This window comes from Nelumbo nucifera, chromosome 2, assembly GCF_055504915.1.
Source record: "Nelumbo nucifera cultivar China Antique chromosome 2, China Antique-T2T, whole genome shotgun sequence".
NCBI classification, from domain to species: domain Eukaryota; kingdom Viridiplantae; phylum Streptophyta; class Magnoliopsida; order Proteales; family Nelumbonaceae; genus Nelumbo; species Nelumbo nucifera.
In genome coordinates this window covers 56,189,435-56,261,523 of record NC_142650.1, presented here as the reverse complement: position 1 = coordinate 56,261,523, position 72,089 = coordinate 56,189,435, and the positions used below count along the sequence as shown (strand labels likewise).

Here is a 72,089-nt window from a genome sequence, read left to right as displayed (position 1 = left end):
TACTATTTTGTCTCTAGCTCATCGGACTGAAGCTTTGGAAGCAAAATTGAAGGTTATGTTTTTGGCTGCTGCTGATTTTGCTATTAGTATGGTGGTGCAATCAAATTCTCCAGATTCTACTAATTTTTCTTTAACTAAAAGAAAAGACTTCTTTGGGCCTTTGTCAAACCTCAGTACTGTTGATAATATTAGGACTACAAATACATCAAATCGAATTGGATACCTCAATCTAAATTTGATTTGTTAATATTCAGATTTGGGATTGTTATACATTGGAATTAGGTTTAGCTTAGATTTATTGGGTTGTGCATATAAACCAAAACCCATTTATTTATTGTTCTTAAGCACAAAAAAAGGCGTTTTCACTTGAACTTACTTTCATCAAAATCAGGACATAAAAAGATAGAAACACAAGTATAATCATTTTGTTTAAAACTAACTTTAGAAAAAATACATTAAGTGAGGTTGAAACAAATTCAGATTAACCAAATGGGATGGCTGTTTAGCAGGCTGTGGAGTTAATGATGAGGTTCTACCTTAGTAATAAATTCATAGGCCCCACTATAAAAGATGCAGGTTTCATGTATTTAAATACTGACATGGAACCTTATCATTTGTTACACAGCCTGCTGAATAACAATTGCATTCAGCCAAACCTTGTTCGGTTGAAACATGTTGCCATTTGTTCCACATGGCAACATGCACTGATGTGAAACAAAACTACAAACAATTCCCAAAAAAACTAGCAAGCGAATGAAGGACACACGAAGATGTTGCATGGTACTACGTTGAATGTGTGGCGGTTTAACTTTCTTCTTTTTTGTAGATTTTTTAGGGATTTCTTTTTTTGTGTCTAGGGGTGCAAATGGATCAGATCATGATCCAATTTGAAGTTCGGATTCAGATATCCCTGCTTCAGATTTTTGGATTGGATAGTCGGATCTGATTTTGCCCCTACTTGATCCGATAAAAATGTTATGTATTTATGTATATATGGTATTTATTTATTCATAAATATGTTATTTATATTGCATTTTTGTAAATTTTTTATTTTATTTATTTTTCTATAGAAACATGTATATATATATATTGATAAAAATACTTGTATTTTTTGTTTTTTTATTTAAATAGTTATATTTTATTTTTCTTTTAATTATTTATTATTTAAAAAAATAATTCAGATCAGATCAGATTCGAATATCCAACATCTTGATTGAATTCGAGTTTAAATCAATATTTATAAGATCCGGTCGAATCTTCAGATTAGACCTACAGTATTTTAGATCTTATCCGAATCTGATTCGTTCCGTTTGTATCCCTATTTGTGTTGTATCGAATAATCTCTCGTGTTTTTGTAAAAACAAAAAATAAAATAAAATAAAATATATGTGATGATAATGATGATGATGAGTCAAATGTGTAGTAGATCCACTAACATGATAACCGGGTCAAGGGATAGAATCCGTTTGATGCCATAGGGGAGAGAGGAAAATCAGAGGAACTGGATTGAGATTGTCAAAGAAATAGTTGCACAGAGACCAAACATTGACAAATAACTAATTTTCTGCCTCTACCCATTAGCTGTGGCATCCCGTTCAACCTTCAATGCAGACTTCAGTTCTTCCTTCTCTTCCTTCCTTTATTGGGGAAGAGATGAGCTGGAAGCTGTAACGTTTGTCGGAGGGGTCAATGCGTGATGGTCCGATGACTCTGGTCCACCCAATAAAAGGCCATGATTGACGCCCACATGGCCCCCCCCATATGGAAGCAGATGCCAGATAGCTGCATTTGTTTATTGGGCCGAAGAGGCGAAGGCCGAAGCGGAAAGCGGATGGAAGAGATGAGACATTGAATTTGAGAGCTGAGAACCTGAGACAATCAACAAAATATCATCGTAATTCTTTAATCCGACGGACCAATTAATTAATTCGGGAGGGGGAGGTGCCGTACGTTGTTGTTGAGATTGATTGATGGAACCAAGAAACCACCAGAAAATCCAATCACAAACACAAAGCCCAGCCCACCTAACTTTCAGGGAGAGGAGGGGGCGGGACCCACCAAATCAATCACGAGATCTATTGCCTCCGCCACGTTTCGACCGTCCACTACTCTCCCTCCTCCAGTGGTAGTACTCTGATACTCTCTACTCGGCGCGGTTTCAAATAACGATTTTCCAAAGCAAAGCCTGGAGCGTCGAGCGTTGAGCCTGGACTGGAGTGGTGGAGGTCTCAGGTCTCGCACTCCGGCACGCAACATCTGACGCCATCACCCCCTTCAATTTCAACCCGACCGGAGAATAGTGTTATTCTCACTTTGAGACCAGAGGAAATAAGTCGACACTCGACAGTGCCACCCGCTCACGGTGTATATAATATTAGTATATTACAACTGTGAACCGACTGACACTGTGTTTGATCTCTGATTGGACTTGTGTTAGTTTTGGGCCAGTCCCAGTCAGTCATCCGGAGCATGCTTATGTTGCCACGTCACTGGTCTACTTTGACACCAATTCAGACCTTGATTCATCATTCCATTCATTTCAATCGGGTTTCAATTGGGTTGCGTTTGGTTTGCCAAATTTAGGATGCTATTTACTTTTTCCTAAATAGATAGATATTTCAAAGACCCGTGGAGCTTTTGTGAATTGATCTTTAAAGGTGGAGACCATTTCCTTGGGTGGGGCTTCCTATTTTTCCTATTCTTGGGTCTTTGAGCTTTTTCGGTGGGGGTTCTTTCTATCTGCCCTATTTATTGCCAAACAAGAAAAATAAAGAGAGAAATATCAAAATTTGAGGGCCGTTTGGTAAGTTTTTTCACAGGTGTTTTGAGGTTTTCAAAAATTAAAAGATAAAATTTTGATATTTTTCCATTTGGTAATAAAGGATGAAAAGTCAGAAAGACCCACTCCCAAAAAACTCGCAGAAGTCTAAAACAGCTAAAATCGATTTTTTTCAAAAGAATTTTTTGGTCTTTTTGCACTTAAATTACCCTTCCACTCTGTTTTTAACAGCCCAGTACATCATAATACTAACCAGTGTTTTTGAACTGCTGTTGACTCGGATGATCAGATCATTCGGCCCAGGAACCATTTACGTAATCAATTTCATTTTACCTCAAATCCAGTCTTTTGCCAAAAACTATTGAATTGGTCAGTGACCTATTGACCTGATCAGTCAATTCAACGGTTTTGGCCATTTTTTATTTTTATTATTTTTTACCTTTTTAGTTGGAATGGACCATCCATTCAAATCAGACGGTCGAATCATCAACCTAAAAACCAGTGGCCAGAACAGTTCTAATTCCGGATCGGTTTTTAAAACCTTGATACTAATCAAAGTCTTGGTCTTTAAAAGCAAGCTCCAAAAATCTTAGTACGTCATTTGCTTTGTTGGGCTATCGAAAGATCTACTTAAAAAACACTTTCCCAAATAACCCATTAATCCTTAATCTTTCAAAAGCCCAAAATACACCTATAGAAGATTACCAAACACAGCCTTAACTAATTCAGGTGGATACTGGCCCAAAGTTATGACCCGATTGGATATCTGTATTTGATGCAGATGGATAGATCCATTGTATCTTTTTTTTTTTTCTCTTTTCCCTTAGCTTATTTTCCTAAAAAAGATGGAAGATTGAAGATTCAGACCAGCTGTATTGAAAGAGAATCAAGAATCAAGTCCAAGCATTTACAGCCCTGGGCATCCTTTTCAACAAAACGACACAGGAGATTAGGGTTAGGGCTACTCATCATCAGACTGGGACCAGATCAATACATCAATCTCTTCCTTACAAGAAGCAGCCATACACTCTCCACCAATTTTGTCTCTCTCCATATTAAGAAAGTCTCTTGACTTTGCCCAGTTATCCCAGTAATGGATCCATTACTATTTTCCTCACTTTTTGAGCTCAATTCAAAGCCCCCCCAGCCCGAACCCCTAACCCTAGCAGCTTTCTGGTCTAGAGCAATGACAGATTATTAGAAGTTCAGAACTCTCTCCCTTAAACTGAGCTGATCAAGTGCCATGACTCATGGTGTCAACTTCATTGGGTTGAACCATCAAATCCATCTATTGATGAATCCACAAGGCCACCCAATCAATGAAGATAGACTGTTTCCATTTGTGTTCTTTAAGTAAACTGGTTTCATTGATTTCTTGGTCCCAATGGTCCTACTGAGGTGGACTGAACCGGGTTATTTCTCATCCATATTATATCAAAGACATTGATTCAACAGTCTGAAAGCCCTCTGAAGTCTATAAAGCTACCAATCACTGATCCATACGCTCTGTTTGGTACAAGTGTTTATGTTAATTCAAGCTTGGGTGTAGGTGTGATCGAGATTGATGTGAATATATGGATGGTACTGATATAATGAGACATGGAGTTATTGTATATGAAAGCATATTAAGCACTCAGAATTTGCTTCTGGAATTTAATTTTTTTTTAGTTCAACTTCAGTTGTTATTTATTAATGCAGTCTGTCAATTCTCTTTCAGTTGGTTTGCCAACCACTGAGAAAAATGAAACTCTACACGTCTTCCACTCTATGCAGAGTCCATGAAAGAGAACCCATTCTTGTCTTTTTGTTGGACTTCAATTAAATGATTTTTTTTTTCTAGTTACAACTTTGTGTCGAATTTGAAGATTCTGAGGCCAAGAAGAGAAGAAACAAAACTGTGCTTCTGCAGCTAGAGAACCCTACTCAACTATATTTTCACAATTTTCGGTACCAATCTGTCTTAGGGCAAATGCCCTTTATATTTTAAGTTATCTTTACTCAAAAGCAACTGTAAAGGATTGAGCTTCAGATTCTTCCCACTTTCTCATCTGTAAAGCAGTCGTTTCAGCCTGTTTCAACAGATTGTACCAACATTCAGGTCAGCCCACTTGGGGATACAAAGACACATGTAGACATAGATAAGCCTATAAATGAGAAAATATATAATATATGGTCAATTAGTTATAGAACCATCATGTAATGCACCCTGTTCCAATAGATTGTACAAACAACATCCCTTTGATCTTAATCAATTTTCACAACCTATGTATGTATGCATGCATGCATATATGTATGGATGTATGTACGGTTCATATACTATGGGTAATGGATTTAACTTGAATGCCTAAAGTATCCCAAGGTTTGAGACTAAAAATTTTGAGAAAAAAAAGGCCTTAATGAACACAATTATTGCCGCTTAAAATAATGAGAATATTGATAAAATGGGTTTTAATTTTAGTGGGAAGAATCATTATAAAGGGAAACATGCAGTCTTACCCCTGTACATACAGGGAGGTTGTTGCCAATATTTCAACTCGGGTCACCCAGGTTGTAAATTTGTGCCAAGACCCCATCCTCTCTCTAAACTGCAAATATTTGCACAATAATAATTATTATAATTTATATATTTAATAGTTACAATTGTATAGGAGCTTAATCCTAGAATATTCCCTTATTAACAACTTTTTTTACGTCTTATCATTTGTCCTCCCCTTGCATTACTGCAAGTAGAGTTACTTGGAAGGATTGATAACAAGTGGCAAAAACTAATACCTTGTATGGTGTTTGGAAGTGTGTGTATTTTTGGAATTGATTTTCAAGAAAAAATGTTTATGCTTTTAAGATCCATTTTTCACAAAAAAAAATTATTTCTGCCATGTAGGCAGTGAGCAATACTATACTGTTTGGTAAGGTGATTTTCATCATCATTTTTCATGTATGTGCTGACAGGTAAGCACCACATAAGATACTTAACGTTTCATGCATTGGTGGGGTCCCGATTTTTGAGGCATGCCCGATTTTTTAATAATCGGCTGAACCAAACAATGAGATACATGGGAACGCCTATGTGGATCTGACATGACACCATTTTTTTGAAAAACGACCACAGTTCCAAACATCCTCTTGATTAGCTTAGCAAAAGTTGACCAAATCTGTGGGCCCCCTCTAGCGGTCCAAACTAAAAGGTGACATGACCCGATTGGGTTGGGTTGATCACAGGTCACCATTGGGTCACCTCTTTTTAAATCAATATTTTCAAATTGGCATTGACCTAGACAATTGAACTGTTCAAACCATTCGAACCGGATGATTAGATTAAACGTATATATTTTTTGGGTTAAAATCATTGACTTTGTTAAAGACCAACCGACCCAGGTGCTTGAACCATTGGTCAACCTTAACATGAATATTTAGGGGGTAAGGGTCTAGCTTTTGACAACCTAGCCCGACCCAAAGTGACTCAAAATTCCTCGACCCAACTCAGACCTGACCCAATTGCTAGGTGTCCTTGATTGTCACAAGATCTAGCCATTAACAAACTGAAAGTTTGAGTCTTTTGACAACTCCTCTCCATGGTTATTGCTCTAACCACTATAGGAACAGTAAGGAAACCCAAATGCCAATCTATGACGTTCATTTCACATCAGAATAACTGAGATAAAAAAATTCGTTACTCAAAATTAGTAACTCCAAGTTCTTGAATGATCAACTTCATCCCAATCCAACCAGTAATTGTTTTTAAAGGAATCTGTGACATCCCTGATTACGTAAGTTAGATTTGTTGGGGACTCACTAGGCTTTGTTTACTTAAGGGCCTTAATTTGATGCTACTTGTCTGAAATCTCTAAGTAGCTAATGTGTATTAATATGATTTAGTCAAGAAAAGAATACAATATGATCTGAAATAAATTTAATACACTGAATGGCATATACTGATATATATGGTTCACCTAAAAGTGAGTTATGTCTACCAAGTGGTTCAGCAAATATAATTGCACTGATTATTTTATAGGAGAAAAACAGTGCTGTAGAAGTAGAATCACAAAGTGGGTGTTTGGCACTGTAGCGTTTTATAAGTGTTTCCTTTTACAAATTGGCCACATCAGAAAAAATGGAAACGCTAGAAACCCATGTTTAGTGTGTTGTTTTTTGGAAAGAAAGGAAAAAAAAAAGCATTACAGTAATGTTTAGTTTCAAGATTCGAGAAAGGTGGCATTTTTTAAATATTCAAATGGAAAAATCTATGATAATGTAAAGAGATGCTATTGGAAGATCTTTGATCAATCAAAGTATTTCTGCGAATTTTGATTAATACCACCTGATTGGTCATCTCTTTTATGATACTGATTGATTGACTGAATTTTTTGATATCATAATTGAACCCTGGTTAAAATAGGGAAAATCTCACTGAAACCCATTCCACAAATTTTAATTTTATCATGCACTTGCAATAATTTAAAACTTTCAATAACCTCATTTATGGCACCAACCCGCTTGTATATATTTGCATCAATTCCCCATTACCACTGTTCCCAATTGTGCAGTAAAATAAAAATTTGTGAGGTGTGTAAATGAAAATTCTCCATTCTCGAACCAACATGGTGATTCAAGATATGACATATTGAAATTTGAAAAAAAACTGATACATTCTTTGAGATGTCATATAATATGTGTTTGGAACTGTGTATATTTATTCACTAAATATTTATATTTGATTTATCTGCAAAATCGATAAAACAATAATGAACCCGTTTATTGACACTTATGTGACATTAGGCGCCATTAGGCACAACATCGGCAAAACAGTGAATAAACACCTACTCGTTGGGGGAAGCACTAAAATGAAGCTTCCCCCAATCGTAGGCATGCATATAATCAAGGTCTGCTTTTGCAAATCTCTATGTATACGAATCTGTAAAATGGGGAAAATCCTGAAGTGGCACCTATGTGCCAACGTTTATTTAATAAACACCCATGGTTCCAAATGCATACATAATTGGTATTATAATTAAACTTATTATAATGATAAATCAAAATACTTTAAACACCTTGTTAGCTTATGTCTCCAACATGATGTTTTTATTTATTTTGTGTTTTCATAAAAACAGGTGAAACGAAATACTTGTAAATCAAGAAGGTTTATGAAATAGAACGCTTGTGAAACGCTATGGAGCCAAACACCCTCAAAGTAATCTCCTCAATCTTCTTACACCTTTGAAATTAGTTATTTTTTAGGCTCCATTTGTTTCATTTTAAACCGGCGAAAATATTCTGAATACCATAAAATTATGGAAATAGTATTGCCACTTTTGATTCAACTTGCTCCAAATAGCCCTTTTTCATGATTTGAGCCGGAGATGCAGGAATAATCTAATACAAATTGCCATTTACGAAACTAATCCAACAAAACCCCATAATTGTTGAAACACGTCAAGCTGCTTAACTTTTATTCATAACATGTCAAATTGTTTATTTGTTTCTTTGAATTGAATTCGTGAATTACTCATTAATAAATCAATTGTGGGTCACTAGAGATGGCATGAACATGCAATGTAATAGGGAAATCACCCAAATTTTCAATAAGAGGTCTGGAAATCCTATGCTCAGTTTGGAAAGAGTACAAATGCTGATATATATAGTACAGTACAAATACAAGGTCTAGAAATAGTCCATACAAGATTTATTTGTATTGTATATATTTGCATTTGCACTCTTCCCAAATGGAGCTTTTGGAAAGAATGCAAATACAAATACGTATAGTACATTATATATTGCAAATACAAGATTTAAAAATACAGTAAAAATGCAAATATAAGTATATGTTCAGTGCAAAACCTTGCATAGTTGTATTTGCATTGTACAATGTACAAATTGGTATTTTCACTGTGCATATTTGCACTCTTCCCAAGCTGATACAAATTACAAGAAACCAATTATTAAGCTGTATTTAGTTTTTATGAGAGACATAAAATTAAGGCTCAATTTAAAAGGAGTATAAATACAAATATGTAGAGTGCATAACCTTATACTTTGTATGTATATATTTGTATTTATACTTTTTTCAAACTGTGACATAAAATTTTTTAATAACTTTTCATCAGCTTTTTATTTTCTTTATATTCTGACAAACCAAAAGCACAGCCTAAAGAAGACAAACCCGAATCTTTACAATTCATATTGAGAAGGCCCACTGTTTATGGGTTTGTTTCCTAATTGTCTTAAATGCATTTACATATTTCTATATCGACTTCTCTATGTCAAATCAATGGAAAACTGCTTCAGTCTCTTAATTTGTAACATCATTACCTACTTTCTTTCTCTCCATGCAATTTTTTTCCCTTTTATTATTATTATTATTATTATTACTATTTGTTTTACACGTGGCTAAAATCCCTGTCATAATTATTTGCGGTTTGAGGCTCTCATAACTTGCTACATGTTATAGATTAGAAGGATCAAATCCTACAATTGCATATAGTTTTCTACTTGGTTTTTGGCCCTACAGAACCTCCAAAATGGAACCCATTTAATGGATACCCATATCATTTCTTTAAGGTTTTTTACCATTTATATCAATATCATGCAAGTATTTTGCTATTTCATACTACTAGTAAACGTTTACATGCATTTGCAGGTGGCAGTGCCTTGGGTGAAGTTAGATTTGTTTTGTTTCATACTTTCATGCATTTACTGTGTTTATTTAAGTCTTATCTATCTATTGATGATAAAGTGTGGAGGTTGTACGTGTTATTTCTCTTTTTAAGGACTCTTTAGTAGACTTTTTCTTATATGATTATAAGTGGATAATTTCTAAGAATAATTATAAGTGGATAGTTTATGAAGTGAGAATAAAGAATATATATGCTAAAAAATATTTAATGAAAATTTCAGAAAAAAAAAAAAAGAATAAAAACATATTTACCAAAATTGAACACCTTACAAACTGTGGGCCCCAAATCGAACATCACCTCAATTGAATTGCTTGGCTGCCTAAAAGTTTTTTTCAGTCACGAGTTGAAAATGAAACATAATTAATTAAAGCCACCCTAAACCACGTAAACGTCCTTGCCAAAAAAAAAAGAAAAAAATTAAGACCACTTAAACGTCATGGTTGAATTGTGCGTTAGACATGAAAATTTTCATAAATACAAAAATAAAAAATGAAAGCAAATGGAAAGAAAGACGGTGAGTAGATGAGATGATGATACGATGGAAATAGATGGGAGGGACCCAGTCACGCTGATGGTGTGTTGTGTTCCTTTCGTTCACATTACTTTCCTCTAGAAGCTTCGATTTCACATATATATTTGATCAAAATCAATACAAATCATTAGCGTATCACACATACAAGACGGGTGGGGTCTAACTCCTCATCTGATCCACAAGTCCCAAGAAACATCGATGTTTTCTTCTGTGGTTGGAACTTCATAATTGGTCATTTATTAGGAACCGTTTGGGAGGGTTAATTTCTGCATTGAATGAATTAGCGTTTATTGATCCATTTCGGAATAACTGGGAAGTTACTTACGATATATAGCCTCTTTTCGGTTTATGTAAGCCTTTTTCTTCCGGCTTTCTAGTTTTTTATTTATTTTTTATCAAACATGGCTCAATCAGGTTTCTCAGCAAGAAGCTATTGTGTGAAAGCCCTCTAAATAAATATTTAGACGGGACTTTTCTTTTTAGTTTTCATGACTAAAATTCAATGAATTGAGTGACTTTTATTGTCCCAGATTGAGGGGTTTTTAACCAAGCCAGGGCTGGTTCATTGGTCTGTTAACTGATTTGTTCCAGCGTGATGTAAGTGGTGTTTGGCATCAATGTTGTTGTTCCAGAAAACGGTGACACATCAGTGTTATGTTGGAAAAGTCGGTGCTTCAGAAAACGGTAACATATTTGAAACCATTTTTCCATAAAAAAATAGTGTTCCAAACCATACTTTAGAAATTGATAAGGCATAGTTTGGGGAAATGCTGAATTCAACGTTTTCTCAATTTGGAATTTGTTGTTGCAAGCGAGAATATGATGTGATAGTGATATGGACTTCATATAATGGGTACTAGTGCTGAAAACAGATATAAAGCAATAGTACCAAACAGAAGATGTTGCTGCTACCCCATAAAACTTCATAATTGACAGTAATATTTCCAAACAGAAAAAGAAATACTGTTTTCTCGGAAAATGGTGTTTTATGCAGCATCGATGCCAAACATATATGTAGAATCCAATCTTGCAACCAACAATTTGGAGAAAAAGGGGTAAGAGGAAATTATATGGTGCATAACACTGAATACCAAAAATAAATTAAAGGGTTTTTTATTGATTTTTCGGCCACATAAATTTTTATTAATTTATACATGAAAACAATGACAAATGGGAAATCTTTCATAAGTAGGGGTTTGAGTAAGTAAAATTTATGAGGTGGGGAAAACCATTAATTTCCCACATCAAAAGCCATGAATCAATATAAATTATAAATTACAAACGATTGGTGACCCATCTTTATTAAAGATGATTGTGCCAATTTTAACCTTATCGTGTAATAAAAAAATAATTAAATAAATAAATAATAAAGTACGTGAAGGTATAGTGATTAACCCAACATCAACTATTCAGCCATTAAAGGAACTGAGGACATTTTTAGTAGATTGCTTTCCATTTGTTTGCATTGCAAATCTGAATCAAATACAAATTTTACACATCATCCAGTTTTACATCTCTATGATACAAAAATTAATTTGCACTTTTTGTCTCATTTACCTGTAAATTTTGCATCTCATGAACTGCTGTAAAATTTGTCCCAGTTTCTTCCAACCTCATTTCTCTCTCATATAAAGTGGGAACCATATCATCTCACTCCCAAACAAATAACCTTCCTCCTAACTCCATTCCCTTGCTTATAAGGTGGAAACCACATCATTTTACTTCTTACAAATAAATAAGAACAAAAAGTAAGCCAAATATAATTTGAATTCAGCCTGTTTGTACACATGCATTTTCGGATTTTTCTCATTTGCACGGCAATCAAACGCCAAACACAGGCTTAGGCGAATAAGCCATCCAATTCAGCCACTTGAACTGTTTTCAAACAGCCCCTAAACACAGGGGTGATTGGCACTGCAATGCAATTGGATACACAGTATACACTATACAGGATGCATGGCCCACTATGACCAACATGGGTTTTGTGGTTGGTGGGCCATCTCTTGGATGGATGGGCATGTATGACCATTAGGGGTCGTTGGATGCCAGTTGCAACAACATCTTTTACAGACACTTCTCCCTGTTAGACTGTGAGTATGTTGTTTTGTCTAGTCTAGCAAAGCTAGTAGGGCTAGTGTTCCCACTTCATGCTCTTGTGGCCTTAATGGGTCCAGTCTTAGTAGCTCATTGAAACTTGCCTTTTTAGCCTTTTCAAATGGACCCACCATTGGGCTAAAGCCTAACATGGCCACTGCCCAGATGCATTTTCCATAGACTCACAGAGACTGCAAAGAAGGAAACTGACAAACAACAATAAAGAAACATGTCTGGCCAATGCCCAGATCAAAGATGAGGTGGAAACGATGGGACTGAGTCGACTCAAACTTCCAAACCAATGTTCTTAAACCTTATTGGGCCATCAACATTGCACTTCTCAAGTTCTCAGAATGCATCGGAAACATCTTCCATATTTGTCATGGAGAGATATACTCAATACACGGTTGACATGTGCTGTGGGGTGTGTATGGAATGCACTCTGTGGGGCGCCCATGCAAATTCCTGAGTCAAGGTTGGACCTGGACCTAGATCCACCTTGACCCGGATGATGAACTGAACTGGGTAAAACAATAGAACCAACAGAACCGGATCTCACTAAACCAGACCATTTTATGGTGAAAAGATGGAGTAATTAAGGACCTAATTTGTGAATCATCTTCAGAGTTTGGAATTTGGTTTGATTCAAGCAACTGAAAACCCACATTTGTTGAGTTTTCTTAGTCTAGAATGAATAAAATAGTAATCCAGCCAAGATATATAAAAGGGTGATTATGATATGGTGGTATTTGCTCCAACAGTAGATAAGCAAAAAGTCAACTTATAGGCCGGTTGGGACCATGGCATTGATTGATTGATTTTTTTAATTCAGGGTCTGATTGGTTTTTTCTGGAACCGAGATCTTCCACAAGGAGGTCCATACGATTTGTCACATTGGGCCCCACTTCTGATATATCAATTGTATAAGAAAAAGGGACCACCAGGAAAGACAAAATGATCCAATGTATTACAACAACCATACAAGGTAGAATGGTTTCCCCACTGTCCGTAGGTGTTAACTCATGATTGATTTGACAGTAGCCATGACGTTTGGGAGAGTCACAGACTCACAAAAGTAGCCATGGGCCTAGACAGTTGGGAACATCTGAACTACCGATTAGGCGCAAATGGTTTACAAACGATGGGCCCGTCTCTTTTGGTTGGTGTTAGGTTAGGTCTGTCCTCGTGGCAATCCTTGACTCGATCCACCTTACAATTCTTTTTTCTCACTTTCTCCCCTCTCACCTGCACAAACATGAAACACCCATTAACCCGGGTTGGCATTTGGAACTCGGACCGGGTTTGATCCCCTAATCAGCATCAAGCCATCAATCACTATTGTGCCACATTAAATATAAAGGGGGGACCCAGTCACCCATTAGACTAAAATGGAACTTTGACCATGTATAGAGTAGTATATTTATACGTATGCGGGTATATTCAAGTGTATCTAGGACTTAACAATAATAGTTGGCCTTGGCCAATGACTGGGCCCTACAGAGCTAGGCATCCTTATCAACTGATCGTTAGTCTTTGGATTCTTTGGGAGAGGAGGAGAGAGAAGGAAGAAGAAACCAAAGTAAGGCTAAATGTAGGGTTCCAATGTATGGGGGAGGGATTTATTTATGAATTATGATGGAAAGTTCTAATAGAAATGAGTTAGAAGTAGATAAAATTATTGACAAGGCCCATCCTTTTGACTTCTTGCGTCTGTCAATAAATATATCCTTACTGTCCAAAACCTAGGTCTTCCAAAGAAAGGCACCCAATCCACTAAGACCCATTTGGAGAGGAAGATTGGTTGCTCAGAGGGTCTGAAGGAGAAGCAAAAGTTCAGAAGAGTTTCAGCAGAGAAATGGGGAGGGCTCCTTGCTGTGACAAAGCAAACGTGAAGAAAGGACCATGGTCACCTGAAGAAGATACAAAGCTCAAGGACTTCATAGAGAAACATGGGACTGGTGGGAATTGGATTGCTCTCCCACATAAAGCTGGTAAGATTATACCAGAAATAAAAAAAGAACCCCTTTTCATCAGTTAGAAGATTTTGATTTTCTTCTCTCTCTCTCTTTGGGTTGTTTGTAATATATCTAATTGGTTGCTTTGTGTCAGGTCTGAAGAGGTGTGGGAAGAGTTGCAGATTGAGATGGCTTAACTATTTAAGGCCCAACATAAAGCATGGAGAATTTTCTGATGATGAAGATAGGATAATCTGCAGTCTGTATGCAAGCATTGGAAGCAGGTAGCTTCATTTCTATTTTTTCTTCTTGCTTCAAAATGTGCAGTTCTAGATCTTTTATTTATATATTTTTAATCTTTTTTCCAAAACTGGTCTGATCGTCCCTATTCTCTTTCCCTTCTCTTCCTTTGTGAAAGTTAACGAAATTCATATATCAAAGAAGGAAAAAGATGAGGAACAAAATTGAAAAAAAAAAACAGAAGAGCATTTAGTAGATCGCTCTTTTTTTTTTTTTCTGGGAAACATGCATGGTTCAAAGATTCTGCTATTTTTAGATAATTCTTCTGCATGCATGCCGAGTCTGGATCTCATGAATTTTACTGTACAGCTTTTTCAAGAGAAAGCTCAGACATTTCTTCTTCTTATGGAACTTATTCCTTCTGGGTGCAGGTGGTCAATAATCGCTGCTCAGTTGCCAGGCAGGACTGACAATGATATCAAGAATTACTGGAACACGAAGCTGAAGAAGAAACTCATGGGAATGGTTCCCTCTCAGAGGAAACCATCTCAGCCAGCCTTACCAACTCATCTCCAAACGGCATCATCATCACCCTCACTTCCATCTTCTTCATCATCTTATGAAGGTAGCGGTACTTACTACAACCCAGGCAGATCTCTCACAGGGCTTGAACCCATTTCAATCCCATCAAATCTTCTGAGTGGCACCAATACTCACACAACAACACCAACCAGTACTCTTCTTCAGACCCAGGAGAGCTTCATGAGTTCCATGCATAATGGGTATCCAGTAAATGAGGGTCTCCTCATGTTTGGAGGCGAACCCAGTTGCAGCTCTTCTGATGGAAGCTGCAATCAGATCAGCTATGGCAAAGATATGGAGTATGAATACTGTGGCGGCCGAGGTGGTGTTGCCAACAGTGAGCAAATGGATTTGGAGAGCTTTTTCTACAATGGTGTTTCCGAAGACCAGAAATTCATGGCTGAGGGTAACAATGGTGGCTGTGGCGTTGATGGGTGGACTCAGAAGCCAAATGGGGTGTGGGAGGAAACTCCATTAGATTATGGTCTGGAGGAGATTAAGCAATTCATTACCAGTAATGCCTGTAACAGCTGCTTCTTTGATGAAAACAAGACACAAGGGAGGGTCGTGTACTATTGACACTGACTGTAAGTAAAATCAGAAGATTTTAGGAGTAAGGTGGTTGCAGATTCAGATTTAGACCCATATTTGTGTGGAAGGGATTATGTTTGAGGTGAAATACTTTTGACAGTACATGGTAAAGTTACCTTTGTGCATTTCTTTTTGGGAAATGATGTATGTGCTCGTACAGTTTTTCTTCAGAAATAAATGTCATAGAAACTAGAGAAGCCATCATCATTCAAGAATCAAAACCAAGCATGCACTGTTTTTATTATTTATTATTTTATTCACTCTGTTATTTTGGTCCCATTTTTTTTTCTCTAAAAAATTCAACCTGATAAAGCCATTGTAGAAGCCTTGGATTTCGTGGGAATTGAAGCTTAAACAACGAGGAAAATGATAATCATGATCTCAGTCGTCTCAGAAGGAAACTTTAATTTAATTTTGATTCTAAATCCATTACTACTGTGACACTCAAGGAATGCAAAACAGGAATTTGTTTTGATCTTTCAATCCTAAGGGCTGATATATGCTACCAAAGCGTGGCCCCCACCATTGGGCCAAGAATCCAAGATTGATTTGAAAACAAATTAAATGGGTTAAACTAATCCCACTAGGGGAACCAATAATTTAAAAAAGGGTGATGAAGGAAGTCTTGAATGCAAGTCACGGAGAATCCTTCTTGGGAAGCAGCCTAGGGCTCCAAAAATGTATGATTGCAGGATTTTGATGCCTTGAGAAGATCATTGGTTGATGGCTTTTGTTGTGTGGTTGAGACAGCTTTTTCTGGGTTTTCTTTTTCTTTGAATAAAAAATCAATATTGGAAGATGTATCCACTCTCCTCTATCCATTGACCTTGTCTCTCGTCAGCCTTTTTGTTTGCATCTTCTATGGGATAATGGGTTCAATACTAGATTTAATTAAATTATTTTATCTGGGGTTTGCCAGCTATTGCTGTATAAAATAAGATAAACACAATTATTTATCATTAATAAATGAAATTGTCTAAAGCTAGGGGAGGAAAGTTGTTTCTGGGAATGTCTTTTCGAGTGAAGAGGAGAGGGGGTTAAAAGGTGAGGAGCCCACTGTAACCGAAAATAATTTTCTATTTCTTTTGGCTACTTCAAGTCTGATGCACGTTTTCTAAACAAAAAGAGGATGAACAGATGAAACTTTGGACGTTTGCATGGAGAGAGGTATCATTCTTTTTTTTTTTGTGTGTGTGTTTCTTTGCTGGGAGGTAGAAGCTGGCTCTGTGTAGATTTTGATGAAGATCCAATCAGTGGACCTCGAGTAGTGTGATTTAATTGGTAATGTCATCTGATTAATGGAGTCTGAAATTGACCATTGCCGTGTAAATCTAATCTTCCATCAACATTCAGCAACTATAATGGGCAATCATGGTGTTAATGTAATTATTTGTTACAGACTTTGAGGCTTTCGAGAGCTCTGGAGGAGGCCACATTAATGGTTCAAATTTGCTTGGTATTTGAACTAAATAAAGTAAAATCAAAGTTTGTAATTGTTTCACTTTTCTTTTTGTGACTTGCAGGGATTCGATAGATTCATTTATTTTTTATTGTAACCAGCGATTAGTCATTCAAGAGGTGCATAAAAGAAGATAAAAAGATGTAGATTTGACTGGTATTTATATAGTACAGTTGCCACAGCTTTTAATATATGCAGTGAGTGAATTATTTTTATGTGGGGGGATATTGATATTTTTTATGTAGGCCAAAAAGACAAAGCTACCCTCTTTGTATCACTTTTGCCATTATCACAAAAAGGGTATTCTTGTCTTTTCAAAGGAGATATGTCCCATATGTCGAAAGTGGCATTTTACCCTATAAATGAACCATTGAATTGCATTTTTTATTAGGAAATTTTATCCATATTAGTATATGTGCAATATTATTATTATTTTCAAGTTTCAACTACTTATAAAAAAGGTAAAATCCAAAGGGTTGCATTCTTGGTTTTATTCCTAGGTCTAACAAGGGATGTCTATTGGATCGGATCCGGTACAGATTAAGGTTAGACTCAACTTGAACCCGACCCGGCCCAATTAAATGGGAAGGGACCATCAAACATAACTTGACCCGTCAATATATAATGCATCTCAGCATCTATACCCAAACAAGCCCAGAGATCGGGTTTGGCACAAGCCGAATTCAACCCAATACCCGATCAAGGCTGACCCGCCAATAACCCAATAAGGTTGGGTCAGTGAGGATTTACCACTTAACTTAGACCCACTGGCATCCCTGTCTATCCTTTTATATATTTTAATAGTAGAGCTTTATTATAATTAAAACACCTAAGAAACAACCAGATTAATATGATAAAGTTAACATAGTATCATGGCACAAAAACATGCTTTGGCAATATTCTTTGATTCTTTCCCAAGTAATAACAATAATGGATATATACCTAATCCTACCCCATGGGAATAAGTTTCACATTTCCCATAGTTTTTTGTTTTTTTTTATTAATTTCTTTTAAAGGGCTACACAATGGGGGTAGCCCATCCTTCAACCCATAACCTCCCCAGGTGCAGGCGGGATTCAATCCCAAGTCTCTACTATGACCAGCAGGAGACCTTACCAATCAGCTGGTTGGCACCTTTGCATTGCACATGAATTGACGCTCATCTTCAGAATTGATTAGCTGAAAAAGAAAATAACCTGAGGATGTAGACATAGTTTTGAAAGCTTATGCCAGTTTGAAACAACACCTCGTGTTGTATTTGTATTCTTGGAATTTATGAACTTCTGTGATAGCCTAGTATTATCATGAGGATCTATGGTCATGAGAGTTTGATAAAAATTTTAGCCAACTGCCAATCTCATGCAACCCTCCTTTTATATTAAGACTTGGAACCTGCAGTGTAAGACAAATTCGCATTGACGGAGTCCTATGGTTGTGCTGAAGATTAAACAGTCTAGATGGACCCTTTTACCTAGCAGAGATTACTAGATAAGTAGAAATGCCAATGAGGGAGGGTCCCCCTCCCTGCCCCATAGCCAATCTCCTACCCCGCCCCCGCCCCTGCCCCATCCTCAGTGGCAAGCTAGGGTGGGACAGGGATTCAACCCCCATCCCCATCCTCACCGGAATCCCCAACTTTTCCTCGTCCTGAGGCAATTACCTAAAAAACATCAAACCTAGAGTGTATTTTAATAACGGGGCTATGGGAATTTGAGGGTATTTTAGAAATGGGGTCATAGGATCCCAAGGTTTTAGAAATTTGGGAGAAATGGGATTGTGTAAATCATGTTGTCGTATATGTTCAACACCTTATACATTCAAGGATATTTTAGAAATTAATATTAAGCTTAGGGGTATTTATCAACAGACTCTGGCCCTACCCTACTCGGGGTGGATCAAGGCCCTGGTTTTATGGGGAAAATTGTCATTCCTATAGATAAGGTTTTGTTACAAAATCGAGAAATATGACACAGTAGAATGGTTCTTTGTAGAGTCCAATCTAATTACTGAGATCAAAAGGATTACACCATGAGTTGTTGAACTTCAACCATGTATGGAAAACTAAGAACAGGTTTAAATGTAACAGCATCAATGTGGGTGTTTGGCATCGATGCCTTTTTCGAAGAAAATATGGCGCCACATCAGAGAGAGCAGTGCTTCAAACAACACTCTCTCGTTTGATACCATTTTTCCAGAAAAAAACGTTGCTCCAAACTTCACGTTGGTACCGTTTTCTCATAAAGTTGTGCTTACAACTCAATATACCCGACACCGCTTTTCTCAAAAAACGATGCAATGTTCCCAGCACCGATGCCAAACACCTACAATGTCCCCCTGCTGATGAACTAGCTATCTCGGCCAATGCACCGTTTACTACAATAACTCGCCGATTAAATTCGAATGGATGGTTAAATTCAGGTTGATCCGTTGGTATGCTTTTCTAACGTTGCTCAACAGTCAATATGTAAATACTAAACTGAAAGGCATGTCTTGATCACTTGACCCAGTAAAAGGGTTGACTCATCATTTATTTTGTTTACTCACTTTACTGTAGAACTGCTCTCAGAAGCGATTCAAACCTTCAAAGGCCAATTTCATATGTAGAACGGCCCAAACAAGCAATTCAAAGCTCTCAAAGCAACTCTATCGCCCAAAAGTAGCAACAAAAAAAGAGCACGTTGTGCCAATTTTGCCAACTTTTTTTTCCGTGCGTCTCTTGACTGTTGGAGTTGTGCCTTGAGCTCAGAAAAGGAAGAAAATATCAAAACATAATCATTTACTTTACAACCAAGGGACGCAGATCACACCAGGACAAGGCCATAAAGCCTAATGCACCTTGGATCGGATCATGTGTGGGTGGGCAGGAATTCGAAAAGGCAAGATCGACACCAGAACCAGACAAGGTAGATAAAGAAGATCCCCCAACCCTTTGATCCATGAAATTCCTTGTAAACCCAATTGTATTCTTCTATCAAACCCACAATTGAAGAGTTCCAAACCAAAGAATAGCCTTCCATGCCTACCTGGGGGATAAGGTGGCCTCTACCATGATATTTTAAAGAGGCAAAGGTGATCCTTTCTTCATGTCCCCCATTGGTGAAAATATGTAACAGCGGCCTTCATCCATTCAAGTTCACTTTTGATCCTGAAAATTCTCTAGGGAGATCTCATGCAACTTTGAGGATTAACCCCCAGAAATCATGCCTTGTTACATTCATGACATATGGGTTAATTAAGAATTTAAGATGACTGAAGATGCGACCAGAGAAAATGGACGGTATTCTGTCAGGATAGGAAAGGAGATGACCGTTTTACTTCCAATTAGATTACTCCAAATTTATTTCCACAATATTGTTTCACAGTGACAATCTGACAATCCCTCATAAACAAGAAAACAGGACCTTGGCTGTCCTTTAATTGCACAAGACACCTGAGAAGAAAACGCTCGTCTTCAGTCCTCACAACCTTTACAGGGGAAGGACCTTGTGGAAACAAACACAAGAATCAGCAATGGTATCCCCACCAATTCAGAAGGGAAGTTAGATTACTCTTGAAGTCTAAAACGTACAACAGGTGATGATTTCCCAGGAAAAAAATCAACTAGATTTTAGCTTGGTGGTGTTGGATGTATTCTTTCCTTGCATGTGTTCATTCTGTAAAGCTGGTCTGAAGTTCCACATTTCTATAAATTGGCAAGTTCTTTCCCTTTCAGCACTTCGCAGTTATGGCTCAGAATCTGACATCCATTTTCAACTTGCAGTTTTTCCTTCAAACATCCAATAAGGAAGATGCCAAGCAATACACCTCAGGCTCCTCTTTTCTGATTAAAATGCAGCAGTTAAATGATAAAGCAAACCACATAGATTACAAGGTAGGGAAAGGTAATATTTAGTTACACTTTCAAAAAGAAATGAAATGTAATCCAACACACCAGCAGTTCAATATTTATATACTTTCATGGGTTGGGCCTCTGCATGTATCCAAGGCTGAACCAATTTTTGCCTATACCTTAAATTGTGCCCTGTAGGCTTTACATTGAGATATATGGAAGGGTTATATACAATTATAAATGCAAAAGAGAAAAGGAAAAGCTAACCAAGTGGATTAGCCATGCTTCCCTTTTTCCTAGGCAACTAAAATATGGAAAGACAAGAAACCTACCAAAATGGTTTTTCTTCCCACAAAAACACCTAAGAACCAACTTCTCTTTAGGCAAAACAAAGAAGTTGGATGCGTTGCAGCACCACACATGCCATTCTCAAGTACATGCAAAGATCCCTCTTATTGTGCTTTATCCCTATTCATCCTAATCAAGAAGCACCTTAACAATGAAGCCAACTTGAATGAATTGCAATGCAACGAAGGCCACCATAGAGTGATCAGAATGTTCTCAGAACTTTTGTGCTTTTCAGATATCAGAGTTCAGTATCATCAAATACCACCTTAGAGTGCCTTCTAGCATATACCTTTATCTCCTCAATCTTTTTTATGCCAGTAAATTTCAAGCCTATTTTGCCGATGATTATATTGTTTACATATGAAACTAAAACAGAGGTCAAATTGAACGCCAAAGAAAAAAACAAAGGAAAGAAAGAGCAGGAAAAAAGAAATTAACAGTTAGTACGCAGTTCTATAACTTAAAGCTATTTAGCTGCTTGTTTAGGTCATCTTGGGGTTTGCAAAAACAGAATGCAAGATAAGAATACTCACCTAGATTTTGTCATTCCCTTTGATGCTTATCATTTCCCTTGAGATTTTTCAACTGCTTCAGGATGTACTGGATGACCTCCTTCAAACTAGCTCTCCTCTCTTCTTTATAGTTCCAAAGTTCACAAACTGCATACCTCCCACTTGGGTTGCATTCATTTATCTCCAACAATGCTGTAACCACAGCTTCACATACTGCTTCACCCCACTCATCCCTCAGCTCTGTAAGTTTCTTGTCACTAAGATCTATTATTTCCTGCATGCTCAGAAGTTACCCTCAACAGATACAGGATATTATAAACAAATACATCCAAAATTCATAAATATCCATTTCTCAAATTTGAATGGTGATGGCATAACTTAACAAGTTTTCAAACTGGATACCTACTTGAAGTTTTCCATTTACGCTGATTTTTCTAAATGGATGCCATTCTGAATCTCTAATATTTTCCTGCCACAATGAGCATAGCTCAGAAAATTTGATCTCCCAGCCTCCAGATGGAAATTTCTGCAGGCACACATCTCGAAATGGTTTTTCATTGAGCTCCCCTAGTCGTTTGATCCCAATTACAGAATGACCATTAATGAAGTTTTGCAGACCCTGTATATCAAGGTAAGTAAGCTGCATGCCCTAAAAGATTTCTTTGGTTGGATAAGACAAGAGATGCTTACATTAATCAATTCTTTACGTGCTTCCTGAAGCTCCTGGTTGCTTTTGTGCTCTCTGACAATAAGAGTTCGATTCAGGATTTCCAGATGCTCCATTTCATCTGCTTTCTCTTGCAATTGTTTCCTTAGAGACCCCATCTCCTTTTGAAGTCGACGAATTTCATTACCTTCTGACTCGATCTTCTTTTGAAGTTCACAAATTCCATCTGCTTTCTCTTGCAGTTGCTTACTCAGGGACTCTATCTTCTTCTGAAACTCACAAATTTCATTACCTTCTTCATATTTCAATCTTGACACTTTTCCCTCCATTTGGTTTAACTTCCTTTTCAACTGCATTTCAGTTGCATTCCAGATGTTGAGATTATTATTTCATAATTGTAATAAAATATAATAGTAACATAATTAGCTATGAACCCCAACTTTGGTTAACGGGTTCTTATTACAAATTTGAGAAATATGCCTTAAATTGAGAAAGAATTAGCCCTCAGTCATTAAGCAATTAAAAGCTTCATACATAATAGAGTTCCTACAATCCAGTAAAAAGCATGACTTGACATAAGGGCATCGATACTTAAATTAGGTTGGACACAGAACTCTGGAAGGATTCAAATGTTACCATGTTAAGTAGATAGTATGTCACAATAAAAGAAACAATTTTATTAAATAAAACGTACATAGTATGTCATATTAAAAAGATACTATAGTACTTATATAATAGATATAAGCACATATTTATATACCCCTCCATTGAGAGAATGTGCTTTGTTTCTAACTTTCTATCATTCAATAAATTCCTTGTTTCTGTCTTTTGTTACCCCCATGAACACCATATTACCAAATAGCCTAGTATCAGTTCATGTGTTTACTTCGTTTCTACTGCTCCAATTAGGGTCCGTTTGGTTCGTGGGAATAGGGATCTGGAATCAGAATCAGAATGATCCATTCCAATTCCAACCATTTGGTTGGGAAGAATTGAAATCCCATTCCCATTCCTGGTGGAATGGCATTCATCCGAGGGAATGGCCATTCCCTCCCCCTCCCTTGGGAATGAGAATCCATTCCAGCTTATTTCAATTCCAATTTCAATTCCCATCTCAACCAAACAGGCAGGAGGAATAGACCAATCCGATTCCGATTCTAATTCCAACCTCGAACCAAACAGACCCTTACTTTTGTTTCCCATGTTAACATTAATAACTTAAATTTCATATCCCCATTTAAATTTTTATTCATTATCCCCATTCGATTCTTATATGTATAATAAGAAACGTATCTTCTATTTGCATATGTCCTACCAATTAGGGTACAGGAGAACCTTGGTGAGAATGAATTTGAAGGACTAAGATAGCCAACTATGTGAAAAGTATAACCTGCTTCTTATAATTTCACATGCCTAATAAAGAATAGAAGGCAGCAGAAGCAATGCAGTAATGATTCTACAAAATTTCAAGACACAAGAAGGTTGTCCATTGAGGGTGAATCAAATTGATATATTGCTTATTCATGACTTGTGAATAAACCCTAGTTGTTTCTAGGTCAAAGTAGAGAAGAAGAAAGAAGAAAGAAAAGAGAAAGAAGAAGAAAAAGGAGAGGAGAAAAGTATTCGGCCAGACTAGAAGAGAGGATGTACAAAAGTACCTCTCCTAGCCGACCCACTTGACTTTTATTCATGAAAACTTGAGTTACAAGAAAGACAATTTTGTCCCTCATAGAAGATGGGACACATAACTTAAACTCAGATACAATAGACATTTCACTTTCAATAAGATACACCAGAATGACCAAAATACCCCTGACTCGAGCATTCTAACACTCCCCCTCAAGCTGGAGAGTATATATCATATAGTCCCAGCTTGTTACAAATGTAATCTATTCTTCCCCGAGACAATCCTTTTGTGAAGATATCTGCCCACTGATTTCCTGAGCTCACATGAGATGTAGTTATTACCCCACTTATCACTTTCTCTCTCACAAAGTGACAATCCACCTCAATATGTTTAGTTCTTTCATGGAAGACCGGATTGGATGAGATGTGAACAGCAGCTTGGTTATCACAGTATAGTTTCATGGGTTTGTCAATTGAGAAACCCATCTCCTGTAGTAGGTTCTTCAGCCATACTAGTTCACATGTGGTATGGGCCATAGCCCTGTACTCTGCTTCCGCACTACTTCTTGTCACCACTGTTTGCTTCTTGCTCTTCCAAGTTACAAGATTGCCACCCAGGAAGGTACAATACCCTGTGGTTGACCTCCTGTCTGATATAGAGCCAGCCCAATCAGCATCTGTGTAGAGAGGTCCTCCTTTTTGGTATAACAGACCACGACCTGGAGCACCCTTTAGGTACCTAACAATTCTCATAACAGCTTCCCAGTGAGGAACCTGGGGATGTTGCATAAACTGACTCACCACACTCACAGCAAATGATATATCTGGTCGAGTAATGGTCAGGTAGTTCAACTTTCCCACCAACCTTCTGTATCTTCCAGGATCATCAAACTCATCACCTGCATCCACACTTAACTTGGCATTGAGTTCCATAGGAGTCTCTGCTGGTTTAGCACCTAACAACCTTGTTTCTTCAAGTAGATCAAGAACATATTTCCTCTGGCATAGGTTGATCCCCTGTTTTGACCTCGCAACTTCTATTCCTAAGAAATACTTTAGCTTCCCCAGATCTTTCGTATTGAAGTGGTCCTGTAAGAATTTTTTCAGCCTGTCAATTCCATTGCTGTCACTTCCAGTTATGACAATATCATCCACATACACGACTAGCAAGATTTTTCCATCTTTCGAGTTATAACTAAACACGGAATGATCAACCCGACACTGTTTCATCCCAAAGGCCTTCACCACTTCACTGAACCTACCGAATCATGCACGTGGAGATTGTTTCAGTCCATAGATTGTCTTTTTGAGCCTGCACACCTTACCAGCCTCCCCCTGAGCAACAAACCCTGGTGGTTGCTCCATATACACCTCCTCAACAAGATCACCATGTAGGAAGGCATTTTGTTGAAGTTTGACCTGCCATAGAATTCTGTCTTGTTCGTTGACTGTAGAGTAAAGTAGACAGCAAGAAGTAGGAGAGGAAAGAAGAAAAGAGAGATGAGAGAAAAGAGAGAAAGGCTGGTTCGAATTAGGGAAAAAGTCAATCCCTTGATTCGGCCAGACCTATTATTATATTATTGACTTATTGAAAAAGACTTGAGTGCCCTTCTTTAAGTAAGAGGCACTCGAACTAACATAACAGTACACATCAGCATTCTCAACAAGTACAAAGACTGAAATACCCCTTCACTAACACCACTAACACTCCCCCTCAAGCTGGTGAGTATATATCATATAATCCCAGCTTGTTACATATGTAGTCCACTCTCCCCCGACTCAAGCCTTTTGTAAACAAGTCTGCCCACTGGTTTCCCGTACTAACATATGCAGTTTCTATCACCCCATTCAGCACCTTCTCTCTCACAAAATGACAGTCAACTTCGATGTGCTTGGTTCTTTCATGAAACACTGGATTGGAAGAGATATGAACCGCTGCCTGATTGTCACAGTAGAGCTTCATTGGAGTACTGATGTCATATCCTATCTCCTGTAGAAGGTTCCTCAGCCACACTAGTTCACAAGCAGTATGTGCCATGGCCCTATATTCCGCTTCTGCACTGCTTCTTGCCACAACTGTTTGCTTCTTACTTTTCCATGTTACCAGGTTACCCCCCAGAAAGGTGCAATAGCCTGTGGTAGATCGTCTATCAGACATAGAACCTGCCCAATCAGCATCGGTGTATCCTTCTACTACCAGTTTTCCACCACTTCTGTACAGCAAACCACGACCAGGAGCTCCTTTCAGATACCTCACAATCCTTAGCACTGCATTCCAATGTGGGACCAAAGGTTTCTGCATGAACTGACTCACCACACTAACCGCAAATGAAATATCTGGCCGAGTAATGGTTAGATAGTTTAGTTTGCCTACAAGTCGTCGGTATCTGCCAGGCTCTTCAAACACTTCACCTATATCACTGCTCAGCCTCGTATTTGTTTCCATAGGTGTCTCGGCCGGTTTAGTACCCAACAATCCTGTTTCTTCCAGTAAATCAAGCACATATTTCCTCTGGCACAAATTAATGCCATGCTTAGATCTTGCTACCTCTATGCCCAAAAAGTATTTCAACTTGCCAAGGTCCTTTGTCTGAAAGTGTTCCTGTAGGAATGCCTTCAATCTGTCAATGCCCATTTTATCATTCCCAGTCACAACGATATCATCCACATACACCACCAATATTATTTTACCTGCCGAAGAGTCAAGACTGAAGACAGAGTGATCAACTTGGCACTGTTTCAGACCAAACTTCTTGACCACCTCACTGAACCTACCAAACCATGCTCGAGGGGACTGTTTAAGTCCATAAATAGCCTTCTTAAGTCTACATACCTTACCATCCTCCCCCTGAGCAACAAACCCAGGTGGTTGCTCCATGTAGACCTCCTCGAGCAAATCCCCATGCAAAAAGGCATTTTTGATATCGAGCTGATGGAGAGGCCAACCAGACATAGCTGCAAGAGAGATGACGACACGAACTGACCCTATCTTAGCAACCGGGGAGAACGTCTCCGTGTAGTCAATGCCATAGGTTTGGGAGTACCCTTTGGCAACCAGCCGCGCCTTCAGGCGCTCAACACGACCATCTGGCAAGTACTTAACACTATACACCCACTTACAACCGACAGCCTGCTTCCCAGGAGGAAGAGCGGTGAGATCCCAAGTGTGATTATGATGCAAAGCAGAGAGCTCTTCTTCCATAGCACGGCACCACTCTGGAGAGGTAAGGGCTTCCTGGACATCCTTAGGAACAACCACGGAGGATAACAAAGATATGAACTGGCGATGGGAAGCGGAGAGGTGGGTAAGTGAAACAAAATTGGAAATAGGGTGAAGGGTGCAAGTACGCTTACCTTTCCGTAAGGCAATAGGAAGATCTAGGTCGGAGGCTGGTGTCGAAGCTGGAGCGGGATCTGTCGACGGTGATGAAGCTGGAGGAGCTGCAGCCGGTACACGTGGGCGATGTGTATACACGTGACGGATAGGTGGACGGTCAACCAATGGTGGCACCGGAGGCAAGGACGTAGGCATGACTGGAACCAAAGGAGGTGGATCAGCCACAGGAAGAGGAAGAGGAGGTGGTGATGTGGGGGAAGCAGCAGCACCGGACCCCACGAAGAACGGAGTAGACTCAAAGAATGTAACATCAGCACATACCAAGGAACGACGAGAACTAGGATGATAACACTTGTACCCTTTCTGAGTTCGGGAATAACCAAGGAAGATACACTTCATGGAACGTGCATCTAACTTGTCAGTCCCGGGACTCAGATTATGAACGAAGCAGACACACCCAAATACCCGAGGAGAAAGCGGAAACGGAGACATGTTGGGGAATAAGACACTAAAAGGAGAACGACCATCAAGGATAGACGTGGGCATCCGATTAATTAAGAAACAAGAGGTGAGCATTGCATCGCTCCAAAAAGTTTTGGGAACATTCATGTGGTGCATGAGGGAGCGTGCCGTTTCTACAAGATGGCGGTTCTTTCTCTCAGCAACCCCATTTTGTTGCGGAGTATAGGTACATGAAGTTTGGTGTATAATGCCATGTTGGTCCAAGTATTCTCGAAAAGATGAAGACAAGTATTCACGACCATTATCAGAACGGAAAATTTTGATGTGAACACCAAATTGATTGCGGATCTCAGCATAAAATTTCTGGAAGATGGAAAATAATTCACTTCTTTCTTTCATTAAATAGAGCCACGTCATTCTCGAACAGTCATCAACAAAAATAACAAAATATCGGTATCCATTATATGACATCACTTTATAAGGACCCCAAACATCTGAATGAATTAAAGAAAAAAGACTCGACACACGGTTATCGACCCTAGAACGAAAGGGAACACGATGGTGTTTCCCAAATTGACAAGACTCACAATCTAAAATAGAAAGTTGACTCAATGAAGGGACTAAGGACTGCAACACTTTCAGCGAAGGATGACCAAATCTACAGTGCCACTGGAGAGGAGAAATGGATGACTGAAGAGCCGTTGACGTTCGTCCACCACCATCAAGATAATACAGTCCACCGGCTTCATGCCCTCCACCAATCTTCATCCCCGTCTTGAGATCCTGAAAAACACACATAGAAGGGTAAAAAGTGATGGAGCACTTAAGTGACTTGGTCAGCTTACTAACAGACATAAGATTAAATGGAAGCTTAGGTACATATAAAACAGAGGATAGGGATACAGGGTCTAGGTCAACATTACCAACACCACAGATAGATGACGTGGAGCCATTAGCAAGGGTAACAGATTGTGATGTTGAGCAATGAGTGAGAGATGAAAACACACCTGGAGTTCCCGTCATGTGATCGGAGGCTCCAGAGTCAATAATCCAGGGGTTGGGTGTGGATGCCAAACAAGCCATACCTGAGTGTGCAAAGGAAGCTGTGTTCTGCTGCGACTTGGATTGAACAAACCTCTCATACTCATCACGAGGAACACTCACCATCTCCTTGCCTGGACCATCTGAGGGAGTAGAAGGCATCGGGTCAGCTGACCGTTTCTCCTGTGTAGGGCTGAAACTGGTGTCACTAGTCATGGCATGGTTGGCCCACGTCGAGGGAGGACCATGTAAGTCATAGCAGTAGTTAATGGTATGTCCATCCAAACCACAGTGAGTACACTTCCGTGGACCCGAGCCACGTCCTCTACCACGAGCTCCCCCTGAATCTCTGCCTCCAGTACGACCACCACCACGGATATGTGTAGATCCACCACTACCACTCCTGCCAGGCTGGGTTCCTCGAGTCCCACTTCTGCCACCTCGGCCTCTTGACACTGCAAATGCTGATTTATCGGAGACATTAGAGTCCATAGATCCAATGGAAGCCCTCCGAAGACGAGCAAACACCTCCTCTAAAGATGGAAGAGCAGATCCCCCTAGTATCTGGGCTCGTACTGGTTCATACTCAGACTTCAGCCCCACCAGAAACCGTGTTACATCAAGCTGCTCTCGCTGTTGCTGTTGAACTTTGACATCTGAAGTGAGAGGATGATAGACATTTAACTCATTACGGATATTCCTCACATTGGCATAGTACTCCTCAAGGCTCTGATTTCCCTGTTGCAGATTGAAGTATTCCTGATACAGTTGATATACCCTAGTGGTATTATCCTGACCTGAATACAGTTTCTTGGCATGATCCCACACCTCTTTGGCTGTGTCAAGAAACATGAAGTTCACACTGATTTTGGGTTCCATACTGTTCCACAACCATGTAATGATCTGTGCATCTTCCTGTTCCCAGTCTTCATACTCCTGAGAATTAGCGGGGGGTTTCTCCTCTCTTATATGCTTCACTTTCTTCTTCGCCTTCAGAAAAACCTCTACAGACTTGGCCCAAGGGACATAATTCTCTCCATTCAGTTTAATGGAGGTCATTTGGACATTCAGGTAGTCAGTAGATATCATGACACTAGGTTTACTATCACTGTTATCTGCCATTGCCGAACTCCCTTAATTCTGAGCACTGAATTAGGAGCACTACACACTGCACACTACACACAGACACTTCATCGAAATCTGCACACTGATTTCAACAGCTGAGAACTGCAACACCACAAACCCTACTCACCGAAGTCTGCACACTGATTTCAGCGATATCAAAAGCTGAAAACCACACTTGTAACACCACCAACATTAATCCACAACTATAGGAAGCTTCACCATTAAGTAGACACTATTGCCATTCGAATCACACACAAACCAGAATAAACCCTAGCATAAACCCTAGCATACTGCAATCTGAGAACCCATCATGCGAACTGTACTACACCTCTCATGTATTCCATAAAAAAAATATATAAAAAAAACTTTACCTCATCGCCTGAAGGCCAACCATACGAAGGGCTGAGACACCACTGCACCACACGTACCAGCCCTAACTAGGGCTTAGAAACCACAGCAACCAATCACCAACGACACAATCGGAGGCATAGAGACCTCCTAGGGAAGAGGGCGATCACTCCTTTTCAGCCCTTTTCCCAGTCTCCAACTCACAACTGAGAACCCCAAGTGAAACCCTAATTCGAATGCGCAGAAGGCAGAATTCTAGCAAGTCTGATTTGGTGAACCTAGCTCTGATACCATGTTGAAGTTTGACCTGCCATAGAATTCTGTCTTGTTCGTTGACTGTAGAGTAAAGTAGACAGCAAGAAGTAGGAGAGGAAAGAAGAAAAGAGAGAAGAGAGAAAAGAGAGAAAGGTTGGTTCGAATTAGGGAAAAAGTCAATCCCTTGATTCGGCCAGACCTATTATTATATTATTGACTTATTGAAAAAGACTTGAGTGCCCTTCTTTAAGTAAGAGGCACTCGAACTAACATAACAGTACACATCAGCATTCTCAACAAGTACAAAGACTGAAATACCCCTTCACTAACACCACTAACACATTTTTTAGGTCAAGTTGTAGAAGAGGCCAATCATACATAGTAGCCAATGAGATCAACACCCGAACTGAACCAATTTTAGCCACAGGAGAGAATGTCTCCATATAGTTCACACCATATAACTAAGAATAGCCCTTGGCCACTAACCGTGCCTTCAATCGTTCCACACTGTCATCAGGAAGATGCTTCACTGTGTAGACCCATTTACACCCAACAGTGTGCTTACTAGGAGGAAGGATGGTGAGTTCCCACGTATGATTATGTTGTAGAGCAGAGAGTTCTTCCATGGCTTGCCGCCACCCTGGAGAGGCAAGGGCTTCCTGTACAGTCTTGGGAATGGGAACTGAAGAGAGTAATGATATAAACTTGTAATGGGAAGCAGAAAGATGAGCAGTGGAAACATAGTCTGAAATGGGATGAGAAGTACAAGTACGTTTACCTTTCCGCAAAACAATAGGGAGATGAAGATTTGAGGGAGAAGGAGCAATAGCAGGATCTGTCGACGGGTGCTGAAGTGGAGGAGGAGCCGAAGCACTTCTGCGAGTATACACTTGAGTAATTGGCGGCCTCTCTGTAGTAACCGGCATATGATGTGCGTCTGCAGTAGGAGTGGGAGCTACGGGAAGGGGGTCCACAACCGGAACAGGAAGAGGAACCACAGAGGGAGAAGAAGAGACCCCAACATTGGAGAAAAAAGGAACTGATTCAAAGAAGGTGACATCCGGGCACACAAATGATTTATGAAACTTAGGGTTATAAAACTTGTACCCTTTCCGAGTCCTTGAATAGCCAAGAAAAATACACTTCGTAGCCCGAGCATCAACAAAGATTACAAAATACTTAAACCCATTGTATGACACCACTTTATTGGACCCCATACATCAGAATGAACTAAAGCAAAAGGACTTGAGACACGACTATCAATTCTTGGACTAAATGAGACTCGATGATGTTTTCCCAACTGACATGACTCACAATCTAATGATGAAAGATGACTCAAGGAAAGAACTAACAGCTTCAAAGCCTTGAGAGAGGGATGACCAAGTCTGCAGTGCCATTGGAGAGGAGTAGAGACGACTGAAAAGCCACTAGAGGGCCACCACCATCAAGGTAATACAAACCACCAGCTTCATGCCCTCCACCAATCTCCGTCCCTGTCTTGAGATCCTGAAACACACAAGAAGGATAGAAGGTTACAGAACAATTAAGGGACTTGGTTAATCTACTAACAGACATAAGGTTAAAAGGAAACTTAGGAACATATAAAACAGATGCTAAAGACAATGAGGAGAGATCAACATCACGAACACCACAAATAGGAGATGTAGAACCATTAGCAAGTGTAACTGTCTGAGATGTGGAGGTGCGAGAAAGGGAAGAAAATACATCAGGAGTCCCAGACATATGGTCCGAGGCGCCAGAATCAATGATCCAGGGTGAGGCTTTGGAAGTTAAACAAGTCATACCTGAATGGGCAAGTGTAGCTATGTTCTGCTGAGATATTTGAAGGAACTGTTCATATATTGCCCGTGGTACACTCACCATTTCCTGCCCGGAAGCACAAGTGGGTGTGGAGGGGGTTGGTGCAGTTTGTTGGCTTTCAGTAATTGTGCTACTACTTTTAGATGTAACATGGTTAGCCCAAGTGGTAGGTGGACCACGCAAATCATAGCAGAAATTAACTGTGTGCCCCTCTAAGCCACAATGTGTACATTTTCTCTGAGCATTACCCCTTCCTTTTCCACGGCCTCCAGTCCAGCCACTGGCCCGGTTAAACATGTGTCCACCACGGTTGCTTGGAGGGCCACTGCTGCCACCACCACTTCTACTTCCACGACTACTCCCTTTAGTCACTACCAAACCAGATCTATCAGAGAAGGAAGAATGTTCCACTGGCTCAATGGATGTCCTCTTAAGACGAGCAAAAACTTCTTCAAGTGAGGGGAGAGCTGATCCCCCCAATATCTATGCTCTGACAGGCTCATACTCAGCCTTCAAGCCCACAAGAAACCTAGTCACATCAAGTTGTTCACGTTGCTGCTGTTGGATCTGGACATCTGATGTGAGAAGGTGATACACATTTAGCTCATTGCGGATGTTTCTCAAACTTGCATAATACTCTTCTAAGCTTTGACTTTCTTGCTTCAAATTGAAGTACTCTTGGTATAACTAATATACCCTAGTTGTGTCGTCTTGTCCAGAGTACAACTTTTTAGCATGATCCCAAATCTCTTTGGTTGTATCTAGGAACATGAAGTTCACACTAATCTTTGGTTCCATACTGTTCCAAAGCCATGTCATTATCTGTGCATCATCTTGTTCCCAATCACTGAACCCAGGAGAATCAGAGGAAGGTTTCTCTTCCCTCACATGTTTTACTTTCCTCTTGGCCTTCAAGAACACCTCCACAGATTTTGCCCATGGTATATAGTTCTCACCATTCAACTTGATGGATGTCATTTGAACACTTAGATAATCTAAAGAGAGCATGATGCCTGTTTTGTTGTCATTCCCAACTACAGTTGAAGCCATCTCAATTATGTCTCCTCTGAATATACACCACAATCTCACACTTGTCACAAGACTTATCTCACTTACAATACCACCAACCCACTTTCTTCAACTGCACATTACACACTACACTCTAAAGCTGAAATCATTCAGTCAACACATCAAACACTTGGACTGCACACTGCAGGACCATTTACCACCAACACACCACTACTGAAATTACTCGGTCATTTCATCGAACACTTGTTCTGCAAACTGCAGAACTGATTACACACAAGGTCTAGGGGTTCACTTTTAAGCATTTAAAAAAAAACATAGATATGCCAGCCACCACAACACAATCAACACCACACCACTGCTGTCGTGGACATCAGCAGTCTACCACTCTTCTTTCAGCACACATGTGAGCAAGAAAACACAAAAAAAAAACATGACTGATATGTGTACCAGTTTCACCCAGCACCACAACAACTAACTTTCGATGCACACAAAAAAAAAATAAAAAAAAAAAATCAGCATTCACAGTCCATTTCTGAACACACGACAGCAGTGTCCATACCTATATACGACTAGCCCTCTTCGTACACTGAATAGAGGGTCTAATATACCACTTCAACGACCACCACAGCACCGGCCAGAGGCATTCTCACCTCCAGGCCCTCAAAACGACAACTCCTTTTCAGCCCTTTATCGAGTCTTCAATCAGATCAGCTGTAGGATGAAGAAACCTACTGTGAAGTTGGCGGCGAACCCAGGAAGAAGACAACAGCAAGAAAAAAAACGAACACCAGACCTTAATGCTCTGATACCATGTGAATAAACCCTAGTTGTTTCTAGGTCAAAGTAGAGAAGAAGAAAAAAGAAAGAAAAGAGAAAGAAGAAGAAGGAGAGGAGAAAAGTATTCGGCCAAACTAGAAGAGAGGATGTACAAAAGTACCTCTCCTAGCCGACCCGCTTGACTTTTATTCATGAAAACTTGAGTTACAAGAAAGACAATTTTGTCCCTCATAGAAAATGGGACACATAACTTAAACTCAGATACAATACATTTCACTTTCAATAAGATACACCAGAATGACCAAAATACCCCTGACTCGAGCATTCTAACATGAGTAAATGTTTTGGAGAATGGTCAAGACTAACAAATAAAACTTGGAATGCTAACAATGGGGAATGAGAAGCTTTGCCTAGTTAAAAGTCTATATGAGAAGTGAGTGCGTATACAAGACATATAAGTGATCACAAGTACATGTCAAGAAGGGACTCAAAAGTAATCACTAATTGGTTTTCTTGGATTGACAATGTGCAGCCAATTTTATGGTTATCCACCATATACATGCAAGAAGACATCTTAGTAATTGACTAAATGAAACAAGAATCCTATTTGTTACTGATATCTATACATTTTAGGGGTGCAAAGGCAGTTCTAAGTATACAACCCATACTCCATTAACACCATTAGGTGAGGATAAGAATCAAAATGAACATGAAATAATAAAGTTTACAGTTACCAGTCAAAAAAAATGAACATGAAATAGCAACAATGCTATATCCTTAAAACTTTATATATTGTACTCAATAAAAAGTAAACTAATTACATCATTAAACAAATATTAATGATACATATATAGCGAAAGCTTTTTAATAATAATAGGCAATATATGCAATGTAAATTTAATAATGATAGGAGAGCATATCAGGGTATGCTTAGGACTGGAGACCAGGAGATAACTCAATGTCACCTCTTCAATTACTTTGGTTCAATAATTCATGACATAGGAGAGATTGAGGAGGATGTCACTTATAGAAATAGAGCAGGATGGGCAAAATGGAGGGGGGCATCCGGAGTCTTATGTGGTAGGTGAAAGACTGTTGTAAGGCCAGGTGTGCTGTATGGGGCAGAGTATTGAGCAGTGAAAGACACAGCATGTCTAAAGAATTAGTGTGAATGCTTAAAATATGGATAAGTGGTAAAACTAGAAAGGACAGGGATAGAAATGAAGTCATACAAAGGAATCTAGGAATAGCACCAATGGGTGATAAAATGAGAGAAAGCAGATCAAGATGATTTTAGTTGCATGCATAGAAGGCCATCTACAACACCTATTAGGAAAAGTTATCTGTTACAAGTTGAAGGGGCAAGACGAGATAGGGATAGACCGAAAAGGACTTGGGTGAAAGCAAGAAGAAATGATTTAAGTGTCCATACCATAATTATGGATATGGCACTGAACAGAACAGAATGGCCAAACAAGATCCATGTAGCCAACCCCATATAGTTGGGATAACGCTTAGAAGATGATGATGACGATGATGATGATGATGATGATATAGCAAAAGCTTTTGTGGATTAACTTAAATGAGTGGTAGAATAACTTACTTTTATCATGTTTTACCTTATGTGTCAGTGTGTATTTGTCTATCCCTAGAAAACCTGGGTTCTTTCAAAGACATGGATTGTTAACTGCAAACCAAAAACAGATTAATGACTCAGGTATCTATGACCTGGACAGCTGTCCAACACTAATAGTTGCCAAGTATTAACTCACAACAAATTCTATATTTAAAATTTATCCTGGCACCAATACAGAGAGTGAGAAATAGGGGGCACTCAATTTTTCAGAAGGGCACAAAACTTGGGCACAAAACTTGAACTGTTGGACTTAGAAACTTATAAGAAGATCAGAAAAAATCCTAAACAGCACGTTAGACATAGACAGGGAAGCATCAACTAGACAAAAAAAATCAAAATCTTTGACTTTGTTGACTTTTTGGGAAGATATCTTTAGAACTCTTATTTAGGCATAAAAATTGCCTGAAAATCTCCAAAAATCAATAAAAAATAAGGCGATCAAAGAATGGTGTAGCTAATAGCACAGGTTTCCTATTATTTGTGAAGGAAAAATTAGTAAAATGAAATTACTATTTATACTGAACTTCAAACTTACTATTTAAAGTAATATTTGTAATTACTATTTATGGTAGAATCACATCTTCCTATTTATAGTAAAAGCAGCTGTGATAACAAGAACCACAAGAAGAAAAGCTGAGATTAAGTATATGAAGACCAAACTAAAAAAACTTGTAGAAATCCCAAAATACCAAAAAGACATGAAATGATTGAAAGAAAACAAACACAACAAATAATGAACTGTAGCAGAAGAATAAATTTTCAAGACACAAAAGGAATTTAGCTAACAGATCTTAAGTTGATTAGTAGATCCAATCACTACTGACTTCTTTGTCACCAATAAATTCTTCTTTTCAATCAAATACAATCTTATTGTGGATAATAAGAAAGAGAAAAGGGAAAGATAAAAGAGAAGAAAGAACAAGGAAAGTCTTGGGTCTAACAATACAACATGCCTATCTCTCTCTGTACTGAGAGAAGTTTTTTCTATAATATTAAAATTTTCTAAAAATTACAAGAAAGACCCCTCAATGTGGTTGATATTATATTAAAGTTCCTGAATATAATTTTTCTACCTAAAATAACACCATTCCTCTTACACCTTAAAAACTTAAAACTTTTATTTGAATAGTCAAATGGTTGAATTGGGAGGGATCAAACTCACCCCCAGTTTTTATCTGTCCACTCCAAGTCTTACAAATTGCTACAAACTTTTTCATGTATCAATTAAGATGGATTAGTTCTACAGCTCCAGAGAACATGATCTTGATAGTGTACTCCTCCTGTGTTAATGGCTGTTAAAGCAGGCATTTGGCTGGAAGTAGGATCCATCTAATCCCAAAGTCTTGGGATATGGGGGCATGGCTAAGACTGGTCAAGAAATTCTTACAAATATATGGATACATTGTGCATTTAAGAAGAAATATTTGATTCCAATTGTGCCTCAAAGCTATTTTAATACTCACTCCATTATTGGAATATATAAAAACGAAAATCTCAACAAATAAAGAATGCATAAATCAACTTGTACCATGACAATTAAAGAATTTAACATGTATTTCGTATTCGAAGTCCATGTAGCATGGAAGCATGAGGTTAAATAGCATTCCTAATTGGGAATTATACATATGAAAATATCAACTTCTAATTGCAATATTATTTCATAGTAATTAGTATCTATGTTGGTTACATGTCTCATTAAGTTGATACATATTCCATTCATTTTCTTTTGATAATAATATCAAAAAAACCAAAAAATGGAGTTTATACCGACTTAAATAGACATGTAACCATCATCGTCATCGTCTAAGCCTTGTCTTGACTATTATAGGGTTGGCTACATGAATCCTATTTCACCGTTCCATTCTGTTAAGTGCCAAATCCTTTGTTAAATTATGAGCCCTTAAATCATTTGAGACTCCAACCAAAGTCTAGGGCAAAGTAGTGAAATATATTTTTTTTGAAGGTCAATAAAGAAGAAAATATCCATTATCTTCCCTTCCATTTCTATTCTTCTATTTACTTTCTTTCATATTAATATGCAAAGCCCCTAATAAAATCTGCAACTTGTAGGGATAGGGCAGATTGGGAAACCAATACTGCATAACATATATATTGATTTAAAGCAAAATTACTCTTGAAACTATGTTTAATGTTCTCAATGAAACCCTTCTAGCACAATTGTTTTGATTTGCACCAAGGATATCTTCCCTACCACAAAGCCAATCATCGCACAAATTTCATATGAATTGACGAAGTTAATCATAAACTCTTCCCTTTACCATTGACTTCCATTATAAAATGACAAGTTCCTGAATGGGCAACCTTCAAAGTCAAGGTTTTCCACCATGATTCACTGCCCAATAATTTCCTACTATAGCTTTGTTTTAAATAGGAAAAGAGGTTTCTGCATACTTGATTAAGGACATCTAATATCCTTTGCAGAAGACCAGGTTGCCATCCATCCATCTATTCTACTTTTTGAGTTTTGACTCATGAAGATCACAGGAACTAATTTATGGTATTTAGAGAATATGTCAAGAAACCACGTGTTTGCAATTCATCCATTCATTTTACTTTTGACTCGTATCATAAAATTCCTTGGGTAGATCTCAGTCTCACTGAATGGTAAGACATAAGGCCCTTCCAATGAATCCATTTCTCCAAATACTTCCAAGTGGTCATGGGCCTGATATGTTACTGTAATCTTACTTGTCAAATTTGGCTAAAGCTGCTTGCTCTAACTGGGAAATAAAAGGTTCAAGAGTGAAATTGGCTAGAATATGCATTCTTAGAGTTCATAATTGTCAAGGTGACACATAGGTAAACAAGGAACCCTTGGAGGGTCACCTCACCTAATTGACTACATATTTTTGTAAGGCACACATAATATTTTTATACTTTATTTTATAATATAATAATATTACAATAGATTATTTTATGATATAATAATATTACAATAGATAGTGTTGAATTAAACTATTCATTTTGTGGGTTTAAAATATTCTTATTTGTTTGGGTTCAACTGACATATTGGTGACGTAGTCTTAGAACTTCTTATATGTTCTGATATGAGGTTTATACTTTTTCTTCTCATAAAATGTTGATTCTCTATGTTTTGATATGATTATGGTAATTATTCATTAAAGGGCACTACTGATTGCTATGAGATCTAGGGAACTACCATATGATTTTTGTTTTTTTATCATAAAAACTCATCGTCTAGAAGGCGCCTGGGTGACAAGGTGTCACCCTGTTGCCTAGCTTCATCTTGGTGCCTTGTAAACCATGTTAGAGTTTTCCTTCAGTGTAACAATGCTCCTTAGATAAGTAGCTCAGATGGTAATCACAATGTTGCAGACCAAGTATGGACATATTTATGTATGTTAACAAATTAAAGTTTCTCTTGCTTCTAATTTAGGGTTATTCTACCTGCCTACCACCTCCCTCACAAATAACCACTCTCTACTATCACATTTCACTTGCCATCTATGCCTTTCCTAGTGAAAAACCACAAAGACTAGTTATCTATAGTATTCTTGCTGCAAATATAATGCATAAATCATGCCCCCATGGTTGTCAAGGTGTCACCTAGGCACCGTTGGCTGGGTGCATCACCTAAATACCTTGACTTAAAGCAATAAAGTGCTAGGCGATAAGATGCCATCCTAGGCAACAAAAATAACATTATTACAATATCATTCATAGCACTACATTTTACCAGTGTTTTAAAAGGCGTGGGAGGCATACGCTTGGAGGAACGCCTCCAGGCAAGGCACACCCAAAATGCCCTGAGGCATATGCCAGAGGCGCTGACACCTCTGAGGTGTATGCCTCAAGTGCAAGAGCCGTATGCCTCATGCATACATCATATAAAAAGATTGAAAAAAAAAAAAGAAAAAAGGAAATAAAGGAAAGAAAAATAAAAGAAAGGAAAGGGAAGGGAAAGAAAAAGAAAGAAAGAGAAGGAAAAAAAGAGAGAAAAGGGAAGGGAAGGGAAGAAAAGATAAGGGGAAAGAAAGTGGTCTGCCCTCAGCCCCATCAGCTAGGGGACTTCGCCCCCCAAACCCCCCACCCCTGCCCCCCTTTCAACTAGTGCTATGCATCTTTATTCTTCTTAATATAAAAGATTTTTATTAAAAATAAAGAAAAAATGAGACCCCCCCTTCCTCTTCTTCCCCCTTCATCCTCCCCTTCCCCTTCTTCTTCCTCCCCTTCTTCCTTCTGACCCCCTCCTCTTGAGGAGGCTTACGCCTCCTTGTGTTCGGGTCCTTCAAGAGGCTTACGCCTCTTACGTTCTAAACTACACCTCATGCCTCTAGGTATTGGAACGCCTTGTGTCAAGCCTCCACGTTTTAAAACATTAATTTTACTAATATGTGTGTTAATTTTCTATTATATACTATATGTATCATTTATACTTTGTTTTAAAGTTTTATTATTGAAAACTAAAAGATCGAAGGCTTTTGAGAAGAGAAAAATAAAGAAAAAATTAAAAGTTTAAAGAGATTTCTTTTTTTCTTATTCTTTATCTCTCCCACATTAAATAAAAATGGTAGCTCCACCACTTGTTCTTTCTCTTTTACTTTCTATCTTAAATTTTTACCATATAAAATTATAGCCTTCTTTAATTGCTAATTGATATGAAATTGCTCTATTAAACACTTATTATATTAGTATTATTTTTGAGAATATTGAAATTAATATATTTAAAATACTTTTATCTTTTAGATATGATGATTTGCCATGTTTTGGGAGGAAATTTAATGTTCTTAATAAAGACAATTGCTATTCTTTCAATTAAAATGCATGCTGAATGGTATATAACATGACGGACCTCGCAATAATTTAGTTCTTTATTTTATAAAGTTCTTATCACATAGGCACCCTAATAACACCCAAAATTGCCTTGACAACTATTTTTTTGGCAAGTATCGCCTTAACAACCATGAATGCTCTAAAACTAGACAACCTGATGAAAAGTTTAAATTTGGCACCCTACCCTTGATGTGGTTTTTAACCCATGCACATTTGATGTTTCATCTAGTTAATTTCAAGAGAGTGAAAATGGGTCCATAGAGATACACATTCAATGGAAAAAATAAGAAATCAGCCCCATAAATGACACTTATCAAGATGATAAAGTAGAGTGGCATTGGTTGAGCTTTCTAATTGCACAAGATACTTTTAAACCCTGCAATTTACGAGTGAGTCTCAAAGTCTTCTATCTTGTTGTATTGGTTTAATTTCGGAACAAATTTTCTCTTGAAAATTGAAATTTTGGTATTTCTACATCTTCCAGCATTGATAATTCTCTTACTGTCAAATCTATTCCAAGCTATGAATCTTATCATCCTAAAGTTTCCTGGACGAAACTAAGGTTATTGAACTTGTTTTGAACAGGTAAGGTAAAATTGAATTAATCAAAACAAAGGTAATCAAGTATGTCCATTCACTGTACAAATGACCACCCTTAAGAACCCTCAAAAAAAAAATCAACTTTCAAAAAAGTTGAAGATAAAACATCCTCTTTAAAAAGAATATTCATGTTTAACCAGCCCCTAAAATCCTCGACAATTAGGTTAATTATCTTTTCTTCTTGGAAGTGCATCTGTTCAAAAATCCTCCTGTTCCAAATTCCAACCATGATTTGCCTGTTCTGTTTCATCGCCCTGGAATTATTGGATATTGAAATAATGCTATAACATTTGTTATGAAAGCTCTAGTTCTCCTAAAAGTAATTTTTTTTCCTTTTCAATAATTAGGTAATTTTACTAAATTGTGAAATAGGGAAATTTTTATAAGGCAATTATGAAATAGGAAAAGAGAAACTTACCCATCATTGTCCAATATAAAGATATACAGTATAGCCCCAAAAAATATACAACCACCCTGATTAAGACTTCTACTATAACTGACAATTTATCCTTAATTTCAACTGTTCAGCTATACATATGAGCAGGTGACAAGAAGATGCTTTTAATGGATGGTAATGCAATTCAGGTCCTCAGGTTTGGAAGAAATGTCAACAATTGGGAAGTGGACTTGTCGGATTTTTGGAATTTTTTTGAAGAATAAAGAGAAAATTTTGTTAAAATAAAAATGGCGTACAGAATACGGTGATAAGGTATCACCATAAGTATGATAGCAGCCCCAAATAAACCTCTCTCTTGAAGGAAGGATAAACAGGAGAAGAGGTCTGACCCTACTGGCCATCTCTATTCTCTACATGGTCTTTTGTTTGTGCTTTCTTCTTGACAGATAAAAGACTTTCTTCCTGTACTCCTACATATGGACTCCTGAACATCCAACCAAGATTTGTATGGCTACTTATCTTGATATATGGGCATCTCAGTGTATGATGCTCCTGCCAATGCGGGGTCTGGGGAGGGATAGATGCACACTGCTTATCTTGATAACTTACAATATGTCATCTGATTTTAAGAATAAACATCTCAAATATGTGTGATCTGTGCAATGAAAACAAAGAACCAGTCCCTTGTGTTCCAATGCATTGCTTCTCACTTCTCTGTAATGATCTGATGTTAATAGAGTCACACCATGGGGTATTACTGAATTGATTTTGCATTTTCCATTTGATCTTTCTGAATTAAGCATAGAATTCTTCAGAATCTGTTCTCTTTTCCTTTGATCTGGTTTACTGGAGAGAATTGCTTCTCATCTTTCAGTATCAAAGCTAGAGTAAGCTAAGGATGAGAATTTAAAAAAGAATATTAGCATTTTTCTATTAATGACCTTCCATTTTTATGGCAGTGAGGTTTGGCACTTTCAGGCATCAATTATGGAACATTAAATAAAATCCCATTTTTCTATGTAGTGTATTTACTATTTATAGTTGATCTCTCATATATGTTGACTAACTTGTATATTTTGCATAGGTGGATTCTCCTTTTCAGTCCTAGTGAAAGGAATACATATGTAATTTATACTTCTACCATCTACCAAAAAAAAAAAAAAAAAGGATCCACCTATCATGAAAGGATCTATATTGGTCATTGTTTAGTGCAATGCTGAAATCTTGGGCAGACCAGTGCAAAAATGCAAGACTAAGGTGGTGTTCGGTAAATCTGAAGTCCAAAGTCTGAAAAGCAAAAAAACACCTCCGAAAAAGCTCTGAAAACATTTAGTGGAGAATTTACTTTTCTGATTTTGCAGACATCTGAATACAGTGGAGTTGTTCGGTTATCTAAATGTTGTGGCATCTGAAAAAGTTGTATTTTACAAATTTACCCATCAAATTGTTATTTAAATAAAAATAAACCAAAATAATTGAAATATTATAATATTATAATATTATATATAAAATATTATAAAATAATGTTGATATAAAATATTAATTGAACAATTATTATAATATTTTATAAAATGATATTAATGAAATAAGAGGTTGTCTTCAACCTCTTGACACTTGAAACAGAGGTGCTTAGACATTGATGTTAAGGTTGTCTTTAACCAAGACGACGGATTTGGTTGCTGATCAGGTACTGGTAGGGGTTCTTAGATAAGGTATGCTAAAGTTGGTGGCAGAGAGGTTGAAACAGAAGAGAGAGCCACCGTCTATGATTTTCATTGCTAGTTTCCAGTCACTGATCATCAGAAGCCCATCGCCGTCAGTCTAATAATCTATGATTTTGGTTGCCAGTTGTCAGCCGCTGGCCATCGGAAGCCCATTGTCTTCAATCTAATCTGCATTTTTGGTTGCCAGTTGTCAGTCCAGTCATCGGAAGCCCATCATCTTCAAACCAATCTGTGTTTTTGGTTGCCAGTTGCCAGTCACCAGTCACCAAAAGCTCATCGTTTTCAATCTGGTCTGTGATTTTGGTTGCTAGTCGCCAGTCACCGAAAGCCCATCATCTTCAGTCTAGTAATCTACGATTTTTGCTGCTAGTTGCCGATCACCAATCATTAGAAGCCCATAATCGTCAGTCTAATAATCTATGATTTTGGTTGCCAGTCATCGGAAGCCCATCGTCTTTGATCCAATCTGTTTTTTTTTGTTGTCAGTTGTCAGTTGCCAGTTGCCAGTCACCGGAAGCTCATTGTTTTCAATCTGATTTGCAATTTTGGTTGCTAGTCTCTGGTCACCAGTCACAGTTTGTATTCCTCTAATTTTTTTAATGGTTCAAAATGAAGAAGATGAATAGTTGGGTTTTTTATCAAAGGGCATGGGTGGAAAACCATTTTCGTCTGCTGCCTCCGAATGCGCTCAGAGGTAGCTCGACGTCTTAACAGTTTGGAGGAAATTTCAGAGTTTGGAGGTTCTACCGGACGACCGCGAAGCACTAAAAAGCAAAAAATTTTGTGTTTGGAGCTCCATTCAGCGCTACCGAACACCACCTAAGTCTAAGAGTGGCTACTTTGTGCAAAAAAACGACAAAGGCTAGGCCCATATCCAACCCACCCCTGTCAAGACCCTGGATGATGGGGACAAACATTGGGGAAAGAATCCATGCTCCCTTATAATCAAAGTCCATTATTGAATCAGCCATGTTCTGTTGATCACCAACTCGTCTGAGTTCTCTGTCCTTAAGCCTTGTCCCAACTATATGGGGTTGGCTACATGAATCCTGTTTTTCCATTCCGCCTGTTCAGTGCCATGTCCATTGTTAAATTATGAGCACTTAAATTGTTTCTTGCTACTCCTTTTTGGTCTACCCATAGCCCTTCTATCCCCTTCAACTTGCAACAGATTGCTTCTTCTTACAGTTGTTGTATGTCCTTAAACCCTTGGTTGTTCCATTACCTTCATACAGGCCCAACAAGTTGCATAAAGAATCTTTATATAAGGTTCACTCTCTTCTGTAATTCATTCTTTTCTTTTTTCAGTTTTCATTATCAGCAACAGAGATTTTTATTAAAAATCCAAGAAGGTATTTCCTGTGGTGGTAGGCTTACAAGACATCTAACCCAACAGCCAGACAATAGATAAAACCTAAAAAGGAAGAGGCCCATGTGCACAAATACAACCCCAGATTTGGTAAAGTCATCAGCCAAAGAACTAACTGACCCAAGCAACCAGTTTAATGAGTTAGCCAATCTGGACATCAGGGAATGAACATCTCTGAATCAATTAAATCTATTGAGATCCCTTTTGGAGTCATCCAAAACAGTCATCTGACGGGAAAATATGATATAATTAGCTTAATGAGATCCTATCCCAAAAACAGCAGCCCTAGAAGAAACTAGAAATCAATTCCTCCAATCCTCCTTCAGAGAATGGATAAACTAACATGTCACTATTTGTTTTCCCACCTCTTGAAAAGTTAAGCAATGAACCAACAACATGCTAAGTCACACACATCACAAGGGACAATTGAATAAGTAATTCCAAAAAACCATTAACTAGATAAAAACGGATGAAGAGATGGTATACTGATTCCACCCTCTGCCAAAAACAAGTTAAACATAGAGATCATAAAGCAACCGCTTTCTTTGAGTCATAGCAAACATAAAGGAAGATCATTAACCAACATATTCTTTTCTGCATTCTAGCAAGTGGTGGGTCTTAACCTTCTTAAACTGAAGAAAAGTGATATTGATACTTACTTCTTAATCTGTTCTAAAACATCTTTCTCATAGAACTTAGTCATATTGAAGCATGGGTACCACCAGCTCCAGGGCTTGGACCTATGTGGTCCATGGGTTGATTGATGCAAGTTCACTTTTTGTTCATACATTAGGCTCAGATGATTCCAAAATGGACTAGTTACTAGGCATATGCTCTAACAGTTTGATCATGTAAAAATCACCTTGAAATCGGCCTGTTAACAGTTAACTAAATTGAGGGACTCCTTGACTGTCATTATATAACAAAATCATTTTTTTTATCAGTTATATAATAAAATCATTTTTTTATCAGTTATATAATAAAATCATAGCTGAACTTGAATTACTAGGAACTGTGTGGACAGTCCAGTTTGCAGTTCTGGGAAACAATATATACAGACACCAAGAGGAGAGGTGATGACCCCTGCATGCCACTAATGTTTGATCATTAGGTGTCACATATCATGGGTGATAACCTTGTCCAGTTTATTATCAGTGTCCTTCATAATTGAGACCCAATGTTCTACACAACTGGACAATAGGCCTGCATGTTTTATGGGTGGACACCAAAGCTCCATGTGTTATGTGATGCAAAGCTTCAATTTTGAAAAATAAAACAAAGCAAGAAACAAAGTGGAATAGAAAAGAAAGTACAGCTGGCATGCTGTGCTGCAAGGCATAAAATTGGTGCTTACCAAGTTCAGCAACAATCTTTATCTCATGTTAATTAGTTTCATATTCAACAGTGCTCATAGGAGTTTATGAATTGACAGCAAATAGAACTACTTTAGGAATTTGAGAAATGTCTCTTCTCCAAGGTATTTGCAGACAATACAAATTATCAGCATGAGCACAATACACAATACAATTACATGTAAGTTGGAGAAAAATGATTTTCTTTTTCTTTACTTTAAGAAGGTAAGGCATTGTATTGTTTGTAATACATATCAAAATAACTATAAAGAGCCAAATACAAAGAGATTCTGTACATTACCCCTTGAAAACAGCCGAAAAAATCTATATGACAAAAACAACTGATTGAACTCTCCAATACAAATCCTGCTAACCAAAAGCCGGTCCTTGGTTAAGCCAAAAGAGAGTTTGATTTTATCTTCTGCTGGGTTCTTTCTCTGCTCAAAGATCCATCCATTTCTCTCAAACCAAGTGGCCCAAATAACAGCTGCTGGTACCACAGCCCATATTGCCTTGCCTACATCGTCATATCCTTCACATGCCAACCCCTCAAATAGGTCAATAACAGAAGAAGGGCGGTATCCTGACTGCTGAATAGCCTTCATAAAGTGAGACCAAACCCTGGTGGTATAATCACAATGAATAAACAAATGACAAGCTAATTCTTGCTCCTTTTCACGTAAAAGACATAAGGAATTGTCCACTGCTATACCCATTTTCAGCATATTAATCTTGGTGAGGCACTTATCCAGCACCACCAGCCAGATGAAGAATTTCACTTTTGAGGGAGCCACTGTACTCCAGATTTCTTTGTGAGGGAAATCACTGGTTCCACCTTTGACCAAACTTTTGTACAATGACGTAACTGAAAAGACACCAAAGCTATGCCACTTCCACTCCCTCAAATCCAGCCCATGAGGGTTGGCATTCTGGGCCTAAACCAGAGAAAAAAGCCCAGAAATCTGTTTCAGTTCTCAATCATTAAAATTCCTCCTAAATGCAGGTGCCCAAACAGGACAATCACCTGCCATAGTGTAAGATTCAGCTACAGTTGCCTCCTTGTTACTAGCAAGCAACCTGATACAGGTCCGGGAATAGAACTCCCAGTGGTGAGTCATTACACCAAGGATCCTTCCAAAACGTTTTATACTTTGCTAGCCTCTCCACTTATCTAAAGAGCCCATGGTAAACCTGAATGGTTGTATAGTGGGTCCACAGTGCTACTATCTCCACCAAAGAAGTAGACACCCAACTCCATATCAGTAAAGAGAACTCACAACAAAGCACCAGTGCAGCCAAACTTGGGTATCAGCATTTGCTTGGTTACAACATTTACTGGAAGAGGCCATGGGATCTAAATATAACATTTTGGACTATGGCTGCAGCCACCACAAGTTCAGAAGGTATCTTGTGAAGTTCTGATCATGGAAATAGCACATTGAATGGTGGCAATGGTTTTTCAGATGTTACCAATTCAACAGCGAACATCAGAAAGCAACCAAAACAATCCTATACTAGCAACAATGGAATCAATCTCCTTGAGATCACTTTGCAGTAGCAGAACCAAAAAGATGTGGATGAAGAAGATAGATCCTATAAAAGATATAACCAAATACTAGATAAAATGGTGAGGGTGCAGAAGTTCCCTTTGCAGAGCATATAAGGTTACTGTTTAATAAGAAATAGAAATAAACACTAAAAATTTAGAGGAGATAACATTTGAACTCTCACAGATAGTATGCATTTTCTTTCCATATGTCTTGTCCGTTCTCTCTCTTTGACATTGCCCCTCTTTACTAGCATAACACTATTTATTGAGCATATAAAACAGAACTGAACTGGATCAATGTCTTCTACTTACCTGACATTGAAATGGCAGCAGATCTAAAATAACTTTTTACAACTTAATTGGTCTAAATACAAGTACTATGTACAAGTTGGAATACTCTCTTTTTTTTCAACAAATAATAGAAATAAGTTAAGATTTAACAAAACACCACACATGCAAGCACTTATACTAGTTGATTGACCTACCTGAGTGGGTTCTTGAGCAATACCATTGGCTTGCCCAGGTTCTGTTTCTTCAGCCTCGTATGATAATTGGCTAAAATTCTCGTCCTGGCATTGATTATATACTGGAGGGCTATTAACAGAAGGAATTTCATTCAATTGGCACCCCACACCCTCTCGGTTGGTGGGGTTTTCATCAACTGGGTTATTAGAATCATCATCTTCGTCGTCGTCGTCATCGTCCCATTCCTCCTCCATGAAAGGCGCCCCATACTGCTCGCATACTTTTGGGCCACGTCCACTCTTCTTGTAAATCTTACAGATAGCATAAGATTCCTGCAACCAAAAAGAGAAGAACAATCGGAGTTTGGAAAGGTAAAAGAAGCAAAATAAGAGCTCCCAACCAGAACAAAAGTGCAAACTCAGGGTGATGTAAAAAGTAAAAACCTCAGAGTACGCCTGGCATTTCCTGAGCTCCTCATCGTCCATGGTATATTCGTGCATCACCCAGTCGGTTCGTTGGCCGGTCGGAGCCCGACCCTTGTGGAAAACCAGGATCTTTTTCATGCCTACAGTCCGGGAGTTCCAAATAATGTTGCGCACCTTTCCTGTTACTTTCCAGTAACCATTCACAGTCGCCCGATTGGATCTCGGACCGTTCAGGTACTTTTTGTCTCTACGGCTGAAGAAGTACCACTGTCTATCCCTACTCTTCAACATGGATTGCCCTACATTTTCAAGTAACCACCCATCCTTTCATTCAATTGAACAGAAGAAACCCAAAAACTTCAAGGGTTTGCTTTCATCTAAAATGTGAAAATTCAGGGGAAAAAGTTCTGATTTTGAGCAGCTAAGAAGTAAAAGATTAAGTTTTGAGTAAAAGGGGTCGGTACCGGGCAAATCCTCAGGATCCCACTTGTAAAGGTCGGTCTCGGCGATGAGGTTGAGGTTGAGGCAGCGGCGGCGACAGAGTTTCCTCTTGAGATAATAGAGAAGGAGCTCCTCATCGGTGGGGTGGAATCTGAAACCTGGAGGCCAAGAGGACCTTGCCGGCCATCTCCGTCGATCTCCATGGCAGCCTCCATGGTTGTCGTCTGCAACACAAGGAGGTGACTCCGACACCGCCGCATCCATCACCCCCACGCAACCTCTGTCTATCTATCTATCTATGTACGAACCTATCTTCGAGAATCTAACAAGTTTCAGATAAACAGAACAAACATAGAAGACAGTGGAAATCAAAAATGATAATTTGTATTTGTCTTTGTAATTTCAGCAGTGGACTCAAAAGGAAAGCGACGTTTCAATGAGGACCGACGCAAGACTAAAGACGCCACTTGGCTTCATATCCCAACATAGTGAACCACATTTCAATGAGGACCGAGGAGGACCTCCCCAATTCCCAATTTTAGCAGTTTATATATATACAATACAGTCCACTCCCACAACAATCCTCAGACTTTCATATCAGAGGTTGAATTCCTTTTGAAGGGTCAACCAGATACCAAATCCGAGCGCATATTTTCACTGCTCAGACAATAACTAATCCAACTTTTAAAGCTAAAAAGATAAGTTCGGTTTTATTAAAAAAATGGTGATAGTTCAGCGCCACATAAGTGTTTTCGCAATGAGTTTGAAATATTGTTTAATACGAAGGATATGTTTTAAATCAAATTATGTGTTTGGAATCGTGGAGGTTCATTGATTAAAATTTTTGGTTCGATTATGATGTGGAAAAGACGTGATATCGGAAAAACGTTTGACCAATCAACTGGAATCATAAACATTTAGTGAATCTGGTGTTATTTATCTTGGGTGGATTTTGATCGATCAAAACTCTTTTTATATCATGTCTTTTCTGCATTATAGATTTTCTTATTTTTTGTATTTGATTTATTTTAAATTTTGAAAATAGTAATGATAAATCCGTTTATTGATATTTAGGTGTCATTAGTCACCACATCAGCAAAACAGAATAAATGTATATTCGTTGAGGAAAATGTTAAAATGAAACTTCCTCTAACAGTAGGCAATGCATATAAATCGAAATCTACTTTTGCATGTCCCTATGCATACGGATTCACATAATGGGGGAAATAATGAAGTGGCGCCTGTGGCAGCATTTATTCAATAAATGTCCACGATTCTAAACACAATCAAAATCATTTTGTTTAGAATTATTTTTTGGGAAAAGGGTATTGATAAATTGGCATATCGTTTTCTCATAAAATGCTTCTTTTTGGGATGTTCATGTTGCTGCCATATAGGAGTTGACATCAGCGCACCACAATGCCCCACAGACATCCCGACCTTGTATTGGGAAATGGGAACATCTCCTGATGATGTCTCATCATCTCCCGTACTTATTATCGGGAGATGTTCTCAATACAAGGTCAGGATGTGCTATGGGGCATTGTGGGGCACTGATGTGAACTTGCCATATAGTCTTTTGTTTTTGATGTCTTGTAGCATGTTGTTGCTATCAATAGTAAAAAAATGAGAAAACACCAAAAAGTTTCTCAAATCATACATTTTCACAATTTCCAATGTATGGTCCAAAAAAATGGATTTCATATGTGATGCTGATGTGACATTGTTACTTTAATAAAAATGCATTGGTTACAAACATTGGCCAAATAAATGTTTTTCCTTGTGTAAAAGCTATCTATCGGGAGAAACTCATTTTTTATGTTCCCCTTATTATTTAGCTTATGTGGCATCTAATAGTGTCAAGTTGTCATATATATTTAAAATATTATTTATATTTTATTTTTTTTCCTTATTGTAAGTAAATTTATTTTAAAAAAATATTGTTAATTAAAAAAGTTTAGGGACTCAAGTCCCCATGAGAAACCTACTTCCATTGGGGATGGAGACAGGGAATATAATCCCCGCCTTGTTGTCATTCCAAATAAAGCGTTTACATCGGTTCGGTTTGTAGGCATTTGGAAAAAGGGTGTAATTATTATCAATGTAAAACTCCACTCTGATTCAGTTTTGCGTGCGTTTGGATGGAGTGGAGTTTTACGTCGATAATCAATGTAAAACCTCATCACCTCTAAAGTTTTACATCGATAACCGATGTAAAAGCTGCATCGATTTTATCGATATAAAACTTTACACTCTTCCACCCATCGCTATTTTCAAAAAGCAATGGTCACTTTCATGGTTTAGTGTTACACCGATGACGTTTTACATTGATTCCAAACGCAGTCTAATGGAAAATTAGTCCCATAATTAAAAGGACAAATCTCCTAAATCATTCCTAGGAAATTGATTTACTCTACCCCTATTGTTTAGAAATTGTCTTAAGGTATTCTTATGCTTTTTCATAATTGACTAAATCCTCCCTTGCCATTAACGTTTGTTAACACTCTATCACAATCTACTAACATGTGATACATGACATATAGGATTTTTTAAATCCCAATATTACCCTTTTGTGGTTGATTTTGCCTCTATTATTCTTCAAAATTTCAAAACAAAGCCCAATAGGTCAATAAAGGAAGTTCTCTCCCCTCACCTCTTTGTGGTTGCAACCAACTAGAATCTGCAAAACATGTTTTTGTTTTTTGGGATTTCAGCTTTGTTGATCAAAAGGCCCATAATGTAAAAGCTCTTTCTCTATCCTCTCATCGGAGCTGTTTGATTTATTTTTCAATTCCCACCCCACAGTTAGAACATGATAATACTACCCATAGGTAACCCATAGAATTACTTAAAAAAAGTGAAATAACAACAACCATCCATAATTCTTGCCCATCGTTTTTAAAACCGGACCAGACTGGACGGTTGGACTAGAAAAAATAGGGACCGGTTCTGTTTTACTCCAAAATTGATATTTTGGACAAATACCATTGATTTGATCAGTGAATTATTAATTGGGCGGTCAAATCATCAATCTTGACAACGATTTTTTATTTTTTTATTTTTTCTATCAGAGTGGGTCATCCATTTGGATCGTTCGACCTAGGAACCGGACCATAAAATGGTTCTTGTTGGGTCCAGTTTTAAAAACCTTGTTCTTACCGGTTTATCAAATGTAATGTCTGAATACCATTACCAAATAAACAACACTAGGGGCATTGTGTTATCTTATTCTCAGTATAGTAATACATCTCTCTAGAGTCTGCAATGTTGATTCATTTCCACACTATAAATTGTTTTTTACGCCTCCAACGTCAACTAGAAATGAAATTGTTTAAAACAAGGTAATTTAGAAACAAATGTCTCTCGGCTTCTCTTCATTCCAGAATATAGATAGAAAGGGGAAACTTCTAAAGTAGTTGTCCATGTGGGTGTTGCAGTTTTGCTGTTGAGAGAGCTTCATTCATATATGATACAAGTTTATTCAAATGTTTCATTTTAAAAATTTAAAGAAGAATGATGAATAAAATAATATTTTGATAATGGATGATAGCCAAAAGAGAAGATCTAATCAATTGTTAAAAAACTTGGGGACGAGGTATTTTAAGACAATTTATATATAATAGAGGCAGTGTAAGTCAATTTCTCAAAACTTAAAGATACTACAAATGTATTTTTTTTTATAGGAAGTTTGGCTCACAGTTAAGTTCGAACCCACGAGTATGGTTTTTCTGCGAACCAACAACCAAGCTCAAATTGTCAGATATTCGATGGCTTGGCTCGAATTCACACCCAAGACAGAGAGAGGGAGAGGAAGGATTAAGACATCATGGTATGACAATAGCTGTAGCCTGTAGTAGCTGAACTGAATGAGTAATTGCATTGTCTGTCTTAGAGATGAACTGAATCACTTATTGCACTGTCTGTCTTCATGTGAATAAAGCTACCAAGGAGGTTGTGACTTGTGAGCCACTTGATAGCAGAAGCTGAAGCTGAAACTGAAATCGGATTGTTACTATATCCTTTCAGGCTTTAATGTTTTATCCACCAAAAGGCAAATCATCCGTTTCAGCCATTATCAAATCAAACGGCCCCTAACACCTGTTTAAGCTTTACACAGTGACACACTTACACTTACACGTTTGACTTGATAGCTGACATTGGGCTTGGGCTTGGGCTTGAAATCAATGGTAATGCCCAATTCACTGACAGCTGAATTGGCAGACCATAAATATAACATCTGTATTAATTAAGAAGTTTCAGGAAAAAAAGTGGGTATGAATAAGCATAAGCTTATAGGTGGCTCCGCTCTAGTCTAGTTTCTGTAACGCATCTTCTGATGGGTATGAATATGATGCTGTCATTTTTCTAACTCCAAATACAAATTAATATTTAATTGGCTATATGAGCAGCATATTACGCATATAATTTGATTTGTAGCCAAACAACCCCTTGGAACATAATAAAAGAGAGCACTGTCTGAACAATTAATGAGTTAGTAATGAGATATGGACCTAAGATTCCATGGGACCAAAAAAACCTGCAAAGAGAGTTGGTACCCATAGATTCCCAACATCTCAAAATTTATTCTAATGGATCATTTAATCCATTAATAAATCGTGCAAGTGCAGTTTTTGCCATAGCCACTCATGATAATTATTTACTATTTGCATCAGGAACTGTCACTGCACTTCAAGAAACTCAAGATGCTGAATTCAAGGCATCATTCATCTCTTTCCACATTTTCTGTTAGTCGAACTATCCAGTGCCAAACCTCTCTTCTCTTTACATCCTCCTCACACTCTCAAGCAGCCGCAAAATCGGCAAACATTCACCGGCACAACAATTTCGGTAGACCGGCGGTGAGTCTTCTCTCTCTCTCTCTCTCTCGTTCCTCTTCTCACTTTTTCTCTTTCAAATCTCAGACTCTCAGACACCGGCGAGGCAGCGAATACAAGCACTAGCGGTGAGTCCTCTCTCTCTCTCTCTCAGACGCGAACTGACTCCTCTTTTCACTATCAAAATCACTTCACCGCAAATTGAGCACCGGCCGGTGAATCCTCTCTCTCTCTGAGACGCGAACTCAGCACCGGCAAACACAGTCATCGGCGGTGAATTCTTTCTTCTGTTAGGTCGGGTTCGGGCCCATATTATAGGCCCATTGGTTGGGCCGAACTCGGACTCGGTCTAACAAAATCATATTTATGAAGAGTAAAAGCCCGGCCCATGAATAGGTCTATTCATGTACTTTCAAATTATCAATAAATTTTAATTTTTATCTGCAAAAAATAAAAACGTAATGAGATATGGACAATTACGTACAAACATTACAATACCAGTCCAGTTGATTAGGCACCTGTACAGAATATACATGAGATGAGACATGGCTCAAAACACCCACCGGCCACTGATATGTATCGATCTTTTACATTAGGTAAACTTAGGAGGTGTTCAACAATCAATTATATCGTTTTTGCTGCCATGGCATTTGCTTTTGTTTTCAAAAGCAAAACCAACCATGTTCTCGTAACACCCCCTCTCAGTATCAGTTCCAATTTTCTATGAAGTCCCACTGCCAAAAGATCTTCTCAACGATCCCTCCACCACTTCGGACGGCAAGGTGAAGCGTTTCTGATGCCGGAGGAACACCTCAGAGAAGTGGCACAGCAACTGTCTTTGTTAGTTTTTCTTGCAAACCTCCACTGCTGCCGCTACAACCTGGTCAGATTGACAGAAACCAGTTTGGACGTAAAAATAACAACGGAGGAGCTTTGTAATAAACCTAAATTTAAGATTAGTTCAAAATCCACCTTTTTTTTTTTCTTTTTTGCAAAGCAACATCAACATTTCCTATTGTTAGGTCAATCCCGGTTTTGAGAATAAACTGATTTCCCAATCATAATAGAAAAGATATGATATCTGAAAATTTTCTGACCAGTCAATTAGAATCATAAATGTGGTAGCCAAAGGAGGTACATGGGTGGGTTTTGATTGGTCAACTCTTTTCATACATATCTTTTTCGTATCATAGGGTGAGGACAGAAATTCTTTTTGCTCCAAACGGAAAACGAGGCGGGGACAAGGTCAGTATATAATCCCCAAACCTAATGGTCAACTATTAAAATATCCTTTGAGTACATGAAGTGACATAGGACCAGTGTATTCAAACTGCCTTGACTCGGATGGTTGGACCCGCTTGACCTAGGAACTGTCCGGGCAACCAATTCCGTTTTACCCTCAATCCGGTTCTTGGCAAAAAATCATTGATTTGGTTAGCTACTTGCTGACCTGGGTAATTGAACTATCAATCTGTTCAATGGTTTTTAGCTGTTTTTTATTTTAATTATTTTTTAATTCTTTTATTTTTTTAGTTGGAACTTGCCATCCATTCCAATCAGACGATCGAACCACTGATCCAAAAACCGGTGGTCAGAACAGTTCCAGTTCCAATTTGGTTTTTAAGACCTTGCATATGATTGATTCTATAATCCCATTCCCCCCAAATTCTTAAAACCCCAAGAACCCATAATCCCATTTCTAAAATACCTCCAAATTCCTATAATCCCATTTCTAAAATACATCCTAGGTTTGATATGGTTGCCTCAGAGGCGGGTGGGTGGGGATGGGGAGGTGGGATGCCCCACCCCGTTGTCATTCCTACCCCAAACCCATCCAATCCTATTACTTAGGGTCTAGAACAGAACCCAGATTTGTTGGGTCAGGTCAACAGTTCTACCCCTATCCAGCTTGATAAAACCTGACCCTACTAGTTATCATACATGCATGTACATAGGAATTTACAATGTTATTACCAAATTTCTGGCTTATGAATGGATATTTAGCAGGTTATTTATACCCGATGAGCCCAATACCTTTTACAGTCTTACCTCAAATGGTGTTCGTGCATAGGGGTGTCCATGGTTCGGTTAACCGAATCATGGCCTTTTTTTTTAAACCAAATTGATAGTACTGGTTTTTTCATTTTGTCAAACCGAAACTGAACCGGTACCACATTAACTGGTTCGGCAGTTTCGATTTTTGTTCGGCTCGGTTCTTCGATTTTTCAGTTTTTTATATTTATAATATATATTATATAAATATATGTATAATATTATATTATAAATAATAAATGATATATAATATATTATAAATATTTTTAAAATATATAATATTTTGTAAATAGATCATTATAAATATAATATAAGTATATATTATATATAATGAATAAATATTTATATAAAATACATAGAAAATATGTGACATATATTAAAAATATTTATAAAATATACATGTAAATATATATACCGGTCAGTTCGATTAACCGTTGGTTTTTTAAAGGTTAATCAAAAACCAAACCGGTCCTTCGGTTTTTTAAAAATTCTGAATCAAAACTAAACCGATCGATTCGATTAACCGCATTTTGCGATTCAGTTTTCTTGGTTTAGTTTGATTTTTCAGTTTTTCATGAACACCCCTATTCGTGCAAGCCTATGATGGGAATCATGGATTCAAATACCGTGACAAACTAAACTAAAATGATTTGACGTGTTGTGGTACCAAATAGGATGGTATAGCATATCAAATTCTAATGCTAAAATCAGATCATGTCAGGTTAATTCTAATACCTTTAGAATAGAAAAAGAAAATGCAACCTTCTTGGAGGAAATGTGATGTAACATCACAATATGGATATACCAGTGAAATTCCAAAAAGTATTTCCGGAAGAAGGCTTCTGATCATAGGTGACTTTTTGGGGTCCGGATGTAATAGGCACGTTAAGTAATCACAATGAGTGAGCACTTAATAGTCATGTGATACCTGTCCCAACTAATATGTTTTTTATCTAAACGTTTTTGTTCCGTTAGAATTAATAAGTAAAAAACGAAAAAGGGGAATTCATAGAGGAGAAGAGATGTACCTGAATCATAATTTTGGCCTGAGCAACGATGCTACAAGAGACTTTTAATCCGATCTGATTTGGGATTGTTACCACTCGACTGGTGATGATTTTCTTGGATTTCGGTTGGGATAGCCACCAGTTCGAACAACAGAGTTCACAGAGCAAGAGCTCGATTGATGATTAGAATGACAGAGCAACGGCAGTGGGATGATAAGAATGAAAACTAGGGAAGTAAATGGGACCAGAAGAGGTTGGATTTCTGTTAAAATTGAATGGGGAATCTGAGAAGGATTGCATCGCCGTTAGTCATCTGTTCCTGTTGATGGGGAATAGCGAACATGTAGAACGTACTGCGACTATGGCTCGTGGGAGGAGGAGAAAAAGGAAAGAAAAAAAAAATAGAAAAGATAAGGGAAGAAAAGAATGAGGGAAAGAGATGGAGAGGATGAGAGAAAAGGGATCACCGGGGAGAAGCTCAAGACGGCTGCCACTGGTTTGCCTTCAAAGGGAGAAGACAATGAATGGTAGAAGAAAAATAATAAAATAATAAATAATTCCTGTTTAACAGAACAAAAATGTATAGATGAAAAGCACATTAGCTGGAACAGGTGTCGCACAACTATTAGGTGCTCACTCATTGTGCTTACCTAACATGCCTACTACATCTGGACCCAACCTTTTGATGTTCACAACAACCATTATATTGTAGCACAGCACATAAATTAATTCTAAAACATCACTGTAACCAGTTCGATAACAAATACTTGGCTAGGTAGCTTTGGGACAATCCCCAAATGTTTGATCCTCTTACCATGAAATGCTTGTCATGTTTTTTCATTAGATGCCCCTGTTTTCCTTGTCAAAACCTATACAAGGTTTATACAGTACTAGTTCATGCTAATTAATTTCGGGTAAGACCTGATCACTAAACTAAAATAATTGAAACATTAAAATAGTTCTATAGCACACTGGCATGCAATAACATACTTCTCCACCATGCTCCAGGACAGTGTCTTCCACAACATCACTTGGCATCTCAGTTTGAGCAGCAAAATCCAAAGATACAGAGTCTTCTGCCCATATCAAGTCCCTAAAATGATTGATTGAAGCAAGACTTGATGATCTAAACTAATCACTTACGTTGGTTGCTGCAATATCAAAAAGTGCACCATGACATAAACCCTGACTGGGATCCATGTAATCACTCTCTTGAAATCGCTGAAATATTTGAGAGGCCTTTGATCTCCCTTGTTCTTCTACACATATGTTTGAGAAGAAATGTCCATCTGAGTTTGAGATTCAAGAAATCAAATTGTAAAAGAGGGGTGGATGCAAAGGAAAGTCAAGAATGAAAGTCAGAGCAAAATTATATATATAGTAGAAAGAGGAGAGAGGGGAGGTGAGGCGTCCTCTCACCACAAAGCTCACACAGACCTCCTCTCGTTTCTCACAATTAAATCATAAAAAAGTGAAAACCCCTCTAGAGTCTTCTCTCCAATATTCAATGTTTTGTAGCATCTCTTGTTCCATTAAATCAAAATCTATATCTATATATTAAAGTAAGGTTGTCAAGCATATTTTTTTTTCTTTTTTTTTTTGAAATTTTCTTTTTTTAGAAATGCTATAAACTACAACTTTTACAATGACAACAGTGATCTCGGGTGTTCATGAAATGAAATTCACTAATATGTGACAATCTTGGACGTTCACAAATCGAAGGGAAGCTTTATTAGCCTCCATGCTTTCTAACAAACCTGTAACCTAGAAAGTTTTACCCAAGTTATTACTTAATTTGCAATTTCTTATTGAATTCTTTCTTATGGTAATAGTTCTAACAAATACGGATTAAATAAGAAACTGTGAGAAACTAGCGATTGAAATGAAATGCAGCCTTCTAAGTTTAATGTCAGATTCAGAGAACACAAACAATCTTGCATACTGACCTACTAAGGAATACAATATAATAAATTTTTCTTATAATAAATATTAATTATGATAGTAATTATTAATATTAATAATTTCTATTTTATTTTGCACATTCACTTTACTTCTCGTTATGGTGTTATGACTCCATGAGAAACATCCTTAAAAATTATTTGATTTTTGACACAAAAATGATTTGGACACACCATATATGGGCAATTTAATTTGATATGTATACACCATGGGCATGGGTGATTTAATTTGATATGGGCACACTGTGGATGATTTATTTGATATGGCCACACTACATATTGCCTCCCTTGGGTATTGATGGAAACATGAAGAAGACTTTATTATTTGGGGTGTAGGAGTGCAACAGATGATAGGTTGACCTAGATTAGAGGGGTTCTACTTTAGACAAGTGGCATCATATTTTTTAATAGAGTATCAAAATAGTGATTATTTCTACTCTCAAATAGAAACATTCTTTTTCAAACATGTATTTACCCACGCGAAAAAAGAAATATGAGCTCCAAGTGGCAGTTACCTCCACACTTTAAAAGGTCAATGCTAGTTACATCCACTAATAAAAACTCATTTCAAATGTTTACAAATAAAATTTGATTGATTTAATCTCTTAAATTAAACAACAAATCTATATATAACATTAAAATTAACCCAAATTTACAATACAAATAATGGGTGTCAAACAGAATTGATCAAAATACCAACCTTGTACTTAAAAGGTGTAAATTGGGTCAAGCCGCACGTAGCTCGGCACGAAATTGGACTGGCCTGGCACGACAGCCCATGGACCATGCCAGGCCTGGCACGATGATCCGTGTCGTGCTGGGCCGGGGGTTCACAGTCCACAGGTCAGCACGACTATCATGCTGCCCGCGGCCCGCATGTCAACACAACCCAGCCTACGGCACGACCCGTCACAGGTGGGCACGGCACGACCCGGACAGCCCATCCGAAAACTAGCCATTGCCCCCCCAAACGGCTAGTTTCAGCTTTTTTGGGAGGTTTTTACATAAATACCCCCTAATAACTATATAGGGGGTATTTATGTATTTTGCTTATGGAGGGGAGAAAAATGACACAAATGCCCCCAAAAACTATATAACAACTAGTTTAGGGGGGCTTTTTGGGTAATGACCAAAATACCCTCCCAACAATTAAAAACAGTTAGTTTTTAGGGTATTTTGGGCAATTGAATTATTTTCAATTCCTATAAATAGCCCTATCCTCCACCATTTTTCTCATCACACCAATTCAACAATCAACATTCAACAATTCTCTTATTCTCTTATTCTCTTCCCTTTCTCAGTCTCTCTCATACTTTCTCTTTGCAATCTGAGTGAACTTTGATAGTCTGATTGGCTGATTGTCTGATTCTCCAAGTTAGCAATTTGGGATTCTGAACCGACAATCCGGGGTAAATCCAATTAAATTAATTTTATTTTTTTAGAATTAAAAAAAATGGTCGGCTCTTCCCAAAACCCCAAGTTTAGTGGCCCGATTTGGAAAATATTTAAAATAGAGGATGTTAAGGGGAAGGGGAAAAGAACAGTTTGTCAAAAATGTAGAAAAGACTTTAGCTATTGTAGCAAGGGTTGTATTGGCCATTTGAGTAGACATTTTCTCAAACATGAGAAGGAAGAAGAAATAACCCACAATTTAAATGAATTGTTGAAATAATGGAAAATAAATTTTAGAAATATTGGGAAAAGCAGGAGAACATTTCTCGTCGTCAATCGCCATGGCACTTGATCTGTGATCTACTAACCCCTCCGGTGTCTACAGACTACAAGCTACAGTTCCATCGGAGTCTTGTTTAGTTGTTTTAGACTTTTAGTGCAGGTACCACTGTACCAGGGTTGGCTAGATTCAGTCATGATGCAAAATATAGATTACAATTTTACAATTACAAGACAAAGGAGGGCATGATACTACTACATACATCGGATATTTCACCTGAAGCATATGATGAAAGTCATGATTCATGAACAATAGTTGACTAGTTGTATAGAATTTTTTATTCTTTTTCAAATTATTCTAAATTTTGTTTTAATTTTATTTAATTTATTTGCTATTAATGTATTTTTGCATTTTCAATTTGTAACTATATTGTATTTTTTATATTTATTAATTTATTCCACTTTCATATTTCATTCATCCAAGTATGTCTTGAAGTATGATGTATCCAACCATTGTATATTTCAATATTTGTATCATTGTATGATTTGTAATTTGTATCATTATTCATTCAAATTTAAATAAAATACAATTCCTATTTGAATTGTTTTATTTATTTATTTTTTGGGTAATCGTAATTCGTAAATTCATAATCCATTCAGTCTAGCTTGGTTCGGGCTTCAGCCTAGGCCCAAGGCCCGCCCTATGGCCCAGTCCGACACGGCCTATAGCCTGGCTTGACCCGTGGGCCGTGTCGGGTCGACCCCTAGATTTTTCACCGAGGAGGGCGGCACGGCTCACTTTGCACCTATACTTGTACTTAGTACAGAGTGGTCATTCTCTAGTTATAAACTAAAGTGATATTTCAAGATACATTTACAAGGCCACGTTTAAAGATTGAAATTGAGGCATGAGAAAAAGACAACTGGACGAGGGACCGTGGAGCCTCCTATTTGAATGAGCCCATCAATAGTGAAATTATATGGCTTTGAGCTCTCCTACATGAGCCATCACCCTTTATTCCTCTCTTTACAGACAATGTAAGTGGTAAGTGCAATCAAAACTGCATCCAATCTTGTATTCCATGAACACACAAAGCATATCGAAATTGATTGCCATTTCTTTTGCAATCTCTTTTCTAGCACTATTTCTCTTCTACATGTGTCCTCCCACCTCCAATTGGCTGATCTATTGACGAAGATGATGACTCGAGCACTTTCTCATAGACAAATAGACATTAAGTTTGAGGGGGAGTGTAGAGATAAAGAGAATTAACCGAAGGCTATTTTTGTACTTTTACTCTTTCTACAATAGATTGTTTTGTACAATACTATTGTATATTAAGGGCAGATTTATCCGTTTTATCTTCCTAATATCTATTCTTTGAAAACCGATGTTGAAGAGTTAACAAGGTTTCCCTAAGAAAATGGAAAGGTTGATTATACTCAAGATGTGGACACCAAGTAGGAGTTTATTCAAACCTGAAGCTCGGAAGTAGGAGCACTAAGATTTAAGATAGTTCCATACATAATCAAATTTTAGTCGCTATAACCACTCTCCCGTAGTGAAATTCTTCTAACGAGTCTCCCTGTTTGCATACGTTTTTGCAATCGATGTCTCGTAATTTCCCCTTAATTAAGGCTTATATTCTTCATTGTATACTAATTCATTTATAATTATTCTATAAGAAAATCTACAAGTAGTAAGATTTCAAATCATGAATGGGCAAAATTTAGGTGCATTGACATGTTTTTGCACCTTCCCTCCTGTCTTCGCACAGCTTAACACACTATATAATCTATTCAAACAACATCTTAACACACTATATAATCAAGATGGGCATGATTGAAATCTATGCTCAGCTTGATGGGGAGTGTAAAGAGACTGGGCCGAATGGGCCCTAACAGCCTCTCTTGTAATATCTTTTATTTTATGTTGATGAATCACACTTAATGGACCTGCTATTTATTCTTGTTTAATTTTTTTTTATGTAACTGCCAAGCTGGCCGCCCACTTAAGGGCATTCTTGTCATTATCAAATTTTTAGATCTTAATAAAATAGAGTTAGAGGAGAATGGAGAATTATTCGACTCCTTTTTCTCTTACCTCTTCTCTTTGCCATCTTCTTCTCCTGTACAATTATTCAGACCTGTTTTATTCTGCTAATCACTAAGTTTAATCTTGATATTAAAGGACTGATTTACATCTCTGATACCCTCCAGTTGGGTAGTCTCTTTCATATCTTCATTCTTTTAGGCCTGCAAGTTCAATTCTTGGCTCAAGGGATATCAATGCTTGTATTTATAGTCGTTTGCAACTGTGATACAGATGTTGGTGGTGTTGCTCATCTCCACTCCCTTCTTCTTCTTCTTCTTAGAATGACTAATAAAGTAATAGAAACACAGACATTTTTAATGAATCTTAGATCCACTTAGACTGGGGAATTTTGTGTTTATGCTTAACAAAATATTGAGAATAGATGCAACAAACTGGGTCAAGGGAGAACTTATGAACTACAAGCATTTTTTTATATGATTTCCTTCCACAGTAATCATTCTCTTACACTAATATCAGATAATGCAACAACCAATAAAAAATGAGAACGTAATAACAATCAAGTTCATGCTTGATCACTCTTCTTATCTCGGGCATAAATGTGTGGTTGTCCTAAAAGTAAGAACTAGTTAGCTAAAAATAACAACAAATGTAGAGTTAGTAATGTGGTCTCTATAAGGTGTTGTATCTTTGAATCTATTGGACCCTACTGTGGTGCGGTTGAAATTACATGGTTTGAACCACACCTCAATCCCTAGAGTGTAAAACCTTGTATTTTGTACAGTGTAAATATAAATACAAATATGTATAATATAAATATATATAAAATAATATAAAATAATATAAAATATAAGGTTTTGCACTCTACATATATTTATACTTGTACTCTTACCAAACTGAGACTAAGGTATTTTGCACTGTGGTGTGGATGTATGTACATTTCAGTCATTTATTACATTATATATGTTAATCACTCACCTTACCTTTGTGGAAGAGAAATTGTGATAGATTGCATTTCAAAACCATTCATAAATGGTTTCGGCCACATGGCCACACCCCTAAAAGAATGCTTTTTTATGGGTGTGGGGAGTTTTGCAACCAAGCAATCCAAAAGACATTTAACGTACAGAACACCCCCTTAATTACGCAGAAAAATTAAAAGCCCACAAGGAACAGAAGCTGAAGGGGAAATAATGAAATGAAACCCAGCAATGAAATGAAAAGCCCACAAGGGCATCCCAAAAATCCAGCAAACATCAAGAGATAATTACAGAAAACAATGAAATGAAACCCAGGAAATGGGAAATAATGTTTTGACAGATTTGTATAAAATTTACAATTTCGGGAGGATCAAATGCCTCAACAAAGACAGGTAAATTACGAGGAATATAGAAAGTGCAGTGCTGGCACCAACCCAACCCATTGAATCAAACTTGTGGAAATGGCAAGGTAAACTAAAACAACTTATTCATTCCTCACATTAAGAGTAAGGAATTTTTTTAATAATCTCTTGTGCATGGGAACCACTGTTTAGGGGCATCGAAAAACTAAGCTTCCTAAAAAAACCATTATATTTCAATTTACAGCCCTGCCAAATTGAGTAACAAGTGACCCATGAGATGACAGAAATGTAAAATGGGAAACTAGTCAAATTAATATGAAAAGAAGTAGTCTGACCTGTATGCTTTCCATCATGGAATTGAGTATTCTTACATGACTTGAAAGCTTCCAAGAATTGCCTTGCCTTCTGTAGCTCTTGCTTCTGCCTTGATTTGTCACGCTTGTGCTCAGCAGCCAATATTTGAATTACATGTGGCAAGCCTGCTGCATCAGTATCAAGAAAAGCAAGTCTGGATCTCCTAGCAATGAAATCCACAGCAGACTCACAGAACTCATGCCAAGCACAATATGCAACCTCTGCTTCTAAAAAAGGGTATCCATGGGCAAGTCGAAGGGTAAATGAAACTAGGTCGTGAAAATCATTAGATCCCAATCTCCTGGATTATTAAGAGAGATAAAACCCATTACTGACAAAAATTGTTTAACCCAAGAAAATTGCAATTTTTCGTTTACCTCAGGAAAACAAAAATCTGGGTTAAGAACAAAACAAACTGGACTAAAATTTGCTGGGATGTATATTGAACTCAACAATTATTGTCTTGCTAAAATAGTACAACCCTTCTATACATGGCACTTTTACATGTAAAACTCAATTTATCATTGGAAATTCTAATGATAAAGTGCCAACATTTTTATGTAACTTGCACTTAAGTTTAAGCTATACTCAAAACTCTGGCAAACATATTATTGACATGTAGCAAACTATCCCTCCCTGTAAAGACCCATCAACCATCTCCTACTTGCTATTTTTCCATCTTTTTTCTGTCTATACAAGACTGGTCACTAAACAAGACCTGCCTAGAGCTAGATTTGATTGACCAAATCCTTTTAGGGTTTTGTCATATTTTTGCCAGTGAATTGCTAGGGTTTTGTCAAACTTTCAACTCAATAATGTTTCATTAACAAAAGAAAAGCAAAATACGACAAAACCCTAACAAAACCCCAGCACCCCAAAACAAATCCTTGGCAAGAACAGAAACAGCTTGTGATCATTTAAGGATCCAAGAAATGGGGGAAAAAGCAGGGCAAGTCCTAAAAAAATAAATAATTAAAAATCTAGCAAGCACATTAGGTTCCATGCCTAACCAATAAAGAAGAAAGGAAAAGGTAAAAGAAACAGTTTATGCTCCAATACTCAAGCACAACTAAAAACTGCTAGCACATTTAATATGCCAGACATGTTGACCATGGTAAAATGACTTCAGCGGAAATATATACATTAATAATAAAATTAGAACTTACTTGTACACTGGAGCAAAGGTATTAATCAGAGAAGAAGATGATTGAAGATCATATGCTTTAACACACAGATGGATAAAGGATGCCACATGAACAACCATATGGTTAGGGATGCAACTTGAGATGCATTGGATTTGGTTGTGGTATCTTGGCCTAACACGTAACCTCAACCCAAACCCTAACTGACCTGATTTTCGGCCCAGCATTCTTGATCCTAACCCAACCCAGTTATGATACTAAACTGGTTGGATTAAATCACACACCACGACATGCAAAGACACATATTATATACCCAAGAATAATATACTAACAGTAGATAAATGTAATATTTTACAAACTACCTGACAAAACCCTTCTCTATCTTCCCCCTCATGTACAAACAAAGATTTAAAAGATATATGACTGAAAATATAACAATTTTTTTTTTCTTTTATATCTTTTGAAGCACAACGGGGGATAATTTATCCCCAACCCAGGTGCAGGTGGGATTCAATCCTAAGTGTCTATTACAACCAGCATGAGACCTTACCAACTATAATATAAAACGGTCGAATCAAGATATTTGATGCCTCAACCCTATCCTAACCTTTACCATTTTCCACCCAACCCAATAGATTGGGTTTGGGGCAAACAGGTTTTAGAGCCAACCCAAGCCCAACCCTAACTAGGTCCTAACCCAACGCCCAGCTCCATATGGGGTAAAACCCAAGCTGGTTGATCAAAGTCCACCTGAATTAAATCCATGCAGAACTCGGTATGGGCTTGGACCTGAGTAGGTTGGTCAGGTTAATAATTCCATTTTGGCTCTGTAGTCCAATTTGGAAAATAAAATAAAATACATAAAACTATTACCACACACAAATTTACACATAATGCTCATGGTGCACGTCCATGTTCATACATGGGCTTAGGCCTAATCCTGTATATAGTGTAAATATATTTTAGGAGTTCAACTAGTGTGCAAGTACATAATCTACATAGATATGCATGACCTAAGACCAATCCCAACTGTCAGGCCCAACTTTGCAGGCCTAAGACCAATCCTGAAGCCTGAAGATCTAAGAACAGCCCATACAGAAGTTCAGATCAGGCTTGCCCAAGTTCAACCCCTAGTTCAAGTTTAACTTTGAAAACCAGTTTATGTCCCTAGATACCTGTTTTTGTTCCTCATGTGCATGGAAAACCAGTTTCAGTTGCCCATAGTCAACGTTAAAGATAAAGACAGCTTCATCCAAGTAGTGAACCCCTAGCAAAGTTTAGCAGAAATCAAGTACTGAAGGAAAAAGAGAAAACTCTATCCAAAAAAACTATATAAGGTCCAGTTTCTCTAAATTCTAAAGGCTGTTAACTATTTCACTGCTACAGTAAAGTGTAAACTGTCATGAAGCAGTAATTAGCCTCACAAGACAATCTGGGATGCCTCCTTGTCTTCGATGAATTATTGGTGACCATTCTCTAAATTCAAGATATCCATCGTAACATAAAATCCAATATTTCTAAATCCGTCAAAACCTCTAGCATAAAATCTCCATTCTACCCCTTTCATAAAAAAGATTTCGATTTGAGCCCTTTCATCACTCGTTACTCCAAAAATCAAAGATCTACATAATGACACTTCTTCCAAGGCCCCCAAATCTTATCAAAAACTTCCTTAACCTTCCAATCACCCATCCACCGAATTTCAGACCTAAAACTCCCATTCCGCCCCTCCTACGAAAAAGATTCCGATTTAAGCCTTTTTCATTGGCTGGGCCGCCCGTACTTCAAATTCCCTCAATCTGAACACATTTGAACCGATCAAATCTTATAAATTCATCCATGACATTCAGAAACCTAATCCTACAAAATTTTAACTCAAAATTCCTCGATCTGCCCATCTATCGAACAAAGATTCTATTTCGGGCTTTCTCGTACGTCAGATTGCTCATACCGCAAATTCCCTCAATCAGGACACTTTTGAACCAATCAAACCTCTCCAATTTGTCCAAGCCCGCCCATTAGAAACACCATCACGTTAAATTTCAGCTCAAAATTCATCTCATTCACCTGGACCTTCTCTCCCTCACTCCATTCTCTTCCTTTTCTTTTTCTTACATTCCCCCTCTCTATTCACCGCTGCAACAACCTATACAGAGCACACCCCTCCAAGGCTCCTTTATCTATGGCCAATTTCTGTAACCGATGAGAATCCAAGGTGTCAACTGGGAAGATTAACATCTCGGCTCTAGTTTGTAACCCGTTTCAGGCTTCGTGACGATTGGAAAGGCCCCACCATCGATGAACCAACCATGATCCCCTGGTATTCCATTCATACACATGCAGTTATGTATCCAACATCAACATCGTGGCTCTGAATTCTGATTCGAAGGCAACATTCAAAGCGAACTTCTCCGGTTTTTGGTTCAACTCCATTAGCTCGGTTTATTTCTTTATTTTCTCTTCTCTCCTATAACTCTGCATTGTTTTCCTATTAATCTATTAACTTAACTAACATTTCTGTGCACTGGTTGGCTTATTAACGATTTGTTCATTTTTATTTTATTTTTCTCTATCCGATGCCATTCCTAATTCATTTATGAGCAAGCAGGCAGTTTTCTGGGTCGAATCAAGGACATCTGAATTGGCATTTTTATTTTCTTTTTGTATTGTTTGGTTCTGTATCTAATAACTAAAGACAACTTAACATTAAATCTTGATCTATTAGTTGGGATTGTTTGTTTTATACTGGGTTTGGTTATGAAGCTGAATCTTCATAACCATCATGCATTGGTACTTTTTTTATGTGATGAGCTTCCTTGTATTGTTTTGAAAATTGTCATTAGCCTTAATGCTTATTTAACGGGAATTAGTTAGATAGCTGATGTAACCGTTTCTGGTCACGTACCATTTTTTGTGATGTATAAATTCTTTTGGCTAAGTACCTCGTTATTTGACCCAGTGGTGACGTGCCTTGGTGATGAGCTACTTGGTGGCGAACTCCCTGGTGGAGAACTGCTTGGTGGTGAGCTACTTGGTGACGAACTGCTTGGTAGCGAACTCCCTGGTGGAGAATTGCTTGGTGGCGAGCTCCCTGGTGGCGAACTGCTTGGTGGTGAGCTCCTTGGTGGCGAGCTCCCTAGTGGAGAGCTACTTGGTGGCGAACTGTCTGGTGGCGAACTGCCTGGTGGTGAGCTCCCTGGTGGCGAACTGCCTGGTGGCGAACTGCCTGGTGGCGAACTGCCTGGTGGCGAACTCCCTGGTGGCGAACTGCCTGGTGGCGAACTTCCTGGTGGCGAGCTCCCTAGTGGCGAACTGCCTAGTGGTGAGCTCCCTGGTGGAGAACTGCCTGGTGGCGAACTGCCTAGTGGCGAGCTCCCTGGTGGCGAACTACCTGGTGGCGAGCTGCCTGGTGGCGAACTGCCTGGTGGCGAGCTCCCTGGTGGCGAACTGCCTGGTGGCGAGCTCCCTGGTGGAGAACTGCCTGGTGGCGAACTGCCTGGTGGTGAGCTCCATAGTGGCGAACTGCCTGGTGACGAGCTCCCTGGTGGAGAACTGCCTAGTGGCGAACTGCCTAGTGGCGAGCTCCCTGGTGGCGAACTACCTGGTGGCGAGCTGCCTGGTGGCGAACTGCCTGGTGGCGAGCTCCCTGGTGGCGAACTGCCTGGTGGCGAGCTCCTTAGTGGAGAACTGCCTGGTGGCGAACTGCCTGGTGGTGAGCTCCCTAGTGGCGAACTGCCTGGTGACGAGCTCCCTGGTGGAGAACTGCCTGGTGGCGAATTGTGTGGTGGCGAACTGCCTGGTGGCGAGCTCCCTGGTGGACTCGTCATTTGACCTGCTCCTAGGCGGCTTGCAACTCAGAGGATTGTGGAGCTCCCTGGTGCAGCGCAACCCGACTACCCTCTGCATGAGGTGATTTCATCTCCTTTATAGGCGGCGGGAGCTGAGGGACCTGCGAGAACTGAATCAGAGGACCCGGGGGTATTTTCCCGGCGGGGACTCTCCGATGCCTAAGTTAGCATTCTGATTATAGAGAGCTTGGAGAGAAATGAGAGAGCTAGAGAGCAGGGGTTACCATCCTTTTTTCCCTCCCCTTGGCTTTGGGGGTCGGATGTTATGGTCACACCATCCGGCACGCACAGCAGGCCGCACAGCAGCACGCACCGCCGATAGCGCGCAACACGCACCGCCGATAGCGCGCAACACGCACCGCCGATAGCGCGCAACACGCACCGCCAGGCAGCAGCGCGCACCGCACGGCAGCACGCACCGCGCACACGTCCGACACCGCACGGCAGCACGCACCGCGCACACGTCCGACACCGCACGGCGGCGGCACAATGGCACGCAGCACGCACCGCCAGGCAGCAGCGCACACCACACGCACTGCACGGCAGCACGCACCGCGCACACGCCCGGCACCGCACGGCAACAACACCATGAGGCGCGCGTACGCACCGCGCGGCAGCGGCACCATAAGCCGTGCGCATGCACCTGGCAGCAGCAGCAGTAGAGAGGGGCCCACACGACAGCTCATAGGGGTGGGCCCATCCTTATCTGGACACATCAAGCCAACTCGCCGCCAGCTTACCTTATCCTTATTTTATCCCTCATCCCTTATCTTTATCTTACCTTAAGTAAGAGTGAGTTACCATTAGGAGTAGGTAATTAGGAGTTTGAGTTCAAGTTGGAGTTTGAGTTTAATTAGGAATTTCCTTCTGTAAGCTCCTATTTAAGGAGCCACGAATTGAAATAAAGCATTCAGTTTTCCAGTCAAGAAAAGAGTGCGGAGAGTTCGGGTGGTCTCTTGGACAAATCACCCCAAGGGAGAGTTCGGGTGGTCTCTTGGACAAATCACCCATTCAGTTTCCGCAATAGGGTCTGCACGCAAGGGAAGGCGCAAGGGGAAGCAGGGCTTCGCACTGTGGACCGACCCGTGACGGGATCCTACGCGCGGGACCATAACATCGGAGTCCTTATATAGTGGTGTCCTCGCGGGTTAGGTGGGTGAAAAGTCTTCAAACGGTAAGACTCGTCATATCCCGTCAGAACCGGGGTACGGTGGTGAACTCCTCGAGGTTGTTAGGCTGGCGCTTGTGTCAGGCGGCCAGGTTGCCAGGTCGGCGCCTGTGTCAGCCGGCGGGTTGGTGTCTGGGCCAGGTTGTCAGGCAAGAGATCTTTTTGCGATACGCCAAACTACTCTTCTGTACCGAACTACCCTACAAGTGGCGAGCTGCCCGGGGGAGCTATGCCGAGCTGCCTGGCTCCTTGGTGGCGAGCTCCTTGGAGAGCTGCCTAGCTCCTTGGCGAGCTCTTTGGTGAGCTACCGAGCTCGCGGGGTATGCCGTTATGGTTCATCGGTGGGCGTCTTATGGGTTGCCAGGTCGGATCATGTGCCGGGCTGATCCAGGTCGGCCAGGTCGCGCAGGCCGCGCGCCAGACCGGCCAAGTCGGCCAGGTCGATGCTTCGGCGGGACACCGACTTGGTAAGTTGTTGCCTGGGTGTCGCCTAGTTGTCACGAAGTGCCACGTGTCGCAATTTCACTGGAGGGCCAAATCTGCCATCATCAATAACTATTGGATAGTTACGGGTATGTTGATGTCATTTTAATTGTAAGAATGATTCCCATCTTGTGGGTAGTGAATATTTTCTTCTTAGATGGCTGATTAACTCCTTCCGTCCTATTAATTAATAAATAACTTCTATATATATATTTTTTTATATCTTTCTTCTTTATGTGTAGTTCTATGGGATGATGGAAAATAATTTGTCCTTTACGGCACTAAACATTATCTTTCTCGTTCATGTATATATCATTCATTTTAGTTAGGTAAAGTAAATTTCTCTATCCTTTCATTTTTAAAAGGTTCTCTTTTTCACATAGTAATGTTCCTTTTATTTTATCTCATCCCTTTTATTTTCTTTGCTATATAATTGCAATTTTGTATTTTGTGACAATTCACATCTATTGATAAGAGCTTGTACATTAGCGTATGTTTTTGGATTCTCCATGTAGACTCTACTTATTGAAGCACGGGAGAGGGGTGCCTAATCCCTTCCTTCTCCCATACAAGTCTTATCTAGACTGGTTAGACCTTAATTTCGGAGTCACTACTTGGGCCAAAATGATTTTATGTATAAATGAAGTGGGAGGCCCATCACCCCCAATTTACTTCAATGATGAGTGGCCACTCCAAATGGCCTCAAGTGAACCGTTTTCCGACTCACACATTTAGGTTGGATTGGATATTAGTGCAACCTTTGTGGCTTGAACTGTATCCGAAAACAATGGTCAAGCATCTCCCTGCTGTTGGTAGTGACCACAGCCCTATTATCTATAGTTTGGTGGGTTTCCACAAGAAGTTTAAACCCACAAGACGTTTTGAAGCGGCTGGCTGACTTATGCGGATTATTCTGAGAATCTTGTTCAAGCTTAGAATTCTAGTGAAGGTTCTTTCATTACCAAGTGCAGTCAAAGTAAAAACAAACTATGGTTTTGGTATTTGTCTAAGCTGAATTTTAAAGCTAAGATCAACGATTTAATTCACCGAATTGAAGATTTACAATGTAGCCCTTCTTCTCCATGGGCTATTGCTGAAGAGTCTAAGTTAAGAGAAGAGCTCGAAGAATGGTATAACAGGGAGAAAATCTATTGAAAGCAAAGAGCAAAATGCAACTGGTTAAATTGTGGAGATCGCAACACCCGTTACTTCCATATTTCAGCTACAAATCAGAAGCGCAAGAATGGTATATATTGGCTCGAGGACTCTCATGGTGATTGGAGCTCTGATCCAGAGGTAATTGAGGCCTCATTAATTAATTAT

General features: G+C 38.6%; 2 protein-coding genes across 3 annotated transcripts; one reads left to right on the top strand and one right to left on the bottom strand.

Annotated features, from left to right (window-relative positions):
• Positions 1 to 13,743: 13,743 nt before the first annotated feature.
• LOC104586314 (uncharacterized) lies at positions 13,744 to 15,793 on the top strand. The gene is made up of 3 exons (XM_010243493.3): positions 13,744 to 14,067; positions 14,186 to 14,315; positions 14,703 to 15,793. The coding sequence occupies exons 1-3, from the start codon at positions 13,932 to 13,934 to the stop codon at positions 15,430 to 15,432; spliced, it is 996 nt and encodes a 331-aa protein (XP_010241795.1). The 5' UTR covers positions 13,744 to 13,931; the 3' UTR covers positions 15,433 to 15,793.
• Positions 15,794 to 21,613: 5,820 nt separating this feature from the next.
• Positions 21,614 to 49,449, bottom strand: LOC104586315 (uncharacterized). 2 transcript variants are annotated; one of them, XR_016082628.1, is made up of 7 exons: positions 48,877 to 49,449; positions 48,431 to 48,711; positions 48,008 to 48,319; positions 46,275 to 46,908; positions 22,283 to 22,609; positions 21,999 to 22,211; positions 21,614 to 21,866 (listed from the first exon to the last, which is right to left on the bottom strand). XR_016082628.1 is itself a non-coding variant. In XM_010243494.3 (6 exons), exons 1-6 carry the CDS (start codon positions 49,115 to 49,117, stop codon positions 21,624 to 21,626), a joined length of 1,617 nt encoding a protein of 538 aa, XP_010241796.1. In that variant the 5' UTR covers positions 49,118 to 49,389; the 3' UTR covers positions 21,614 to 21,623. The 2 variants fall into 2 exon arrangements, 1 of the variants encoding a protein (XP_010241796.1); XM_010243494.3 differs by lacking the exon at positions 46,275 to 46,908 and having other exon boundaries at positions 48,877 to 49,389.
• Positions 49,450 to 72,089: the final 22,640 nt, after the last annotated feature.

What these genes read in the sequence shown, in the direction of transcription:
- LOC104586314 (XM_010243493.3), top strand. Translation starts at nt 13,932, where the DNA reads ATGGGGAGGGCTCCTTGCTGTGACAAAGCAAACGTGAAGAAAGGACCA. An exon ending in TGCTCTCCCACATAAAGCTG is followed by an intron (nt 14,068 to 14,185) that starts GTAAGATTATAC and finishes GCTTTGTGTCAG; the next exon opens with GTCTGAAGAGGTGTGGGAAG. An exon ending in TATGCAAGCATTGGAAGCAG is followed by an intron (nt 14,316 to 14,702) that starts GTAGCTTCATTT and finishes TTCTGGGTGCAG; the next exon opens with GTGGTCAATAATCGCTGCTC.
- LOC104586315 (XM_010243494.3), bottom strand. Translation starts at nt 49,117, where the DNA reads ATGGATGCGGCGGTGTCGGAGTCACCTCCTTGTGTTGCAGACGACAAC. An exon ending in TTGCTCAAGAACCCACTCAG is followed by an intron (nt 22,610 to 48,007) that starts GTAGGTCAATCA and finishes ACTGAAATGCAG; the next exon opens with TTGAAAAGGAAGTTAAACCA. An exon ending in CACGTAAAGAATTGATTAAT is followed by an intron (nt 22,212 to 22,282) that starts GTAAGCATCTCT and finishes CTTGATATACAG; the next exon opens with GGTCTGCAAAACTTCATTAA.